Below are 72,089 nucleotides of genomic sequence, written 5' to 3'. Positions count from 1 at the left end.
GACTCTTCCCGCGCAGGCGCACCGCCGCGGACCGTCTGCGCCGGGCGGGGCGTCGCTCTGGGGCACCCGGCAGGGTCTCCTAGAGAAACCGCCCGCGCCAGCTGCCACTCTCGCCTCAGCCACCTGAAGGTCGCATGCAGGCTCCTGTGGGACGCCCTCCCCAAACCCCTTTTTCTCTCCGGTTACCTCACCTGGCAGGTCCTGCAGGAGCTCGGCCCGGGCCACCAGCGCCATCCGGCTGCTCATTCCCGCGTCCTGCAGCCTCCTCTTTTCTGAACTGTTGCCCCTCGGACTGTGGCTGGCCCTACCTGCTCCCCCAACATCGCTGCCATCCCGATTACGCAAAACTTCCCGGGCAGCCTTGGCATCCGCACCCTTACGGGCGTAGGTCGGTCCAAGTTTGCGCTGCCCTCCCCGGGGACGCCTGAACGCACCTCCCCGCCCGGGCCTGGGGGAGACGTGGAAATGTCCGGGCAGCCAGGAATCAGCCGGTGGAGAAGGACAGGCGTTTTCACTGAGAGGATGTGCGCGGGAGGGATTTAGGGATTTCTTGCGTGGGGGTCTTTGGGGAGGGTTGCGTCCCTGGACAGTGAGAGAACCCCCCTCCGGCCTGGCCTCCCCTCACAACTCACAGGAAAGACCCGCAGCTGGCAGCGAACGTGTCCACAGCGCGTGAATTCCTACCTGTTCCAGGAAGGGAAGGTGGACTGGGAGGTTCCTCCCTTTCCCTCCTCGCGACGCTCTGGCCAAGCCACTGGCCCCCCTGGCTCTCCTCAGGGGAGCTCAGAACTCCTGAGGAGGTTCTGGTTCAAAGCCCCGGTGGAAATGCGAGATAGATGAGGATCCGTGGGATTACTGGGCCAGGTAGAAATGAAGGATGCAGGTGGAAGCTACACTTCGTCCAAGGGCGGTCAGAACCGACATGCTTCAGCCCCGCGGTCTGCGCAGCGCCCTCCGTGCTGGCTGGCAGCGCCCTAAAAGTGTCCTGGGCCGTTTCCACCAGAGCTTGGGTCTGGAAGGGGAGGAGGCAGAGGCGCTGAGGCGTGTCCTCTGCTAGAGGGGGCCCTGGCGTGCTGACTCGACAGAGACAAGCCAGCTGGAGATGGTGGACAAGTGAGGACCCTGGCAGGGCCATCTCAGAGTGGCATGCCAGGCATGGGCCCCTTGGGAGACCCCACTTCTGTGCAGGGAAGACAGTTACCCCCACCTCCTCTCCATTCCTTCCCTTCCATTGCTTAACTGCAACGAGATGTTAAAATGGAAGTTTCTGATAAAAATCGAAGACAATAGATATCAGATACCTAAGCAAGCTGTGAGGCGGACCACCATACAGAACCGGCAAAAAACCTAGTGGCTGAAAACTGTTGGATATTTATTAACCCCCTTACCCACACCGTGAGTATCAAAGTGTCCCAAGCAGAGACTGCAGAGGACTTCTAAACTTTTGGAAGGACCTTCACAAAGGAAAGGGGGTAGGGAGGTTGCTTGGCCCACAGTTCTAACCTAGTGAGAGAGGCTTTAACAGGCCGTCTGGAGAGCTCCATATGTGTCCCCTGGAGTTTGAGGGTTCAGTGACCTGATGTCTATCTCTGCTTAAGAAACCTAAGGGGCAAGCGTTTACAGTCAAGTTGAAAGAAGATGTCTGCACAACCCAAATTGGTTGGGGCAAAGGATTGCATGAGTTCCTCCTATGGTCTAGATATGATCTGTGTGCAGGAGGTCCTCTTACATGCTATCCACAGGGATACCAGGGGGCTGATCAGGTCTCCTAGAAAAGAATCCTAGATGCTGGTCCTCTAAAGAGCAACCAGCTGGAATAAAGGTGCATTCAGCAGTGTTAAGGGAGGCGCAGGTGAGGGATCCTCGGCAGTGAGGAGGACTCTGAAGATCCCACCACAGACCCAGGGGTAGGATGCTGATGACATCAAGGGAACTGATCACCTTTCCTGCATCCTTGCTTACCCTCCCTCCCCTGCTCTTACTCTGAAGGGGTCAGAGACACAGGCATGTGCCACCATTCTTGGCTTTTAAAAATTGTTTTTGTAGAGAAGGGGTCTCAATATGTTGCCCAGTCTCAACCTCCTAGCCTCAAGTGATCCTCTCGCCTCGGCCTCCCAAAGTGCCGGGGTTATAGGTGTAAGCCACTGTGCCTGGTCAATTTTTTAAGTTTTTAAAAATATTTGATGTGTTGGCTCAGGTGGAACAAACCTTTGAAAATAAGCGTATGGCACTTTTCCTGCCTTGTTCTTTCCCCTTGTCCCTACTTTTTCTTTCTCAGGAATGATACTTCACCCCCCAAAATACTCTTGCCCTAGTTTTTCTAAAAATGTGTGATAATTTTGGTTTCTGTGTGTTGAGAGAACAAATGCTTATTCATTTGAAATAAGATAAGCTGAGGGTTAAAATAGTCACTGTAAATTTGTTTTTTAATAATAAAAAGGAGATAGCAATGGAAAAATATTATCTGACAAGTAGAACTTTTAAAATCTGATTTATGAATATATGGGAAAATTTTATCAATACACAGAAACTTGGAGGACATTATTAAAATGATAAAATTTAAACTTTGCATAGAACTAATTCTTAGGTGATAGCATCTACAAAATAGATTTTTTGAATGTAAAATTCCTGAAAGGTGAATGAATCTAAAGGATTTCAGAATTTTTGTGTCATTAAATTACAATGTTTACTAAGGAGATGTTAAGTGAATAGAGAGGTGGTGTTTTCAGTTGTAGTCGAGGAGGCATGATCCATTTAAAACATTCAAATTACGGCTCATGCTAAGACGTGGTATCTCTGGTGTTTAGTTCTGATTTTATGGTTGTACTTTGCTGGTTCACAACATCGAGGGAACCACACGGGCGGCAGGGAAGGGTAAATGCCACTGCAATAAAACTGATTTAACCTAGGGGAAAGCCTCCTGAACATTGCAAATAGGGACAGGAGCTGGGCCCTCAACCTGTTCTTCAGCTAACCCATCTGGGAAAGGATTTGGCTGTCACCCAAGAGAACAGAAAACAGGAACACACACACACACACAGTTGACTCAAACTTCTAGGGATTCTGACATGGACTTGACAAATAAAAAGAGGGGAAGTAAGAGAAATGGGCAGGTTGAGCTAGAATAATAAGGGATTGCTATGGCTTCAATGTATGTATTCCTCCAAAATTTATATGTTGGAATTTAAGTCCCACAGTGATGGTATTAAGAGGTGCAGCCTCTTGGAGGTGATTAGACCACAAGGACTCCACTCTCATGGATAGAGTTGATGCCCTTATTAATGAGGTTTCAGAGAGCTGCCTGGCGCTTTTGCCCTCTCAGCTCTCCCACGATGTAAGGACACAGCAATAGGGCAGCACCTTGAAGCAGAGAGCGAGCCTGCACCAGACACCAAATCTGCCAGCACCTTCATCTTGGACTTACCAGGCCCCAGATCTAAGAGAAATGAACTTCTTTTCTTTGTAGATTATTCAGTCTCAGGTATTTTATTATAGCAGCACAAATGAACTAAGACAGGGATTCTTTACCTTGAGAGAGATTTGTGCATGTTTCTAGGCTGCAGAACAGAATCTCTGGGGATAATATTAAAGATACTGGAGAGGGTGATAAGTGATTGAGCAAGATCCGTCAGGAGTAGATGTTGAAAGGAATAATGGAATATTATGGAATACTAAGGAGACATGAGTTATCATAAAGACATGAAAAGACATGGGGGAACCTTAAATGCATATTACTAAGTTATAGAAGCCAATCTAAAAAGGCTACACACAGTATGATTCCAACTATATGACATTCTGGAAAAGGCAAAAACATGGAGACAGTAAAAAGGTCAGTGGTTGCCGGGGGTTGAAGGGATGAATAGGCAGAGCACAGAGGATTTCTAGGGCACTGGAACTACCCTGTATGATACCCTAGTGATGAATACATGCTGTTATACATTTGTCCAAACCCATCGAACGTGCAACACCTAGAGTGAACCCTCAGGTAAACTATGGACTTTGGGTGATAATGATGTGTGATAACGATGAGTGACCTTTGGATGATAATCTTGTGTCAATATAGGTTCACCAACTGTAACAAACACTACTCTGGTGGGAGATGTTGGTAATGGAGGAGGCTGTGCCTGTGTGGGGACAGGAAGTATAAAGGAAATTTCTGTACCTGCTGCTCAATTTTGCTGTGAACCTAAAACTACTCTAAAAAATAAAGTCTAGATTCAATGCAATCCCCATCAAAGTACCAATGACTTTCTTCACAGAAATAGAAATGTTAATCTTAAAATTTAAATGGAACCACAAAAGACCCAGAATAGTCAAAGGCATCCTGAGCAAAAAGAATAAAACTGGAGGAATCACATTACCTGACTTCAAATTATACTACAGAGCCATAGTAACCAAAGCAGCATGGTACTGGCATAAAAATAGAGACCAGACCAATGGAATAGAATAGAGAACACAGGAATAAATCCACACATCTATAGTGAACTTATGTTTGATAAAGGTGCCAAGAACATACAGTACGGAAAGGACAGTCTCTTCAATAAATGGTGCTAGGAGAACTGTATATCCATATGCAGAAGAATGAAAACTAGACCTTTATCTCTTGCCATGTACAAAAATCAAATCAAAATTGATAAAGACTTAAATCTAAGACCTGAAACTATGAAACTGCTAAAAAAAAAAAAACATTGGGGAAACACTATGGGACACTGGTCTGGGCAAGGACTTCTTGAGTAATACAACCAAAGCACAGGCCACTAAAGCAAAATCGGACAAATGGGATCACATCAAGCTAACAGGCTTCTGCACAGCAAAGAAAACAATTAACAAAGTGAAGAGACAACCCTCAGGATGGGAGAAAATATTTTCAAACTGCCTATCTGACAAGGGATTAATAACTAGAATATATAGGGAGCTCCAACAACTCAACAGTGAAAAATCAAATAATCCAATTAAAAATGGGCAAAGAATTTGAATATACCTTCCTCAAAAGAAGACATACTAATGGCCAATAGGTATATAAAGCAATGCTCAATATTATTAGTCATCAGAGAAATGCAAATCAAAACTACAATGAGATATCATCTCACCCCAGTTAAAAAGGCTTTTATCAAAAAGACAGGCAATAACGAAGGGTGGTGAGGATGTGGAGAAATGGGAACCCTCATACACTGTTGGTGGGAATGTAAATTAGTGCAAGCTCTATGGAGAACAGTACAGAGGGTCTTCAAAAAGCTGAAAACAGAACTGAAAATATGGCCCAGCAATCCCACTGCTGAGTATATATCCAAAGGAGGGGAATTCAGCATATTGAAAAGATATCCATGCTCCCATGTTTACTGCAGCACTAGTCACAATAGCCAAGATATGGAATCAGCCCAAGTGTCCATCAACAGATGACTGGATAAAGAAATTGTGGTACATACACACAATGGAATATTATATAGCCACAAAAGAGAATGAAATCCTGCCATTTGCAACAACATGGATGGAACAGGAGAACTTTATGTTATGTGAAATAAGCCAAGCACAGAAACACAAATTTTGTATGTTCTCACTCATATGTGGGAACTAAAAATTAAAAACAATTGATCTCATGGAGACAGAGAGTAGAGTGATGGTTTCCAGAGGCTGGGAAGGGTAGCTGGGAGGGAGGATAAAGTGGGGATGGTTAATGGGTGCAAAAATATAGTTACATATTTAGACAGAATGAACAATTCTGATAGCACAACAAAGTGACTATAATCAACAATAAGTGAGGGTATACTTTAAAATAACTGAAAGAGTGGAATTGGAATGTTCCTAACACAAAGAAATGATAAATGCCTGAGGTGATGGATACCCCAATTACCCTGATTTGAATAATTCACATTGTACACTTTTATTAAAACATCACATATACCATATAAATATATACAACTATTAATATTATGTACCCATAATAATTAAAAATAAAAAAATTCTAAAACCCAGTTAGGGTCTCCTATGGGTTGCATTGTGACCACTCAAATTCCTATATTGAAGTCCTAACTCACAGTATCCCAGAATGTGACTGCATTTGGAGATAGTGTCTTTAAAGAAGTAATTAAGTTAAAATGAGGTCATTAGGTGGGCCTCATCCAATCAGGTACAGGCCTTAAGAGAAGAAGGACTGACCTCCCCTGAGGAAGAGGGAATTCTGCAGGCAGAGTGCCTTGGATTGAACATCAGCCCTTTCTGGGGTATATCACCTGTTGGCCTACCCTGTAAATTTTGGATTTTGGACTACAATTGAGTAAGCCCATTGCTTAAAATCAATCAATCTCTCTCTCTCCCACTACCTCCCTCTTTCCTTCTGTGTCTCTCTCACCCCCTCCCCTTGTCTCTCTCCATACACTGTTCTGTTTCTCTGGAGAATTCTGATTAATACAGGCCTTATTCCCATTCAGGTTCTAGTTAAAGCATAACGATAGACATTTTCTTATGAATATTTTCCAGAAAATACAAGCTGGGGGACCTCCTCCTCCAAAAATAAAGTAAGTTTGTGTGTGTGTGTGTGTGTGTGTGTGTGTATAAAGCCTTATGGAGCAACTGGCCAAATTTAAAAGAGTGGAGAATAAAACATAGAAACATCATAAAGGAATTAAAACTGCAATGGCAGAATGACAATGCACTCAGTTTAAAGAGGAAAAATGAAGTTGCAGAAAATAGAATCCTGGATGACGGGCGAACTTGAGAAGATGCCCACGAATGCAGTGAAAAGATATAAACAGAGGAAACAATTTGAGAGGAGATTACAGATGTCGAGCAGAGAGAAAGAAACATAATTATCCACTAACTGATGATAATTACCCAACAAATATGGAGAAGTAAATGGAATTTCTGGAAAAAATCTGCAACAAAAGGAACAGAAGCAATATTGAAAATGTAACTAGAAAACTTGGCTGAATGAAAGATATTCTTTTGTAATTACTTTAATTACCTCTATTCCCGAGCTTATGTCCCAGGTTTAAGGGTGTGAGCAATGCAATATTGTATAAGCCTTTTGACCATGGAAATCTCATAGGATAAAAATAACTCGTTGAAATTTTAATTTCTCTTATTATGAAAGTTGTTTCTCATATGTTTAAAAGTAACTTATATTTCATTTTTTGTGAACCGTTTTGTCTCTTACCTGTTTTCTATTGCGTTGTTGGTGTTTTTTTGTTTTGTCTTTCAGAAGTTTCCTTCTTGGTGACTTGTTTCCTGATGTGCCGGTTATTTGAAAATGTCACTGCTCTTCTTACCCGAAGGGCAGTTCTCCTACTTCCTGCTGCCGAGGAGGGAGGAGGAATGACGGATGTTCCCACGGGCTCTGTAGGAGGGAGAACGGGCCGCCGCGACCCGACGTGACCTTCTTTTTTTTTTTGAGACGAGTGTCGCTTTGTTGCCCGGGCTAGAGTGAGTGCCATGGCGTCAGCCTAGCTCACAGCAACCTCCAACTCCTGGGCTCAAGCGATCCTACTGCCTCAGCCTCCCGAGTAACTGGGACTACAGGCATGTGCCACCATGCCTGGCTAATTTTTTCTATATGTATTTTTAGTTGGCCAGATAATTTATTTCTATTTTTAGTAGAGACAGGGTCTCGCTCTTGCTCAGGCTGGTCTCGAACTCCTGACCTCGAGCGATCCACCAGCCTCGGCCTCCCAGAGGGCTAGGATTACAGGCGTGAGCCGCCGCGCCCGGCCTCCGACGAGACCTTCTGACCTGGGGTCAGACGCGGTACCATTGCGCCAGGAGGCCACGGCAGGGAGCTGGCTTTGGGTCTTTATGGCTCTTTGGTCCTCCACAGCCTGGCCTTTTCCTTACGCAAATCTTTTATTTTTCGCACGAAATTCAGGCCAAACCGAAAAGGAGCGCAGGCACTAGGGGGAGGACTTGATGGTGCCGGGGGAGCCGCACTGCGGCGCCCGCTGGGAAGGGCCGGCCTCGGGGCAGGCGGGCGGGGCGGCCCGAGCGAGCCCTGGGGCGGGGTCTCCACGGGGCTCGGATCCCGGGAGAGCGGGAGACCCGGGGGGGCCTCATCCGGGTCCCCGTGGGGCCAGAGCGCGCGGCGGAGGCGGCGGCTGGGAAACCCGCTCGCTCCGCGCGGAGGAGTGAGCGCTGGGAGGACGCCTGTCCCCCTAGGAGTGCCTGTCCCCACTGAAATGATTAAAGGGGTAAAAAGACTCTGCGATCACATTTAGGAAGTGACTTTGTAACTTAGAATAAAAACAGAATGCTCTGAGCTCCCCGCCCCGAGTTATAAAACTAAAATTTATTTTTGAAAATGTGAAAATTTTGAAAATTATAGAAAAGTGTAATAAAAATTGAAATCAATAATCCCACCACCCACGCTAAGCAGTTTGATGTTATTCCCAGATTTCCTTCCGCCCAGGTATACACAAGTGTCCACCTATGTTTGTTAAACCTTTCTTACTGCATAGCACAGTTATGGAAAACTACACCAAGTAAAAATATAGCTTAATGAGTTATCACGAAGTGAACACACTTGTCACCACCAGCCAGGTCAGGGAACAGAATCCCCATATCCTCCAGTTGTCAATTTATGATGGCTATTATGAATGTGCATCCATAGACATTGTAGTTTTGTCTAACGTGTACGTCACTTTTAATCTGGTGGTTCCCGCGTCATCTACTTTTTTCTCGCATACTCCCCCTCCCCTCCCCACAGCGAAGTGAGGCGCCCTGCGCAGCACGGGTCAGGAGGTGCGGGTGGTCTTATCTGGTGAGGTTAACCTCCAACATTCAGTTAACGTGGTGTCTGCTGACTTTCTCTGCTGCAATGCTATTTTCCCTTTGTAATTAATAAATATCTTTGGGTTCAATGCTGTCAGACTATGCAAACATTCCATTTCTCCTCAAACTTGCACCCACCGATTGTAGCATCCATCTTGACTGCAACAGTTATTACTGTGGTGTTTGCCTACTGGTGATTTTTCTATTTCTCCCTTTCCTTCTGCATTTATCATTGTAATTCTCCTATAAGAAAGAGATGTTCTTTCTCATTTACTTACATATTATATATTCAATTATTTATTTTCATCAGTACAGACTAATGGATATTTTTAATTCATAGACTACCATTTTTATATTGTTGTTGAAAATGTTCCAGCTTCAGCCCTCATAAGCTCCTTCAGGCTGGCTCATGTGTCCTTTTGACCTGCCACCATCCTCATCTTAACACTTCCTTACTTTGTGGCACAAAATATTCCAGGCTCACTTTGCGTTTTCCCTGCCCCAGCCCTAGAATCAACCATTTCTCCAAGGAGCACTGTTTCCTGTTGTTAGATTATGGTGTTTAGAAACCAAAAGCTGGATATTAGGTGTGCTCATTGCAATGTGGTATCATTCCTCTTTTCCTTATTATAGTGACTTCTCTGCAGTGAGAAACCCAGATCTCATTAGCTATAATATATACTTATTATGAAGTTTATCTATAAGTGTAATATTCATATTTAAAGAAAATAATTGAAACTAATCAGGGTGTGTGTGTGTTTGTGTATACCTGAAATGGAACCTAAAAGTAACAAATAAGCTAACTGTATTACAAATGAATAACAACCAAGAGTGAAGGGCTTGGGGAAGAAAAGAACTAACCTAGATAACTTTGCAAGACAATATTTGACTGTAAACTTAAAGACAAAAGCTAAAGACATAAAAAGCTGTACACATATAATGTAATCCTCTTAGTAAATCTTTTCTATCAGGGATATGGGCTAATAATTCTGCAACACACACATGTATACATACATACATACATACACATGTATTTATAATGGCTATTATGAATAATGCTGCTATGAACATTCATGTCCATGTTGTGTGAACATGTTTCTCTTCTTTTGGATAGATAAGAGTGAAAGTGCTGAGTCATATGGTAACTCTTTGGGGCCATATGTTTACCTTTGTGAGGAGCTATAAGACCGCCTGTCAAAGTGGTTACACCATTTTACAGTCTCACCAACATTAGTGTTGTAATTTTTCCACATCCTCACCAATACTTATTATTTTTCATCTTTTTGATTATAGCCATCCTAGTGGGTATGATGTGGTATATCACTGGGTTTTGATTTGTATTTCCCTAAACAAAAATTAGCGCAAAAAATGGTATTCTTTTGCATTATTGCAAATCTTTTAAATGTCTGACTGTCTTAGTTTGCTAGGGCTGCCATAACAAAATACTACAGATTGGGTGGCCTAAACAATAAAAATTTATTTTCTCATAGTTCTGGAGGTTGGAAGTCCAAGATGATCAAGGTGCTTGCAGGGTTGGTGTCTCGCCTTGGATTGCTAATAGCTGCCATCTTGCTGTTGCTTCCTATGGTCATCTCTCTGTGTGAGCACACCCCTCCTTGGTGTCTCTCTCTGTGCCCAGTTTCCTCTTATAAAGATACCAGTCAGATTGGATTAGGGCCTGCATTAATGACTTCACTCTAACTTATTCACCACTTTAAAGGCTCTATCTCCAGATGCTGTGACATTCTCAGGTACCAGGGGTTAGGGCTTCAACATATGAATCTGGGGGCACAGTTTAGTTCATAACAATGGTTTAACAGAAGAGAGTTGAATGCTCACATCTCCTTCATTAAATCTTTTGCAATATCATATGCCATGTAGCTTCTGGATAATATCATTCTACACTCATGAGAAAAATGTGAGTGAAAAAACAAATAATGTCTTAGAATTATTATGAAAATACTTTTTTTAGAACTACTGCTCCAGGGTAATCACTAAAATACTAATAAATGAATGTAAATTAAATTGAATAGAGTAGAAAATAAGATAATGAAAACTATTTGATTAATCCAAAGAAATTTATGAAAGGAGAAATAAAGGAAGAGATACAGATAAAAGCAAATAACAAAATGACAGACTTAAATCAAACTATATTATATACTAATCATATTAAATGTAAATGGATTAAACACTTCAATTAAAATACAAAGATTGTCAGAATAGATAAAAATAAGATCCAAATATATACTGCTTCCAAGAGATATACTTTATTAGGACATATATAATTTGAAAGTAAAGGAATGGGAAAAAAGATATACCACGTGTTACTTTTCTACTGCTTCATACCATATTACCACAAATGGTGGCTTAAAACAGCCACCATTTATTAGTCTGAAGTTCTGTAGGTCAGAAGCCTAAGCATGTTATGGCTAGATTTTCTGCTTGGGTCTCAAAGGCTGAAATCAAGGGGTTGAGTATCAACTGGATTGAGAATCATATGGAGACTAGGGAAGAATCCACTTCCAAGCTCACTCAACTTGTAAGCAGAACTGAGTTTTTTACAGTGGTAGGAATGAGGCCTCCATTTCCACGCTGGTTGTCAGCCACAAACTGCTCTCAGTTCCCGAAGCATGTGCACGTTTCTTGACACGTATCCTCTCTATCTTCAAAGCCAGCAATGGAGAACGTCTCTCACATTGAAGCTCCCATCATGTGTCAAATATCTTTCACAGGGGAGCCCCATTCTTTTTAAGGAATTACCTGGTTAGGTAAGGCACACTGAGGGCAATCTCCTTTAGCATCAACTGATTTAGGACCCTAATCAAATCTATAAAATCCCCTCACAAAGCACATGGCATAGTGATTGATTGAATAACTGGGAACTGCATGTATACTGCATGGGGCTAGGAATCTGGGGACCATTTTAGATTTCTGCCTATCACACCATGCAAACACTCACCAAAAAAATTTTTTTTGCCTATATTAACATCAGAAAAAATAGAATTTATGGTAAAAAATATTGTTAGAGATAAAGATATTTAATATTGACAAAGGGTCAACTCAGCAGGAGTACATAAGAATACTAAATTTAAATGTACTGAATAATATAGCTTCAAAATATACAATAATTGATAGAAATAAAGATAAAGGCAAATCTAAAATCATATTTGGAGAAGTGAAGACACCATTCTTAGTGGCTGACAGAATAAGCAGAAAAGTAAATCACTAGGAATATAGAAAATTTGAAGAAAACTACAAACCAATTTGATCTAATTAATATTTATAGAAAAATTACCTCTAACTGCAGAATTTTCAAGTGGAAATTCTTACTTCCATATTATTTTCAAATGAATATGGACCATTTACTAAAATAGACCGGAGGCTGGGCCATAAAGTAAGTCTTGGAAAATTCCTAAGGATTGAAATAATACAGCGTGTTTTTTGACTACAAGTAGAATTAAACTAGAAATCTATGATAGATAAGTAGGAAACCACAAATGCTTTACAATTAATCACCATACTTCTAAATAACCAAAGAAATTACAATGAAGATTAGAAAATACTTTTAACTGAATGATAAAAATATAACACATCAAAATATGTGGACAGAAAAATTAACTCAAAATAGATTGTAGGCCTACACATAAAACATAAAGTCACACAATTTTCAGAAGAAAACACAGGAGAAAAAACTTCAAGATCCTAGGGTCAGTGAAAATTTCTTAGCTAGGACCCCAAAGTTATGATAAAAAAGAAATGACAAATTGATATCCATTCAAATCAAAGTTGTCTCCTTTTCAAAAGATCCCACCAAGAAAATTAAAAGGGAAGCCTGAGATTGAGAAAAACACTCACAACATGTATATCTGACAAAGATCTTGTATCTAGACTAAGGAATACTGACAACTCAATGATGATAAGACTCATGATTCTTAAAATGAGAAAAAATATGAATAGATACTTCACAAAGGAGAGATATAAATGGTCATGAAATACATAAAAAATGTTTAACACAATAAGAAAAGCAAACAAAAGCCACCATGAAGCACTACTGCTCACATTAGAAAACCTAAAATAAAAAAAAATTGACAATACCATGAGTTGGCAAAGCTCAGAGTGACTGGAACAGTCATACATTGTTGGTGGGTTGAAAAATGGCACAAACACTTTTGAAAACAAATTGGCAGTTTCTTATAAAGTTATACATATACTTACCATATTATCCAGCCACTCAAAACCTAGAAATTTATGCAATATAAATGAACATATGTATACACAAAATGTGTACATTGATGTTCATAGCAGGTTTATTTATATAATCCCAAACTGGAAAATGAAATGTCCAAAAAGTGAATGAATACACTGTGGTAGTATATTAATACAATGGCATTCTAATGAATCACAAAACGTTATGCTGAGTAAACGAAGGTAGATACAGAAGAGTATAACATATAATTCCATTTATATAAAAGGCTAGAAAAGGTAATTTTAATTTATATTAACAAAAATTAGATTTATGGTTTCTTGGAGTTGGAGGTGCGAAGCATTGTCTGAGAAAGGATATAGGAAATGTTTTTGGTTGATAAAAATGTTCTATATCTTGATTTTGGTGGTGATTATACAGGTGTATAAATTTGGTGAAACTTATTAAAATATAAAGTTAAATTGGGTGCAACTTGCTATACATAAATTGTGTCCCAATAAATATAATAAAAACCTATTTGATGCAGCTAAATAGGTACTTAGAAATGTATAGTGTTAAATACAATTAGCAAAAAAGAAATGTTGAAAATCAACTATTTAAGATTTCATTCCAAGAAACTAGAGAAAACAGTAAATCATATTCAAATAAAGTACATAGAAGGAAATAAAAGATCATGAATCAATGAAAAAGAAATTAGCTGTATAATAATTCAGAGGTGGGTTTTTAAAAAAAATTAACAAAATGTTAAATACCTAGAAAGGTTAATCGAGAAAACAAAAAGAGAGTGCACAAATTAACAATATCCGTACTGACAAAAAGAACATCACTTTAGATCCCACAGATATTAAAAATATGACAAGCATATATTATGAACTATTTAAAGCCAATAGTTAGATATTTTAATGAAATGATATAGACATCCCAAAACTTACACAGAAGATAGAAAATCTGAATAATCCTATGTTTATCAGAGTAATTGAATTCATAATTTACAACTTCCCTACAAAGAAAACTCCTGGCCCAGATGGCTTCACTAGTGACTTTTACAGAAAATATTTATGGTAAAAATAATACCAGTACCAATAATACCAATCTCATAGTTTTCCAGAGGACCAAAACTAAACACAAAAAACCAAAAACAACAACAAAAAAGGAATTCTCAATTCATTTTACTAGTCCACCATAACCTTGACATAAAGCCCAAACAAGGCCACTACAAAAGAGAAAACATACAAGATAATATGGACAAAGACATAAAATCTTATGTAAAATTTTGACAAATTTAATTCAATAATAAAGATAATATATAATGACCACATGGAATATATTCCAGGAATGCAAAGTTGCTTTAATATTCAGAAATTGAGGACATTATGCTAAGTGAAATAAACCAGTGACAAAAGGACAAATACCCTATGATTACACTTATATGAAGTATTTAGAGCAGTCAAATTCATAGAAACAGAAAGTAGGATGGTGGTTTTCAGGGCTTAGAGGGTACTAAATGGAGTTCTTATTTAATGGGTATTGTTTCAACTTTGCAAGATGAAAAGAGTTTGGAGATGGATGGTTGCACAATATGACTTAATGCCACTGAACTGTACACATAATACTGGTTGAGATGATAAATTTACATTTTATTTATTTTACCACAATTTATAAGTGTTTTAAATCAGTCCATATAATTCAAGCACATTAACAGAATGAGAAAAACAATGGTCATCTTGATAGCTGCAAAAAATATATCTGATAAAATTCAACACCTGTCTATAATAACGAACCTCAGAAAGCTAGGATTTGAGGAAAACTTCCTTAATCTTATACAAATTATCTAAAATTTATACCTCTTATCATACCTAATGGTAAAATGTTTAGTTTTTCCTTTTAGATTCTGGGGAAAAGGCAAGGATGTCTACAATCTCTCCAGCTGGAGGTCCTAGCCAGTGCAATGAAGCAAGAAAAAAATGGTATATAGAAAGGATGAAGTAAAACTGGTTTTACTTTACCACAGATAACATATTATGTACATCGAAAATTCAAAAGAATGAACAAACTATTATGAATAAGTGAAATTAGCAAGGTCACTGGATATAAGGTTAAGTTTTAAAAAATCTATTATATATACATATATATGAGATATATCATCTATCTATATTGTGGCAACAATCAGAAAATGAAATTAAAACAATACCATTTATAATACCAACATCAAGTACATAGTACTAATCTATTAATAACATGTATATAATTGAAAAAATACAATAACAACATTTCTACACTTAAAAAATAAAAAAATGTATAACTTCTACATTGCAAAAATACAAAAATTGCTGAAATTGAAATATTTACATAAATGAAAATGTTTGGCATGCTCATAGTTTGAATGTCTTACTATTGTTAAGGTCTTCATTCTTCCAAAATTAATCTATGTATTTGATGCAACGCCAACAAAATACCAGCTTTCTGGTGTGGGGTAATTGAAAAAAAATCATTCATCAATGTATATAAAATGCCAAGGACCTGGAATAGCAGTGATGATTTTGAACAAGAAGAACAAAATTAGAAAACATACACAGTTGACCCTTGAACAACACAGGTTTGAACCGTGTGGGCCCACTTATACATGAATTTTATCCCACCTCTGCCACCTCTGAAACAGCAAGACCAACCCCTCCTCTTTCTGTTCTTCTTTAGCCTACTAAATGTGAAGATGAGGATTAAGACCTTTATGATGATCCACTTCCACTTAGTAAATAGTACATATATTTTCTCCTCCTTATAATTTTCTTATCTCTAGCTTAGTTTATTGTAAGAGTACAGTATATGTAACATATATAATAAATATACAAAATATGTATTAATTGACTTCATGTTATTGGGAAGGCTTCTGATCAACAGTAGGATATTAGTAGTTTAGTTTTGGGGGAGTCAAAAGTTACATATGGATTTTTGACTCAGTGAGAGGTCAGTGCTCCTAAGTTCTGCATTGTTCAAGGGTCAATTGTACTGCCAGTTTTCATTAAGAACATTTGGTATTAATACAATATAAACAAACAAAACAATAAAACAGAACTGATAGTCCAGAAGACTCTCACACATATGATCATCTGATTTAGCATAAATGTTCTATTGCAATACAAAGGAAAGAGGGGAAGATGACCTTTTCAATAAATGATGCTGAATAAGTTGTATATTTGTAATGAAAAATATTCATTTTGACTCTACCCTATACCACACATAAATATTAATTTCAGACAAATCATATACAAAAACGTGAAAAGTAAAACAGGAGACATGTGGAACAAAATGTAGAAAAATATCTTCATGACCTTGAGTTAGGAAAACATTTCTTAAACTGGGCAAGAAAAGCACTAATCATAAAAGAAAAAGTAATTATTCCTCATCAAAATTAAGAACTTCTGTTCATCAAAGGACATCATTTAGAGAGTGAAAAGGCAAGCTGCAGGTGAGATGATATTATAATACACACATCTAAAAAACACCTTGTATCTAGAATACATAAAGAATCCTACAAATGAACAAAAAGTTGGAGTTCCCAATTAAAAAAATAGACAAAAGTCTTGAACAGTTACTTTACAAAAGAAGATATTCACAAAGCCAATACCTATCTAAAAGGGGGCTCCACATCATTATTCACTGAGGAAATGCAAATTAAACTCATAATGAGATGTCAGTATACATAAGAACCAGGCTTTGGCACCTTGCCACTCCACTGAAACTGCTCGAGTAGAGTTGGCCTGTGTTATCCCCATCTCCTAACCCAATGGACACTTTTCAGTTCTTATGTCATTTGAACCTGCTGACCATGCTCCTCTACTTGAAATGCTTGCCTCTAAGGCAGTGATGTAAGGCAGGGGTGAGGTGTGGTGAGGATTAGGAGGTGGAAAGGAGCAACCAACAGAGTTGGTATCATGATATGTCAACTGCTTGACAGAAGGGCTTCTTAAGGATAGTGTTTCAGGGTCTGACTCTCAAACTTTTCAGTCAGAAAGTGGTACATTAAAATATCTTCAATGAAGGTAAGTCTTGGCTGGGTGCAGTGGCTCATGCCTGTAATCTCAGTGCTGCGGGAGACCGAGGTGGGAGGATCGCTTGAGGCCAGGAGTTTGAAACCAGCCTAGGCAATACAGTGAGACTCTGACTCTAAAAAATAAAAAAATTAGCCAGGCATGGTGGCATGAGGCTATAATGTCCTAGCTAGTTGGCAGGATTGACTGAGCCCAGGAGTTGGAGGCTAATAAATTTCACTATTATAATAAAATCCAATCAGAAATGATCATTTTAACTACAATATCAAATTATTCATTTATAATGGGAGACAGTTCATATCATTTCATCTAATATCCTCTTCCCATATTAAATACATATTTATCCTGGCATTGTGGGAGGGATTTTTGATCTTCTTTTCTTAGGCTCTATCAAAGTGTAGCTTACCATGCCTTGTCTTTTGGATATCTGGTCCATGGTCTTTTAGGGCCTTCTGGTATCAGGTCACAGCCTTTGGGTTCCCATTATATAGGCCTCTCCTAGTAGGAGTATTCCCTAGTATTCCCAGATCTTCCAAGCTCTCACTTACAGACTTGGGAGTTACTGGCTGTTTCCCCTCTGTATACTTCATCATGCAAAGTTTGGAAGCTGTACACAGACCAATCTGCAAATTCACCCTCTTTTGCCATTATGACTTTTCCTTTGGTGCCATGTTGAAAATGACACTTCTTTCTCGAACTCCTGACCTTGAGTGATCCTCCCGCCTCAGCCCCCCAGAGTGCTAGGATTACAGGCGTGAGCCACCATGCCTGGCCGGGACTTCTTTCTGAGACTTGTCTGGTCTAAAGCCTGGACATGAGTTCCAGATATTCTTCAATCCATTTCCATCTATCTGGAATGTCTATCACCTCCTCCAAATGAAACTTGTGGGTGATTGGATTAAGGTGCTTAGTAACTTTTTGGAATTTAGGTGACATCATAACCAATTCTCATACTCTCAGGCACATGAGCAGCTCTCCCCCACCAATGTGTATCCAGCACCTACGGTAGTTCCTGCACATAGTAGGTGCCCAATAAATTAGCTTCATAACAAGAAAGGTTTTTCCTATTTATGTAAATATTACATGTGCATTGCATAGAAAAACTTAAAAATACAAAAAGAAAGTCAAAAAAGCAAAAAACACTGGATACTCCACCAACACTGAAACCACCACCACTAAATTTTTCGAGACGATCCCTTCATTCATCTCTCTCAAAAGTTCATATAAATACATAATATTACATTCACAGTTTTATACTATACATGCTGCATTTACATCTTTCTATTTTTTACAATCACTCCCCCCTTATCTCCACTTCTTTTCTCACTTCTCTCAAGGTAATAAATATTAACAGCCTGGCATATATTGTTCCATATTTACCTCCACATGTGTCTAATCACATACATATTTAAAATACACAATAACTGTGTGATTATTTTAACAAAAATGGAATAGTGTATACATACATTTTTGTTATAAAGCCATTATTTATCAAAACACTGTGGAAATATATTGAAGCCAGCTAGTATAGATATAGATATAACCCATGTTTAAAATTACTCTCACATAGTTCCATAATATAGATATATCACAATTTATCCAACCATTCCCATATTAATAGGCATTCACTTTGTATCCAGTTGGGCCTTTCCACAGCTCTACAAACAATACTTCAATAAACATGCTTATTTATTTATATTCTTTTTTTTTTTTTTTTTTTTTTTTTTGAGACAGAGTCTCACTTTGTTGCCTGGGCTAGAGTGAGTGCCGTGGCATCAGCCTAGCTCACAGCAACCTCAGACTCCTGGGCTTAAGCGATCCTACTGCCTCAGCCTCCCGAGTAGCTGGGACTACAGGCATGAGCCACCATGCCCGGCTAATTTTTTTGTATATATATTTTTAGTTGGCCAGATAATTTCTTTCTATTTTTAGTAGAGACGGGGTCTCACTCTTGCTCAGGCTGGTCTCGAACTCCTGACCTCGAGCGATCCACCCGCCTCGGCCTCCCAGAGCTAGGATTACAGGCGTGAGCCACCGCGCCCGGCCTATATTCTTATAAATTGATGCTGCTTTTAATTCTATGGGACAGATTCCCAAAAGTGAGACTGCTGGGTCTAAGGGTTTATATAGCTAACATTTTAAATATATCTTGCTGGCTTGCTGGTAGAAATATAAGTTATATAACCTTTAAGTAAGAGTAAGTGATTTCCCAAACCTCAATAGCAAAAGATCTCTTAACTTTTGCCAACTCCATGAAGTGGAAGTTTCATCTAATTAGTCATTTTAATTTGCATTTCCCTGAGTAATATTTAGATTCAAAATCTTTTTGTAGGTTAGCAGTCATTTGGAGTTGCTCTTCTACAAAGAATCATCCAGTCCAGAGGGATTAAAGACTTGAATGTAAAAAATAAAATTATCAAAATCTTAGAAACAAATTTAGGGTACCTAGGGGTTAAGGAGACCTCTTCCAATTCAAATGAGCAAATCAATAATCTAAAAAGGAAAAAATATAAATATTTTACTACAAAAATAAAAATGTGACTTTATTAAAAAATGTAACGACAAATGCTAGATTAAGAAAAATATTCGCTACACAAATAACAGAGGATTAATATCTAAAATATATAAAAAGTACCTCTGGATTTATAAGAAAAGGCAAATAAACCAACAGAAAAATAAGCAAATATATATAGGCAATTAATTGAAAATAATTTGAAGAATAGTAAAGTATGACATCTGAATGAAGGCTTTCATTTGTCCATTATTTTTCTGTAGTGTGAATTTTCTTATAACTTCTAAGATTTAATATGCTTAAATGCTTTTCCACATTCATTATGTTTATAGAGTGTCTCTTTAGTGTATATTTTCTGTGAATTTCTAATGAAGACTTCCCATATTCATAAAATATAAAATTTTATATATTATATTTATAATATAATATATAAAATTCATCTTGTGGAGCTGACATCTGGATGAATGACTTAGTGTTCTCTATACTAACTGAGTTTCTCTCTGATGTATTTTTTGATGTACAGTAAGGCTTGAACTACTCCTGAAGGCTTTTCCACATTCATTACATTTATAGGGTTTTTCTCCAGTATGCATTCTCAGGTGTACAGTAAAGTCGGAGTTTGTTCTGAAGGCTTTTCCACATTCTTCACATTTATATGGCCTCTCTCCGGTATGAATTCTCTGATGTAGAGTTAGCTGTGATAGGGTAATACAACCTTTTCCACATTCCTTACAGGTGTAGGGTTTTTCTCCAGTATGTGTTCTCCAATGCACTGTAAGGTATGAACCTCTCCTGAAGGCTTTTCCACAGACATCACACTTATAGGGCTTCTCTCCACTATGGATTTTCTGATGTTCTGTGACATGTACCATCTGGCTAAATGCTTTCCCACAGTCATTACATTTAAATGGTTTCTCTCCAGTATGTGTTCTCTGATGGGTATTAAAGCTTGAGTTACTTGTGAAAACCTTTCCACATTCATTACATTTATAGGGTTTCTCTCCAGTATGCCTTCGTTGATGCACAGTAAGCTGTGATGTATTAGTGAAGGCTTTCTCACATTCATTACATTTATAGGGTTTTTCTCCAGTATGTGTCCTTTGATGTACAATAAGGTATGACTTAGTCCTGAAGGATTTTTCACAATCATAACATTTATAGGGTTTCACTCCAGTATGAATTTTCTGATGCTCCTTGAGATTAACCATTTTGGTGAATGCCCTCTCACAGTCGGTACATTTATATGGTTTCTCTCCAGTATGAATCCTCTGATGTACAGTTAAGTGTGATTTTATTCTGAATGATTCCCCACATTCATTACATAGATAAGGTTTCTCTTCAGTATGAATACGCTGATGTATAATCAGAGAAGAAGAACGCATGAAGGCCTTTCCACATTCGTTACATTTATAAGGTTTCTCTCCTGTATGCATTCTGTGGTGGACAGTAAGGCATGAATAATTAATGAATGCTTTCCCACATTCATTACATTTATAGGGTTTTTCTCCTGTATGAATTCTCTGATGTTCTGTGAAATTTGCTATGCGGTTGAAAGCTTTCCCACAGTCATTACATTCATAGGGTTTTTCCCCAGTGTGAGTTCTTATATGTACAATAAGGCTTGAATTACTTCTATAGGCTTTTCCACATTCATTACATCTAAAGGGCTTCTCTCCAGTATGAATTCTCTGATGAACATTAAAAATTGTGGTATTCTTAAAAGATTTCCCACACTCATTGCATTTATATGGTTTCTCTTCAGTATGGGTCTTCTCATGTACACTAAGATATGACTTATTCCTAAACGCTTTCCCACAATCATTACATTTGTAGGGTTTCTCACCATTGTGAGTTTCCTGATGTCTTGCAAGTTTTGATTTGTCACTAAAAGCTTTCCCACATTCACTGCATTTATAGGGTTTCTCTCCAGTTTGAATTCTCTGGTGCTGATTAAGACGGGCACACTGGCTAAAGGATTTTCCACAGACATTGCATTGATAAGGTTTCTCTTTAGTATGGATTCTCTGATGTACCATAAGTGATGAAGAAGCAATGAAGGCCTTTCCACATTCATTACATTTATAAGGTTTTTCTCCAGTGTGAATTTTTTTATGCTGACTGAGATATGAAGGCTGGCTGAATGTTTTCCCACATTCATTACACTCATAAGGTTTTTCTTTAGTGTGAGTTCTTTGATGTTGAATGAGTAATGACCTATAACGAAAGGCCTTTCCACATGTACTACATTTATAGGGTTTTCCTTTATTATTAGATTTTTTCCCCAAAGTAAGTTCTGAAGTTTGCCTTATGGCTTTGCTACCTTCCGTAACCTTGCAAATTATCTTCCCCAAATGGGTATTTGTAATCAAATCTAAATTCTCTGTGAAATTTTCCTCATGTGTTTGGCATTTGTTGTGGGACTCTTCTGTGATAACTTCTGGTTCTGGAATAAGAACAGATCCAAATCTAAAATCTCTTTGACTAGTGGGAGTTTTCTTGTATGTTACTATTCTTTGACTCAAATGACTCTTCTGACTATTTTGCAATCTTAATATCCTGTCATTGCATTTCCATAATCCTCCCATTCTGGAATCCCACAGACCACTCTCTGTGAGTTTTCCTACTAAGGCCTCTTGTGATAAATCTTCAGGAATATCATCTGTTAGTGTAGCATTCTTGGTTGCAGGTTTGGTTTCCAAGTCTAGGAGATAAAAAGAGAAAAATCAAATAACTCCTTTCCTAAGCTGAGGAAATTTCACTAAACAGGATAATAAAAATGAAAAATAGGATGATAATATATAGTTCCAATTAATTTTTTTCCAGTAAGAAGAAGGTAGGATTAAAGGAGGCTAGTTGAGCAAGAACCAAAGTAGAAAATTCAATTAGACTTTCTCCTACTAAAAACATTCATTCATGGTAACCATCCTAGAATCTAAGTTTCTCAAATATTTCTTCCTCTTCTCATTTCCTTTAGAGTCAACTTCTTTAGAGAGTATTCTTCGTAAATTGTCACATTTCCTTGCTGCCCATTTACTCCACAAACCAGACATGTGTCCCGAATCATACTTTCTTTCTATTTGTTCTCATTATTGATTGACTAGCATTATTGTGAGGGCTTTCTCAAATTTCCCTGGAAGAACAGTTTATTCAAATCTTTGTACATACCTTTTAATAAAACTTTTGTGGAAGAAAGCACTTTGATTTTCAAAAAGTGAGTTGAACAGCAAACTAGTCAAAAATTAATATTTATGCTTACTGATATTTTAAATAGTAACAATTACTTAATCAAGGGTAGCTTTTGCAAATTTTTTATGGACCCTAAGAACATTTCTGACAGTTTGTCAAAAATTCATTAAAAAAATTCTACTGTGGGTTATTGGTCCTACAACTTGTTTGTATGTGCAATATATAAAAAATATATATATATACACACACATACATATATACACATATACATATAGATGGAGAGAGAGAAAGAGAAAGAGAGAGAGAGATAGGGTCTCAGTATGTTGCCTGGGCTAGAGTGCAGTGGATTGGAGTCGTCCTAGCTCACAGCAACCTCAAACTCCTGGGCTCAAGTGATCCTTCTGCTTCAGCCTCCTGAGTAGCTGGGACTACAGGCATGCACCACCACACTTGTCTAATTTTTCTATTTTTTTGTAGAGATGGGGTCTTGCTCTGTTGCCCAGGTTGTTCTTGAACTCCTGGCCTCAAATGATGCTCCCACCTTGGCCTCCCAAGGTGTTAGGATTATAGGTATTAGCCATCACACCAAGCCTTGCAATTTAATATTTTATATGGCACTTTCATACTTTTTAAAAATTTTAATTCATTTGAAGGTAATCATATCTAAATGTTTAAAAACAAATTCAATAAAAAGCTTTTCTGGAAGTGGAATGGTTTTATAACTTTAAAACTCACTCTTTAAGTAATAAGTTTTGTTTAAGTTATTTTGCCTTTATGAAATTTAAATTAATTTTCTGTCATGCTGTTGCTTTTATTTTTTATCATTTTTTCTTTTACCTTTAAATATTTTTAATTAGTTTGAATATATTTTTTTGTTGTCCTAGGACATTATTTTGCCAATATCTGATGAAATTTTTTTTCTGTCAGAATAAAAGCTATAGAAAACACATCTATAATACTAACTTGGGATTCAGGAGCTAATAATAAAAGGTCAAAAGAATATAAATTTTTAAAGCAGGCAAAGTTGCTATAAAATTCACTAAAAATATAAAAGCTTAGGGGGCAAAAAGGTTATTATATTAGCAACTAGAAATTTTCTTCAAAAAATTTACTTGCAGAAACTACATTAATATATATGAGCTAAATCCTCATCTTTCTTGAGTGAAAGCAAAATGTCACTCCCAAACAATAAGAATAAAAAACAAATAAAAACTTTTACATCTGAGAGAGCTGTACTTTGGTGATGTCACACTGGGTAATTTAGACCAACATTATTGCTGGTAACAATTAGGAAATCTGGATAAAAAAGAGAAACAAAGTCTGTTTGAAAGCATCTGAAAACTAGAACGACTTAAAGAATTACAATGAGAAGAATGAAACCCAGAAAGAGAGATCCTACCATCTGGTTTTGTATAGCAAGTGAGACAAGAATAATTTTAAATTTTTAAGTGGTTGAAAAATGTATCAAAAGAATGATATAATGTGACATATTAAAATTGTATGAAATTCAAATTTCAGTGTCCATAAATGTTTAGTGGAACACAACCATACTCATTGGTTAACATATTGTCTATGGATGTTTTTGTGCTACAGTGGGAGAATGGAGAGTTCCAACAGAGAGAGACCTGTGACCCCACAAAGCCTAACATATTTGCTGCCTTGCCTTTCACATTAAAAGTTTGCTAGCTCCTAAATTAGACAGATGGTTCACTTCTCAACAGATTCTATGTAAGTCATAAAACAATGAAATGATATCTCCAAAACTTTATTAAATCCTTTATTAAAAGGATTTGTTCTGTAAACCTTAGATTCAGTCAAAAGGCCACACTCAAGGATCCAAAAAGCCACATGTGGCCTTGGGGCTGAAGGTTCCCCACCCCAAAGTCTTACCCAAAATATTCTCCAAAAATGAAGGTCAAAATAAAGATGTCTTAGGCAAAAAAGAGAGAAAAGAATATGGCACAAACATATCTGAATAAAAGGACATATTAAAGGGTGTTCTTTAGGCAGAAGAAAAATATCTTAGATATAAGCTTAGCAATGAAAAAAAATGAAGAGAAAAGAAAGGTAAAAATATGGGTGAGCTTAACGCACTGACTGCCACACTAGGAAAAAAAAATTTTCCCTGGGGCCACAGTGTTTTATTAGAACAAAACAATCTTTTCTAATTTGTTATTTTTTATTGTTTTCTGTGAGTGAGTTATATGCGACACAATTCACATTTTTAGAATTAAATTGTCAATATTAATTATAATGATAAGAACATCAACAAGTAAGATTTTCATGAACCAACTGCAGGGTTTTGCTTCATGTGGCCCCAGGCTCAAAACTAGCCTGAGTTAAATACAACTCACATGGGAGTCAATGTGTTAAATGAATATGTGATCTGACATATATAGAATTAAAATACATAACTTCAAAAACGTAAGTGAGGTTAAATGGAATAAGCTGTCTTACACTCCTTATATTGCTTGTGAAGAAGGAAAAACCTGTATTAGATATTGAATCAAGGATGCATGCTTTAATCTCAGTATTAACCACTGAACAAATAATTTAAAATGTTGTAATTACCAAATTATTAGAGGGGGAAAATAGAACAATAAAAGGTGATAAATCCAAAGGGAGGCATGAATGGGGAGAAAAAGAATAAAGAACCGGCAAAACACTTTCAGAGCTAAATGGCAGAGCTACAGATTATGTAAGTGTATTTTGCACAAATGGACTGAACACTCCAAAAGACACAAACTGTCAGATTGGTTAAAAGAGTTAACAGCATGCTACTTATAAAAGAAACACATAAAATATAAAGATATATAGAAGGTGAAAGTGAACAGGTGAAAGAAGATATATAAATAGTAATCAAAGGAAGGATGCTACAGTAATATTAATATCAGGCAAAATAGACTTCAATGCAAAAACCACTACAGATAGGACACTTCATAATGACAAAAGGTCCAATTTACCAGAAAGATATAACAATTCTAATTTTGCATTTACCTAACAACATAGTTTCAAAATACATAAAGAAAAAAATTAAGTGAACTAAAATAAGAAACAAATTTACAGTCTCACTAGCAGACTTAAAAAAATCTTTCTCAACTGATAGAATAAGCTTTAAGTACACAGCCTTTAGCAACAAAATTAACATACTAACCTCTTGACATATCTAGAACACTGTACTCAATACCTAGACTGTACATTTTTTTTCAAGTGTACTCAAAATGTTTGCAGAAATTTATCATATGGTAAATAAAGTTTTAAGAAACCTGCAAAGGCTGAAAAAACACAAAGCACGTTTTCTGACCACAGTAGAATTAAACACTACATTACCAGAAAATTCCCAAGTGGCACAAAAGTAAGAAAAACACTTCTAAATAATCTAAGGGTCAAAATAACACAATAGAAATTATTAAATATCTTAAACTAAAAAATTATGAAGATGACACATAAAAAAGTGTGATATAGTCCTGACAGCTCTAAATAACCAGAAAAGAAGAATGGCCAAGAATCAGTGGTGTAAGTATCCAATTCAAGAAGTTAGAAAAGATCCACAAATTAAACCCTATGAAGGTGAAAAAATGAAATAATAAAGAGCGGAAAGTAATAAAATAGAGATCAAATATATAAGAAAAACAATTTAAAATGGTTCTTTAAAAGCCAAATGATATTGATAAAGCCTAGCAAGACTGATTGAGACAAAAAAGAAAGGACACAAATCAGTACCAGGAATGAAAAGTGGCACATCACTTTAGATCCATATAAACATTTACAAGATAAACAGGGGACAGTATGCCAATAAAATTGAAATGTAGATTAAATTGAGCAATTCCTAAATAAACATAATTTGTTAAGCTGAAAATTATGACTAGTCCTGTAAGTACTAAATATACAGAAGTTGCAATTAAACACTTTTCGCAATAAAAGCTTGGGGCCCAGAGGGCTTTCCAGTGGATTCCATGTCCCATAAGAAATATTACTTTCCCTCTCTCACAACTCTTTCTTTCCTCACTATATGCTGATGACCTTGCCTTGCATTTTAGAAAATATGGCAACCATCATAATAGATGCCTCAATTTTCCCACCACCAGTGGACCTACATATGCACCCATCTTCTCCATCTTTCCCAGTGTTACAACACAGGAGGTGACCTCTCTGCAAATTAAAGGTAAATTCTTCCTTTCCATTCTAGATTTTATCTCCTTTAACCTCCTCAAACACTTTAGTCCTTCAGTGATATTCTTCGTCTGGCAACATCAATTTCTCCCTCTCCACTCAGATAATCCTATCAGCACTCACATATGGTATAGAAACTTCCATCTCAAAAATAAAATGAGCATTTTTGGTTCTCCTGGAGAGAGTTGGAACCCATTATATTAAGTGAAGTATTCAAAGAATGGAAAAACAAGCATCACATGTACTCACCAGAAAATTGGCTTCCCTGATCATCACCTAAATGCACATCGGGGAATGATATCAACTGGATATCAGACTGAGGCGGGGGGTCGGGGACGGGGATGGGTGTATGCCTACATGATGAGTGCGTTGCGCACCGTCTGGGGAATGGTCATGCTTGAAGGTGCTGACTCGGGGAGGTGGGAGGTGGGGGGTGGGGGGAAGGGATGGAGGTACCACTACATGGTGAGTGCCAGGCGCACTGTCTGGGGAATGGACATGCTTGAGGCTCTGCCTCAGGGGGATGGGCGGGACATGGGCAATGTCTATAACCTGAGCTTTTGTACCCCCATGATGAGCTGAAATAGAAATAAAATAAAAGAAATAAAAAAAAATATTTAAAAGTTATAAAAGGCCGGGCGCGGTGGCTCATGCCTGTAATCCTAGCCCTCTGGGCGACCGAGGCAGGTGGATCGCTCGAGGTCAAGAGTTCGAGACCAGCCTGATGAGACCCTGTCTCTACTAAAAATAGAAATAAATTATCTGGACAACTAAAATATATATATATATATAGAAAAAATTAGCCAGACATGGTGGTGCATGCCTGTAGTCCCAGCTACTTGGGAGGCTGAGGCAGTAGGATCACTTAAGCCCAGGAGTTTGAGGTTGCTGTGAGCGAGGCTGACGCCACGGCACTCACTCTAGCCCGGGCAACAAAGTGAGACTCTGTCTCAAGAAAAAAAAAAAAAAAGTTATAAAAAAAATTTTTTTTTAAAGACACAGGGTCTTGTTCTATTGCCTAGGCTCGGGTGCAGTAGTGTGATCATGATCACAGCTCACTGCAGCCTTGACCTCCTGGGCTCAAGAGATCCTCCCCACCACCTCCCGCAGGCCCAGTCTCAGCCTCCCAAGTAGCTGAGACTGCAGGCGTATGCCCCCATGCCTGCTGAGTGTCTTTCTTGACTCCATTCTTTCCTCTAGCTGCTGCCCCATTTCTCTTTTCCTCTTCACAGGGAGAAAAATCCCTTCTCTAAAGAGTTGTTTAAAACTATCTCCAGTGTCTACCTTTCACTCACTCTTTTAAGTATATATATAATAATATTTGATATATAAAAAGAATACACATAATACGTGTGAGTTGTGGATGGCATCATAATAAAATGAATACTCAAATGAACTAGATTCTATTTCTTTCTTTCCATCTCCACTACCATCACCCTAATCAAAGTTCCTGTCATCTCTTGCCTAGACTATTGTAACAACATCAACTTAACTGCCTGCTTAAGTTCAATCTCTATAAACAGGGTTATTTCCTAAAAATCCTTACTTAAATCTTTCCATGTGTTTGCCCTCACTCACATCATCCACAAAGCCCTGCATAGCAGGCTCCTAACTCTTCGATCCTACTGTGTACTGGTTTCCCCTCACTTCTGTCACAGCAGCTTCCTTTGATTTCAGGAACACATGACATACTTTTCTGTATCAGGCTCCTTGCATTGTGTGCCCTTTGCCTGGAATGCTTCTTCTCTCCTCCGTCCTCTGCTGGCTTCTTCTGACCCTTCAGGCCTCAGCTTAAATGTCACTCCTCAGAAGCTCCCCTGACCACCCTGTCTGAGGGAGGCACCCTCATATCACCCAAATTACTCTTTCCTGTCCCCCAGTTTATCTCATAGCTGAAAGGCATTGCAGTCACCATTTAGTTTGTTTTTACTTATTTACTTGCTAATTGTCTATTGCTCAAAATTTAATCTTCATGAGGGCAGGCACCTGGTCCATTTTATTCACTGCCTAAGCCCTAGTACCTAACCCGGTTTACAGCATATAGGTATATGCTAAATACTGATTAAATAAATGAATATTGTATTTTGATTCTCAACTCATTCCTTGCTTGCATTCCCAGTTAGATGAGAATCTGGAGGAGGGGAAGGGGGTTCCCCCAAGGTTTTAGCAGGCTTATAGGTGAAGAAAGTTGAATAATGAGTAAATAGGTTTATCTTAAAAAAATCATTGGGGACCCTTAAGAGAGCATTTTCAAGAAAATGAAGGAAGAAATGTCAAATAATGGTGAAACAAATGAGAAAAACATAAAGTTAACTAGATAAGATAGACCTGAAAGGGATATTTTATGCATGTTTGAATAAAGAAGAAATGAAGGAATAATTATGAAAATCATGTCCCCAAGAAAGCAGAAAAGGATGGATAGGGAACCAAAAGTGGAAGACAGAGAGAGGGGGAGAGACAAGGGAGTGACAGGGATGGCTGAGAGACAGGGGGAGCTTTTCCTCTGAGACAGCTTTGAGCAAAGGTACCCCCCAAAATACTTCAGATGTTTCGCTGAACATCCCCCCATGACCTGTTACTTGAAATAAATCCCATCTTCCAGGTTCTGATTAACTCACTTGGATAGGAGGTTCTTGAAATTTCTCTCACCATGGCCCATGGTCCTTTACCATTCTCCAAACGGGATATCATATCTGGTTTGGAAACTGCAAGTCCTGTTCAGAGAAAAATAAATAGGATTTGATTGGAGCTGTGCAGAATAACTATTGCCCAATTCAGTCTCAGTTCTTAATTTTCTGTGTAGAATGGCCACTACAGAAAATTTTAGAGCTGCACTGTCCAATACAGTTACCAAAAGCCATATGTAGCTATTGAAATTTGAATTTAAATTAATTAAATTTTAGGCCAGGTGTGGGGCTCACACCTAAAATCCTAGCACTTTGGGAGGCCAAGGTAGGAGGATTACATGAGGCCAGGAGTTCCAGACCAGCTGGAATAAGAGCCAGACCCCGACTCTATAAAAAAATGGAAAAATAAGGGGGTGGGGTGGTATGTGCCTGTAGTCCCAGCTACTCAGGAGGCTGAGGCAGACAGATTGCTTGAGCCCAGATTTTTGAGGTTGCAGTGAACTATGATGATGCCACTACAGTCTAGCCCAGACAAGAGAGCAAGATCCTGTCTCAAAACAAAAAGTAAAATTTAAAATTCAGTTCTTCAGATGGACTACCCAAATTTCAAGTACTCAAAAACCACAAGTGGCTAGTACCTGCTGTATTGGACAGCATATCTATAGAACATTTCTATCATAGCAGAAAATTCAATTGTGCAGTGATGTCAGATGGTTACAAAGGTATCTCAAAGGAGCTCAACACTATGACCCTGGTTTGGTGGGAAAACAGATCATGGGAATAATATGAGTTTAGGAAGAAAATGAATTTGTTCCTTTCTTTTTAGAGGTACTGATAACTCCCATTTATGGAAGTGGCTAGAAAAAAGTTTGGTTCAAAATCTGTGGGATTGTCAACGACCTCCAAGATGCCAATGAAATGTGTACTTCTTATCCTACAATGGGCAGACCATTTGGTTAAGAGTGAGGAATAGCATAACTCCCAACAATGTGCCCCCAAAATTAAGAGATTTCGATGCCTGAACTCTAAACCAAAATTCAGTTAAGTCCTTCAGAAGCTATATCCTGGGCAAATCTGGTCAAAGGGGCAGGTACATCAGCACAGAAGAGGCCTTATCCTTACCCAGGGAGACCAGATTCCTGTAATTCTCTAGCATCACATCCTTGTACAGGTTCCTCTGTGTAGGGTCCAACAACCTCCATTCCTCCGGTGTGAAGTCTACAGCCACATCCTTAAATGTCACTGATTCCTGAAATAATTACACTGTGATCACCCGGAGACTATACAATTACACTTGTTAGGCAGAATAATACATAGAAAATTGGGGAAGAACTCCAGAAATCAGAATCACTAAATGATTATGTTGGTCAACCAGTTCATCCCTTATAGGATATATGAATCTCTCCAGTGACAAAAACTTAAAACCATAAAAGGAAGCTTATTCCATCTTTGGAGTATCACCTGATAGCAAGATTTTTTTTTTTCCAGACTAAATCTGGCTTTCTATAAATTCTAAATATTAGCCCTACCATATTATCTGGAGTCAAACAGCACGGTTTCCTCTCTCCCAAGAAAGTGTTTAAAATACTTGATAACAGCTAGTAGTTTCCACTCAAATCATCTTTCTTTCACAAAACCCTGGCTTATCTAAAATATCAATTTTCTTTCAGTTATAATCTATAAAATATGGTTTATTAAAAGATGTATTTTATCATTCAGATTATGGACATAGAATACTATACACACACATTCTTGTATAAAAATAGAAGAATGAGTTATAATTTTTTTAATGGTTTCTTATCAGGAGAAGGAGGAAATAGAACAGAGGGGAGGCCTGGAATAGAAGCTAGACTCCTTTGAGTATTTGTTTTATAGGTGTGAATTCTGAACCATGTAAATTCTCCATATTATAAAATAAAAATTAAAAATTTAAAAAAGCAGTCCCTAAAAATTAAAAGTAAAATAAAACTAGTTAAAAATAAAGTAATACCCATTCATCAGAGAAGAACTATTTTGAGTGACTTTAAAACACTGTATATCACTTGTGAGATATACCCTGAAGAGAAAAAAAAACTGTAAAACAAAAACAAAACTAAAATGTTTTCAGTAAATAATCGTGATTGTAGTGAGGGAAATGCTATTCTGTAACTGTTGTGCACGTTACTGTTGCATAAAGCAAATTAGCATATTGATGTCACTGAGAACTAATAAATTTGGCAGGGGGAAAGAAGATATAAATGTATATTGATGAGACTAGATTAAAATCTCCATAGTTCCAAATATGAATTAGAAATATCAGTATAGGTTCATGAAGTATTTTATGTTTAAGGAAAAAAATGAAACATATTTCCTAGCTTTGTGTACTGAAAAGGCCTTGAAACAATAATAAGGAAGCATCACACAAGCCAGACGGTGGCCTCTAAATATCACTTCCCACTAAAAGGAACCAGGGCCTGGAACATTCTGACACATTAAAAATCAAGGAAGCTATCAAAGACTACCAGTATCATATCTAAGACACAGGAAACAATCTGAAGAGGCTTCCACTGGCCAATGATGTGACAACTTGAGCATCAATAAGGATTTCAAAAATATCTAACACAGTTATATTCACGAGTTCATAATAAATTATTTAAAAAATCCTCCTTGATCATCTTTGGAGGATGCCTGGAAACTGGTAAATAAAGAGAAAGAATCAACCTTTTGTCCTTCCTTTCCTATGCAAACTGTACATAGTTTGTATAGTAATCAAACATAATTAAATATTAATAGTTGATGAAGGGAGGCTTCCCTTTATGGAAGTACTCTAGCTAATAAATGAAGAAGGAGTGAAAGAGTTAGAGTATCACCACTTTTCAACCTCTAATGAATTAAAGGATCATCTGGGACTGCTAACATAAGGGAAAAGCCTCAATTAGGCATTATACATCTTCTGGTGGTAAATACCAGCAATATGAAATAACACTGCCAAAATATCTTAAAAAATCAAAATATGAATCTGATCAGGATCTAACAATCAATTTAAAGAAAATACAGGGGCAGAGGAACACATTAAATAATCCCATGGGGATGCAATCAGTAAAATCCATATTGTGTGAAATTCTAAATTAATGCTGTCTAACAGAAATATAATGCAAGCTATATATGATTTTATATTTTCTAGTAGCCACATTAAAAACAAAAAGAAACAGGTGAAATTAGCTTTAATAACATGTTTTATTTAATCCAATATATACAAAATATTATCATTTCAACATGCATCAGTATGAAAATTATTGAGATACTTTATATTATTTTTTTATCATACTAAGTCTTTGAAATCTGGTGTATATTTTAAACTTATAGCACATCTCAATTCGGACTAGTTACATCTCAGGTAGTCACATGTGGCTAGAGGCTTATGTATTGGACAACACAGTTCTAAAGTACAAAAGACCTGGTTTCTTCAATAAATGCCTACAAAGGGGAAAAAAGAGGGAGGTGGAAACCTCTACATTAAAAGTGATCTAAGAGGCTAGGCACTGTAGATCATGCCTATAAATGTAGCACCGTGGGAGGCCGAGGCTGGAGGATCCCTTGAGCTCAGGAGTTTGAGACCAGCCTGAGTAAGACCAAGTCATCATCTCTACTAAAAGTAGAAAAAAAAATTAGCCTGGGATCATGATGCGTACCTGAGTCCCAGCTACTTGGGAGGCTGAGGCAGGAGGATTGCTTGAGCTCAGGAGTTTGAGGTTGCAGTGAGCTATGATGAGGTCACTGTACTCTACCCAGGGCTATACAGTGAGACTCTGTCTCAAAGAAAAAAAGTGATCTAAGACAGTGGTCCCCAACCTTTTTGGCATCAGGGACTGGTTTCATGGAAGACAGTATTTCCATGGATGGGGTTGGCGGGGTGGGGATGGTTTTGGGATGATTCAAGCACATTGCATTTATTGTGTACTTTATTTCTATTATTATTACATTATAATATATATTGAAATAATTATACAACTAACCATAATGCAGAATCAGTGGGACCCCTGAGCTTGTTTTCCTGCAACTAGACAGTTCCATCTAAGGATGATGGGAGACAGTGACACCCAAAGTGTGTTGCTTATGTCTGGTCTACTCTATAATCTCTTTTTGGTTGTCATCATGGCAGAAAACCCTGATTCACAAAGATAGAATATTGGAAATGGAAGCAAGCTTTTCAGTGCTTTTGTGGCAATCTCAGGATATTCCACTTTGATTTTAATCCAGAACATATGGAGATTTGAAGTTGTTCCAAACATACTTTTAAGGCCACCATCATTTGTGATCTCAAGCAGTTGATCCTCTTCTAGCACGGACGAGGTTGATTCACCTGGCTTATTCACAAATGCATTGCGGATCCATAACCATTCCTTCCCAGTTCGTGGGTCTTTTGTGGTTGGGAATTAATGCTCAGACTCTTTTGAAAGCTGAGATGCACCAGCCGGGAGAAAGATGGCCCTGGCTCAGCCTCTTTCAAAACCTCTGCTAATGTTTGAAACATGTAAAAAGTCCCAATGTTCACTTATCACCCCCATAATTCCAGTTTGGCTTTGAATGCAGCCACTTTATCTGCCAACTTGAACCCAGTTATCACTCTCCCCTGAAGTGACAGATTGAGTTTGTTGAGCAGGTTGAATATGTCACACAAGTAAACAAGTTTTGTGACCCATTCTGTGTCAGTGAAACGTGCTGCCAGTGGTGACTGTTTTTCTAAAAGAAATCTCTGGAGTGGCTCTCGTAACTCAAAAACTCTGGCCAGTGATCTACCTTTAGAAAGCCACCTCACTTCTCTGTCTAAGAGAATATGTGTGTGCTCTGTGTCCAACTCCTCACAGAGCTGCAAGAATGGACGTGAGTTAAGGGCCTGTACTTTAATGTGGTTGATAACTTTAATCACACCCAACAAAACGTGGTTTAGTTCAGGTGATATTTTTTGGCTAGCCAGCATTTCTCTATGGATGACACAGTGTGTAGATTCATGCTCAGAAGTGACCTCCTTGACCCAAGTAGTGAAACCAGCAAGCTGTCCAGTCATGGCAGCTGCTCCGTCTGTGCATATACTGACAACAAATGACCAATTCAGTTTTCCTGATTTGTAATCATTTAAAGACTTGAATACTTCTGCAGCTGTGGTGTTGGTTAGCAATGAAACTGCACATAACATATCCTCATGCACATCCTCCTGAAAAATATATTGCACAAAAACAAGCATTATTGCCTTGCTGTCAACATCGGTAAACTCCTCAACCTGGATTGCGTACCACAGTGACTCATTAATCTTCTCTAACAATTGTGCCTCAATATCCTCTGCTATTTTATCAGTTCATCTAGTTATGGGGCTAGCTGAAAGAGGAACACGTGCCACCTTTTTAACTGTACCCTTTCCTAAAAGTTGACAGCAAATGTCCTTAGCAGCAGGCAGGATCAACTCTTCACCAATAGTAAAGGGATTCTTAGCTTAGCCACTAAGAACAATGCTCTCAGTGTACCCACATTTGATGAAATGGTGGCCTTCAATAATTGCTTCTGTTCTTTGTGTTCACGTTTTTTTCTTTTGAAAAACCCTAAAGGCCTTTTAATGGAGGGTGGTTGGTTTCCATGTGCTGAAGCAGTTTTGAAGGTTTCATGGCTTTGTTGGGTAGCTGATTGCCACATATCATACAAAGTGGGCTTGGAGAATGTGAATCACCTGTTGCAATGAACCTGTAATTTAAGTAGGTCTCTTGGTATTTTTTTTACATGCAGCTTTCATTTTGTTGGCAGTCTAATTCTTATGCTGTCTAATCATTGGGTCTTTCCCCCTATTGAAAGGAGCTCTCCAGTGATGTTTGTCTGTTACTCATTTTTGCTAGGGTCAGCTTGCAGGCTTACCAACACTGTGACTGAGACAAGTGTGCGGTGCAGGAAAGAGGCATGGACAGAAGTGGTAAATGAAATAATGGGCAGGCCACGTGCAGACTGAAACAAATGCTGGATTCTAACTTAAAGCCCGCCACCAGATGCAGCTGTACAATTGAAGTACATCAACTCAGCTGCCACACTAAAGCTTGCCACCAGATGCAGCTTAATTGTCACTTGGAACTCACTGATACGGTTTTGATATGAATCTGCAAGCAACTGATTTATTATGGTTTCTGTGCAGTTAAACCTCTCTGCTAATGATAATCTGTATTTGCAGCTGCTCCCCAGTGCTCAACTTAGATCCCTTGCATGTCCAGTTTACAGTAGGGTTTGTGCTCCTGTGAGACTCCAATGCCACCACTGATCTGACAGGAGGCAGAGCTCAAGCAGTGATGCAAGGGGTGGGGAGCGGCTGCAAATGCAGATGAAGCTTTGCTCACTTGCCCACTGCTCACCTCCTGCTGTGCAGCCTGGTTCCTAACAGGCCACGGACTGGTACTGGGGTTGTGGACTACAGGTCTAAGAGACATAGTAACCAATTATAACATAAGAATCAACTGTGGAAACAAATATCAACTGAATATTTGATGATACAAAGGTTCAGTGTTAATTTTTTAGTTGTAAAAATGGCAATATCATACAGTACTTAGAATTTAAAAATAATCTATTAGAGATACATGATAAAATATTTATAGATTAAATTATATAATGTTCATATTTGCATCAAAATAATTAGGGAGGGTATGATTACAGGTGAAATATGATTGTCCATGGGTTGATAACTGTTTAAGAAACACAACAGGTTCCTGGGATTCATCAAACTAGTCTCTCTACTTTTGTATGAATATGATGTTATTATGTGTCAGATACTGTTCTATGGGCTTATAATATATTGGCTGAATCATCATATAAGGAAGATGCTGTTTACAGATAAGGAAAGTGAGGCACAGAGAGGTTAGGTGTCTTGCCCAAGGTCAAAGAAGAGGAATAGTCTAGATTCAAATCCAGGCAGTCTGAGTCTAGAATCCAAGGTTGTAATCTTGTAACCACTGTGATCTATGATGTAGCAAACTAAGAACCCTGATTAGCTGACTATTCAGAGACTGAATTAGATCTTATCTGGCTAAAGTCTGTTCTAGATGAGAAGAAACATATTTCCTCTGGGAAAACATCCTCTGGGGTGTTTTTCTACCATTTAGATATGTATACTTGCCATACATATCTTACACATACATGTCAACTACATCTCTTTATATTTTTGAACCTCTATATTTTTAAAGCATGTTTTAGGTAATTCTGCTAATAATAAAACATGGCAAATATGGGAGACAATGAGAGTTCATAAACTTCATTGTTAATCAGTTCACATGTATGTAATTCAAATTGTTTACTGGGTTTTGTTTTCTTTTCCCACCAAGAACTAAGCCCAAGAAAAAACCTGAGAAGGTCCTCATCTCTCACCTCTGGCTTACCTTGAGGTTCTGTGCAAGCAAGAAGTGACTAAGGCAGAGTTATAACCTGCCTGCCAAAGAGGAAAAGGTATGCCCAATATGTCAAAGACCCCTTTTGGCAGTCACTGAAGACTTCCTGGTTTAAGGCCTTTAAGGAAATCCATGCCTAATCATTAACTAATCACTATGTTAACCAAGCAGAGATTACAATGGCCATATGCAACAAAGAATACAGACTTTACAGATTAGTCCAGGCAGCATCAGCAACAATTGCAACAACAAACCCTGGGGAAGGGAGAGTCTGGTTTCCACAGGTGCCACATTATAATATTTAAAATGTCTGGCTTTTGACAAAAAATTACAAGACACTCAAGGAAACAGGAAAGTATGGACCCATACACAGTAAAATAAAAGGCAGTAGACAGAAACTCCCCCTGAGGAAGTCAAGATGTTGTAATTATTAAACAAAGACATTAAGGCAGCTATTATAACTATGTTCAAAGACCTAAGAAAACCATGCGTAAAGAATTAAAAAAATTATAAGAATGATATTTTACTAAATAGAAATTCTGGAGTTGAAAAGTACAGCAACTGAAATAAATGTATCAGTAAAACATACCAAATTTAAACGTATATTCACTTAACAAAAGAGCCTAATAACACAGGAAGCAAAAATTTGTAGAATAAAAGGGACAAAGAGACAATTCAACAGTAACAGCTGGAGACAGTGAAAGTAGTCCTCAGGGGAAATTTACAGCTGTAAAATGCCTAGATTTAAGAAAGAAGACATCAAATCAATAACCTAAATTTATACCTTGAGGAACTAGAAAAGAAAGAATGAACTAAAATTTTTTAAAAAAAGCACGAGGAAGAAAATAAAAATGTCAGAATGGAAATAAAAATAGAGAACAGAAAAACAATAGAGAAAATCAATGAAGGCAAAAGTTGGTTCTTTGGAAAAACTAAAAAATATCAAACCCTTTGCTAGAATGACTAAGAAAAAAAGAGAGATGACTCAAATTATTAAAACCAGAATGAAAAAGAAGACATTTCTATTGACCTTAAAGAAATAAAAGTATTATAAGGGAATACTATGAATAATTGTATGCCAACAAATTAGATAAGCTAGATGGAATGAACAAATTCCTGGAAAGACATAAACTACCAAAACAGACTCACAGACAGCATAGAAAAGTCTAGACAGATCTATAACAAGTAAACTTCCCATAAAGAAAAACCTGGGTTCAAATGGCTTCACTGGTGAATTCTAACAAACATTCTAAGAAGTAACATCAATCCTTCACCAACTCTCCCCCTAAATGGAAGGGAATAATTGCAAACTCATTTTATGAGGCCAACAGTACCCAAACTAGACAAAGATATCACAAGAATACTACAGACCAATATCCTTATGAACACAGATACAAAATTCTCAACAGAATACTAGCAAAAGTGGATTCAGCAACAAATAAAATATAGTATGTGCAATGGCTAAATGGCATTAATCCTGGGAATACAAGATTTATGTACTATCCAAAAATCAATCAATAGAAAAAAGAACATATTAATAGAATAAAGAACAAAAACCACATAATCATCTTAATAGACTCAAAAAAGTATTTGACAAAATTCAGCAAACTTAGAAGCAAACATCATCAACCTGATAAAGATCCTCTATGCAAACCTAATCTAAGGTTATACTTTCTGGCAAACAGCCAAATGCATTCTCCCTATGATCATGAACAAGATAAAGATGTCCCCTCTCCTTATGTCTATTAAATATTATACTGTAAGTTTTCACAAAGGATATTAGACAAGTAAAAGAAATACAAGGTATCCTGATTAGAAAGGACAAAGTAAATTTCTATATGCAAATGATATAATCTCTATTTACAGATGAAATTATCTTGTGTATAGAAAACCCTAAGAAATATAAACACACACACAGAGGCCTGGCTTGATAGCTCATGTCCGTAATCCCAGCTACTTGGGAAGCTGAGAGGTGGGAGGATGGCTTCAGCCTAGGAGTCTAATGGGGGCTGCAGTGAGCTATGATGACGCCATTACACTCTAGCCTGAGTGACAGAGTGAGACCCCAGGTCTAAAACTAATTACTAAATAAACAAAACAAAACAAAACAATCTACTAGAATAAGCTAGTACAGCAAATTTCAGGATGCAAGATCAATATGTATAAGTCAATTATTTCTATATATTACCAATGAACATTTCAAAAAGCAATTAAGAACAAAATCCATTTATAGTAGCAAAAAGAATAAAACACTTAGGAATAAAATTTAACAAAAGATGTGTAAGATTGGCACAATGAAAACTAAAAAACATCACTGAAAGAAACTGAAGAATACATAAATAAGTGGGAAGGCAACCTACATTCATGTATTAGAAGATTAATCAGGTTAAGATAGCATTATTCCCCAAATTTATCAACAGATTCAACATCAGTCCTATGAAAATTCCATGTGATTTTTTTTCTGAAATAGGAAAGCTGATCCTAAAATTCATATGGAAACACAAGGGTCCCCCCGTAGCCAAAACAATCTTGAAAAAGAATAGTTGGTGGGCACGCATACTTCCTAATTTCAAAACTTACTTCAAAGCTACAGTGCAGTACTGGCATAAGGATAGATGTTAATACTTACTTCAATGGAAGAGAACTGAGAGTTTATAAATAAATCCTTACATTTATGTTCAGTTGATTTTCAACAAAGGTACTAAGACAATTCAATGGTGGTGGGGGGGGAGAATAGTCTTCTCAACAAATAGTGCTGAGACAACTGGATATTCACATGCCAAAGAATAAAGCTGAATCCCTACCTCAGACCATATATAAAATTAACTTAAAATGGCCTATAGAAATAAATGTAATAACTAAAACTATAATATGAAACTCATAGAAGGAAAACCTCCATGATTGTCAAATGGATTCTTAGATATGACACCAAAAGCATAATAGACAAAAGAAAAAAAACAGATGAGTTGGATTTCATCAAAATTAAAAACTTTTATTCTTCAAGGGACATCGTTAAAAACTCAAAAAGACAATACACAGAATGTAAGAAAATATTTACAAACCATTTATCTGATAAAAGAATTGTATCTAGAACATATAATGAAACTCTTACAACTCAAAAATAAAAAGACAAATAACCCAATAAAAATGGGCAAAGGACTTGAATAGACATTTATCCAAAGAAGATACACCAATGGCCAATACAGAAATGAAAAGATGCTCAAAGCCCTTAGTCATTAGGAAAATGATAAGATGCTATAAGATACAATAAGATACCATTTCACTCCTAATAAGATGTGTATAATCAAAAAGACATTACCAACTATTGTTGAGGATGTAGAGACACTATATCCCTCATACACTGCTGGAAGGAATATGATATAGTGCATCTGCTTTGGCAAACAATCTGACAGCTCCTCAAACGGTTTAACATAGAATTATCATATGATGTAGCAATTCCAATCCTAGGTATATATACCCAAGAGAAATGAAAACATATGCTCACACAAAAACCTGTACACAAATGTTCATAGCATCATTATTAACTGTCCCAAAGTGGAAACAACTCAAATATCCATCAACTGACAAATGGATAAACAATACATGGTAGAACTATACAATTGAACATTATTTGGCCATACAAAGGAATGAAATACTGATATATCCTACAACATGGATGAACCTTGAAAACATTATACTAAAGTGAAAGAAGTCAGTCACAAAGGACTACATATTGTATAATTTCATTTATACGAAATGTCCAGAATAGGCAAATCTATAGAGACAGATTAGTGGTTGTCAGAGGCTGTATGGAGGGGTAATTGAGAATACTGCTAATGGGCATAGGGTTTCTTTTTGGGGGTGATGGAAAGTTCTGGAATTAGCAGTGATGGTCGTACAACTCTGAATATATTTAAAACCCACTGCAATGTTTATATACTTTATGGATTTTATGGTATTACCTTAAAAATTATTATTAATGGTAATACTTTCATAAATTATTATTAAAAATAATGCCAGAAAGATAATATTTTTCACTCTTAGGGGAAAACCAGGTAAAGAAATAATCATGAAAAATCAGAGGGTTGTGTTATGTGAGGAACAAATCAGGCCAGGTGCGGTGACTCACATCTTTAATCCTAGCATTCTAGGAGGCGGAAGCGGGAGGATCGCTTGAGCTCAGGAGTTCAAGACCAGCCTGAGCAAGAGCAAGACCCTGTCTCTACTGAAAATGGAAAAAAAAATTAGCCGGGCAACTAAAAATAGACAATATTAGCCGGGCACAGTGGCACGTGCCTGTAGTCCCAGTTACTCGGGAGGCTGAAGCAGGAGGATCGCTTGAGCCCAGGAGTTTGAGGTTACTGTGAGCTAGGCTGACACCATGGCACTCTAGCCTAGGCAACATAGCCAGACTCTCTCAAAAAAATAAAAAAATAAAATAAAAGAACAAATAAAATATTGATTATAGAATGTGAGAGAATTAAGCCTTGAAACACAGTCAAACAATGTAACCTTCCTCTGCTATGTTGGATAACCCTTAGACAGGCTTGTGAGACAATGGTTTCATATGACAATGAAAGGACATATGTTTATCTTTTGCATTATTTCTAAGTTTTGGATAATTTTTCTTAACATGATAAATTTTTAATTTTTATTTTTTCTGGAAATTCAAGTGTATTCTATACTCACAAATAAGAAAGTAAGCTTTACAAATATAATGAAATAAAGTATCTAAACCAATTTAAACTCATCTGAAGACCATATTCACCAATGTTGATGTATTCTTGATATTTTTAACAGTACAGTATTGGGTCTTACAATGCAAAGCAAGAATCCGACTGTGATGATAAGATACTTTACCATTAGCAATTCTGATGTTTGACTATCTGCCAGATTAGCGCTGCCACCTCTGAGAGAAATGAAATCTGTAAGGTTGATACCACAAGCCCTAGGAATATCACACCTATCAAATATAATATTAATTGTGAACTTGCAGTTAGCTGGGAACATTAAGAATTCGGGGCAATAAAAGAGGCATTTTCTCTTTATTCCTGTTACATACAAGAAGTTAGGTATTACCTTTATCAATTCTGTTTCTTCTCCCTGAAAGTGAAGATCTTCATCTGGCTGGGTCACTTCATGACTCTAAAAGGACACAGGGTAAGAGCACTCAGTGACAGGCTGCCTATGACCTATAACAGAGCTTCAACAAGCACCAACAATCCACACGGATGTGGTGTATGTGGGATGACCTCTTTTATGGTTTTACTTAGGACAGAAATTAAGGTCCCATGTAACATTCTATTATAATCTTCTTTCCCCTTGTTTGAGACAATGACAAACACAGACATGATTGAACAAGATATAACTGCATGATTTTAAAGGCAGCTTTTAACAAAAAACCTATCAGAACAAAAGTAAACTTGTAATAATAAGGGCCTTCAGACACTCCATAATTCTGCTTTTTCATATGGGGATGCAATCTATTTCTCAGAAAGTATCTATCTTGCTGGAGAATAATATTCAAAACTATTAACATCATCTGTTTTCTACAACTGAAAAACTATTACAGAGTCTAGGGGGGACATGATTCAGTAGTCACTCAAGAAATATTTCAGCAACGCCTTCATAACATTGTTTTCTTCCAAACCTTAAAAACTTCATAAGGGCCTGATTTCATAAATAAAAGTAAATTTTACTTTATCTTCTAGTAGTGGTTATGTATTCAGATTTTATGCCATTTAAAAAATTATAGGTAATAAAACTATACACTTAAATTTCATTAGGAAAAAATGTTATCCTAGTTGCTCCCTCCCAAGTTCTTGTCTAAAAAAGTAAATATTCAGTTTCCAGAAAATTAATGATAATATGGACCCTCAACCTCTGGTAATTAAGGATGGGCTTGATCAGGGTGTGATATGTGACTACAAAAATATGGTTGGACCTAGTGATCAAGTGCAACATTTCATAATTTATCTTTTCAAGGGTATGTTTTAAGGACTATTTACATGTTACACACTGTGGCTACAAAGAATGAAAGATCACTACTACAGGTTATTAAAGATCATTACAATAATAAATTCTATTTGTTGGTATTGCTTTTCTTCAGGATCCCCTATTTCAAAAAGTCACTGCTGAAACACAGCTTTTATCACATTATTTTATCACAAATACACTCAATCACACATACATACATATGTATTTAAATGTCTTCAGGGAAACATTAAAAGATTCATTTTAAATATCTAATTTCCAGCCCTATCTGTCACAATTTTCTGACTTGAATCACTAGCTCACCCACTGTTCTCTGCCCCTGAGCTTTGCCCTTAAACTCCTTTCTCATCTGAAGTATCCTCACTTTATGCCAATTTAAATCCCACTTGGAATTGGGTACCAGCTTAAATCTCACTATCCTCATGAGCTTCCTGTGATCACACTAATGTCCCTTCTCTTTCCTTACGTAGCACTCATCATCTTTATCACACTGCTAAGCAGCTACTGTTCACCTAAATAAATTATGTAACTATTCCTTTTATACGCCTTACCTGAATGAGACTGTAAAATCCCTACAGCCACACCCTGTATCTTAAGCATGTTCTTTCCCTCAATGTCATCTATTAAGTCCGATCACCTCTTAATGGGTAGAGAAGAGATCACTGAGAGTAGCACAAGGGGAGTGGTCCCTATGAATTAGGGTTAGGGGTGTGTGTGTTTGTATACATATCTTTTCCCCAAAATTTCCTGAACAAAATTTTCCAACTGAAAAATATTTCATTCTGCTACCCCATAAATAACTGAAATTTTCTGGGAACAATACAAATTTAACGTCAAAACTGAAGATGTCATAATTAAAGACAGTCCAGATATTTTTGGAAAAATCATGTGCCCAGATATTTGGTTCAATAAGTATAGTGGATCCTCCTATAGATTACGGCCTTTCCTGTGATAAAGCCAGTTTTCATGGGTCAATCTGGTTCAGTTTCTAGAAGGGGTGTGCATAAAGTAGAAAGTCACAAGACTTCAGGAAAAGTAAACACACTCTCAAACCAAGACAGCAGGTCAAAGAGGAAATACCAACTTACCAGAGGTCCAGCTGAAAAAACCGTAGCAGCCATAATCTCTGCCTCTGTGTTCCCCTCTCTGGAAAGAGTAGAGTCTTGCAGAGACATCTCTGAGGAATAGAAACAGGCCATGAAAACCACTCCCGCCTTGGGAATTTCAGACTCACCATGTTGGAATACTGACATACAAGTGAGCACAACCTCCCCAAGGAAACACAAGAGTAACCCCTAAGATCAGTGAAGGACAAAGATCCTTGCTCCTGGAGATCTTGATATTTTAATACTGTCAAATGTAGTCACAACTAGCAGGCCAGACATTGTACAAGAAGCTTTTAAAATACTTTCTCATTTAATCTTCACATTAACCCAATGTGAATAGTATTCCCCTTCCATAGATGACGAAACTGAAGCTAAGAAAAATTAAACTATTTACCCAAGGCTGTGAAGATACATGACTCCAAATCTATCTAATTCCAAAACCTATATCTTTTCCACTAAGTCAACATGCTGTGTGAAGTGAAAGAAATAATTCAATTTTTCTTTGCCACAATCACCTACTAATCTAACAAACATTCTAAAAATCTCTTTTTCTGGCTTTTCCTGTGAAAAGTCAATTTCCTAAAGTTTTCAGAGACCTCAGCTTCATATAAGGAAAACACTACAACTTCAAAATTTAAATGACGTTAGAAACCCTGATATGGCCTCCCAATCAATCTCATATTCAAAGAGATCTTTATCCTTTCTATATCAGGCAAACCTAAATAAAAAGGAAGCACGGATAACAACAATAATAACAGAAGAGATATGAACTTCAGTGCACAATGCATTAAGCATTAGTCCTTTTATATTAAAAAAAAAGTACCTGCCTAATACAGGTTTTATACTGTGGAGAAATAGGGGGGCAGAGACCTTATTCAGGTATGCCTGGGCACTGTTCTGCTTGTCTAACTTTGACTAAGGATATGGACTTGCTGATGCTGAGTCTGGTTCAAGAACCAGGGTGCCTGATGTATGGTGTTCCCTTATACCAAATGGTACTGACTGTTAATACAAATTCTTCTAGAATATAGTATTAGTCTCATAAATTAAAGGGCAGTGACATAATAAATATCAAGCTTTTGAGAAACTCTACCTTGTGCAAAAAGTGTATTTTTTTTTTACAAGGAACTATACGGCCCTTCAATGAGGGATTTTGTTATGCTTAAACATGCTCAATCCACTGCTGCCCTGAATATGTACCTGGCTTCCCATAAGGTGCATTAGCTTTTGCTCAGTAAACACAGCAGGACTTAATCTAACCTTACAGTTTATACCAATCAGAAGCTCATCTGAAATGATACTTGCAGTACTTAACCATTATCTTCTGAAAAATAAAAGATTATTAACATTAATATAGAAAGCAAGGCTGTCATGAGTGTAAAGAACATTAGAGATACCGAGAAATGAGAAAGATATGCGTATAGTGAAACTTATACTGTGAAAGCTGCCAAATTAATTTTCTAATGTAAAAAGGAGACCAGAGTTGAGTTAAATCAAGAAAAAAATGTGAGTATCTTAAAAATGTAGAGTAGTATGTTCCATGACACCGGGTTTCGCTAGGTATAACGAAAACCTTTTGGTGGAAAAGAAACAATGAGAAGTTGAGGGAGGAAAAACAGTGCAGTGTGGAGGTAAGACTTGAATAAAGAAAATAGAGGAGATTCCTTTATTAAACCTCAAGGTTGTTAAAATATACCCCAACAGACAAAATAGACTCCCTGCGGCTAAAATGAGCCACAAGGCTAGCAGAGTTAGTCCAGTATTCCTCTGTTACTAACTGCCATAACGTTTCTTTCCTGTAGTTAAGCAGAAACCAGCTACTGAAAAACATTGCCCAAACAACTGCAGCTGGAAAATTTCCCAACTGACCCTGACAGACCACCTGACACCAGTGGCCAAACCTTCCCCCCACACCTTGCGGTCCGGCCACAACTCTGATTGGACAAAGGACCAGTCTTATAAACAATGTTTACTAATACATAGCAGCCAGACCTAAAGCCAGTTTCAGCCAGTTTACAGAGACTGCACAAACTGTCTTTGTGTCCTATAGCTTACTTTTTGATGTAAAGAGCCAAATTCCACCTCATTTTAATGCTAAAACCTCACCTTGAAGTGAATATGGAATGTATGTTACATTATGTTTACCCACTGTGCACTGCCTGACTTCCCTCATGAATATTCATAGATTTTCCCCAACCCCGCTTCATATGTTTGCAAGGCAGACCCTGTGAGACATACAAACCAGCTTTCCCATCCCTTCTGGACATGCAGATTATTTCTTCCTCTGAAAATAAAATTTTCTCTTTTCCTTCCTCTGTGGATCTCATGGTCTTAAAAAAGTGGTTTTACCTTATACTAGTGTTTCTCTAGATTTATTGTAGTTCATGGATCCCTTTGCAAATCTAATGAAAATTATGAATCCTCTGCCAGAACCCCCTCACATATAATTAGAGGGGTCTCAAATCTGAGGATGCAAAAAACTCACTAGACATGCTTATTAGAAAGGAAATTCTTTGGCTCCATCCAAGATCTAAATCAGGATCTCTATGTGTAAGGCACAGAAATTTACAGTTTCAACAAGTACCTCAGGTTTTTACCTTAAATAGTGTCATAAAGTCAACTCCTGAACCTCAAATTAAGTACTCTTCTTTACACACTTGAAAATCCAATTGAAATATGTTTTACCAAGAGGATTCTAGAGCCCAGGCAAAGCTGTGGCCCTGCATTAGTTCCCTCAGCTGAGTTTCTGCCTCAAGACAGGTGTTCCTTCAAATACTCTTCATCTCACAGTTCAGAAGCAACACTTTTGCTAAGTTTGAAGACAATTTAAAACAATAATTGGAACTGTTCTAACAAATATTAACAATGACTACATATCAACACCAGTAAACCTTAACTTTTGGGGGGTTATGGACCCCATTTGAAAATATGACTTTGTCCAGAATAATGCACATTCCTAAATAATGTTGCATATTCTTTTAGGGAGCTTGAAGACTAACTCTCCCCTAACCCCTACACTGATCCTCAAGTTAAGAAGTCCAGTTTTAAAAGGTTGCAAAGAAAAAAACGAACCAGGAGACATAATAATAATTTTTTTTTTCCCATACACTAAAGCAGATCTACAAAGAGCAATATAAGACATTTCAATCCAAGGAACTGAGCAATGGTTTTCTACACCTTTAAAATTTATTAAGAATGACCCAAAAGAACAAAAGACATTATATAAAAAAGACATCAGCATCCGAATGTTTATAGCAGCACAATTCACAATTGCAAAGAGGTGGAAACAACCCAAGTGCCCATCAATACATGAGTGGATTAATAAAATGTGGTATATGTATACCATGCAGTACTACTCAGCTATAAGAAACAATGGTGATATAGCACCTCTTGTATTTTCCTGGAAAGAGTTGGAACCCATTCTACTAAGTGAAGTATCCCAAGAATGGAAAAATAAGCACCACATGTACTCACCATCAAATTGGTTTCACTGATCATCACCTAAGAGCACATTTAGGAATAACATTAATCGGGTGTCAGGCAGATGTGTGGTGGGGGAGGGGATGGGTGTATACATACATAATGAGTGCGATGCGCACTGTCTAGGGGATGGACACACTTGAAGGTCTGACTGGGGGGGGCAAGGGCAATATACGTAACCTAAACTTTTGTACCCCCATAATATGCTGAAATAAAAAAAAAAAGAAAAGAAAAAAAATGACCTGCTCATTTATTTAGAATGTCTTTTTAAATTTGTAGATTAATAAACTCCTCCTTGGCAATAAGCAGATCATGCTAGTAAAATGTTTAACCAAACTGTGCAATAAACATTTTATTTTATAATCAAACAATACTATTCAACATACAATATATTCAGCTTGATCTCAATTGTGTAAACATAATATATAGAAAAAAAAGACTGCAAGTGAGTAAACCAAACTACTGAGAGCTCTGAGATCTGGGGCTGATATTTATCCTCCTTTCTACTTTTCTGTATTTTCCAAGTAGACAATAAGAAGTATCTATTATACATATAAGTTTGGTATAGGAATAAAATCCCAGAGAGGCAGTCCACATCCTCAGGTTCTAAGCTTGGTTTGGCTACTGTGACTATACGCAAGTCACTTGAACACAATGAATCAGTTACTAGCAAATGAGAGCAAACCCATTATATGTTTATAGTTTCCCCTTTAACATTATGCAGAAAATATCTAGGCCAATATTTCCCCAGTCATAATTTTCCTAGATATTTTGTTCTAGATGCTGTCTTTCCAAGCAATGCAAAAGTATCAAGAGAAAGGAAGGAAACTTCACTTCCTAAGCCAGTGTAGTTATTTAAAAATAACGAAGGGTCCATGTTCTTGCTGAGAATTTCAGCGCTATGGACCAGTCCAGCACTTCTCAACCAATGCAATGATACTATTGTCATATTAGGGAATGAGTGACAAGTGATTTAAAGGTGGTTACAGTGTTTGAAATGTCATAAAATGAGACGGCAAGAAAAGCTGCTTGGGTTATTCAGAAAGTAGCGCAGGTCACCCGATGTGAAACCTAGTTCCCACCCTGCCAGTTCAGAAGCCAGAGTGGAATGCTCCCGCCAACCTCGCCCTCTTCCCCTAAGTGCCCTTCCCTGCGCAGTCAGGGGTTCCCCTCCTCACTCCAGCAAAGGCGCGGGGCCGGGAAGGCCGGGAAGGTCCGATCAGGGGCCCGTCCGCCCTAGTCGAGCTCCAGCCTCGGCCCCGCGTCCTACACTGTCCAACCCCAGCGCAGCCAGGCCCCTTGGGGAGGATCCCGCGTTCGGACCCGAGAGACGAGACCGTATAGGGTCCGGGGACCGCCCTACGAGGGAGGCCGGGTGGAGACTGAGCCGACACCCAGACAGGAGGCCCTGCCCCAATCGCCTCTCAGGGGTGGGCGGGTCCGCTCTGGGACAGGGGCTCTGCAAGGAACGGCCACGCCCCGGACGCCGCCGGGAGCCCAGCGCGAGGGAGGGGCGGCCGGGAACAGAGGCCTGGCGCCCGGGGCAACGAGTACCTGGCGGCCGAACTGAAGACAGCTGAGGGCACTCGCAGAGCAGGGCGGGAACGCTTCCAGCAATGGCGCCGGCTCAGCTGGTCCGGCCTCCGAGCAGGCCACTGCGCCTGCGCGGCAGGGCCGTCGGAACTACAGTACCCAGCGTCCTCAGCGCCCGCGCTCCTCCCCGCCTTTTGTCTGCGTTACTGAGGGAATTGTTTATTTACTCTTCGGGTAACCTAAAAAGTCAATCGAACTGGATACGTTTCTGCTGAGAGGCTATGAGTATGTATCAAAAGCACTAGCACTAGAGACACAAAGGACAGAACCCTTGCCTTGGAACATTTAGGTGCGACTGACGAAAGCCACTTAGAGAACAGATAGGGCGCCTTCTGCAATTTAGTTGAAATCTCAGACCCGGGGAGAGTTGATAGGTGTATGGCCATGCTTTTGCTTGTCTTTCATTCAAGTTCTTGACCGAAAAATCGATCATGCCTTCATTATAATTTCTGGGTCTTTGGACCAGGAGCTTCCTTTCTCGACTCATCTAAACATTAATGATAATGATGATGATAATACTACATGATTCCCTTTGCCCCAATTCCATGGTTTTAATGTCCAAAGGCCATATTCTTCACAGCTGGTCAAATTGAGAATCCTCAAGGACTTCAGAGATGCTTCCTCGATGCTGAGACCATTTCTTTAACTCATTTCTACTCTGCCTTGGATTCATTAAAATCTCTCTGCTGCTTTGTGTATGAGGCCCACACAGGGTCAGCCCCCTCCAGAGGGGGATCTGCAGGGAACTAGAAAGCTCAGTGAAACTGAACACAGCATAAAACGGGGCTGTTGAGATCTTAAAGAGCCAGTAGGTACCTTTGGAGAAAGTATGACATAACCCTTGATCAGAAGGGAAATGCAAGCAGGAAATCAAACTTCTGGAGATAAGAAACGCAATATATGAAATGAAAAATATGCTGAATTGGATTAAGAGCAGATTAGACACTGCAAGAAAAAAAGTTTAGTGGATTTAAAGACATAACAATACAAACTGCCCAAAATGAGACATAGAGAAAAAAGATGGAAAAATGAACAGAGCACCTGTGAGTTATGGAAAATATCAAGCAGCCGAACTATTTGTAAGAATACCAGACAGAGAGAAGAGAGACAGTAGAAAAATATTTGAAGAAATAATGGCTGAACATTTAAAAAATTTTTTAAAATTTTGATAAAAATTATAAACCCACATATTCAAGAAGCTCAATGAAATCCAAACAAAAAACATCAAGAAAATCACACGAAGGCACACTATAATCAAATTGGTACAAATGCAGGCCAGGAACAGTGGCTTATGCCTATAATCCCAGCACTTTGGGAGAACAAGGTGAGAGTATCACTTGAGGCTAGGAGTTCAAGACCAGCCTGGGAAACAGTGAAATCCCGTTTATACAAAAAAAAAATTTAAAAAATTAGGTGGGCATGGTGTTTAGTGCCTGTAGTCCTAGTTACTCAGGAGGCTGAGGCAGGAGGATTGCTTGAGCCCAAGAGTTTGAAGCTATAATGAGCTATGATCGTGCCACTGTACTCCAGCCTGGGCAACAGAACAAGACCTTATCTCTAAAAAAATGAAAATAAATAAATAAATAAATAAAACAAATTTATACAAACCACTAATAAAGGGAAATCTTAAAAACAGAGGAACAAAGATATATATGTGCCTGGGAACAAAGATAATTACTTCTCATCAGAAAAAATACCAGGAGAGCAACATTTTTAAAGTAATGAAAGAAATCAACTGTCAGCCTGGAAGTATATACCCATCAACATATTTTATATAAATGAAGGTGACTCAGTAATGGAATGAGATGGAGTAGACACACTTCTTCCCATATCTCCTACTTAGTACAGCTAAAAACCCTTGATATTACATATAACACAAGTATAAGAAGATTCTGAAAAGTAGACAGAAGCCAGTCTAGCTGGGGATCTTGCAATCTGAGGGGAACCATGGTGGTGATTTTCCTGCATTTCCTTTTTGCCTCATATATCCTGGCCTGGGTGCTGAAGAAGCTTGCAACCTGAAATGTCAATAGATGCAGGCAAAAAAAGCACCAGAAAAAGCCTGCTCTCTTTAGCCAAAGGACTAAGAAAAGGACAATATGGCATGACAGAAAACTATTAAGACAATAACCACTGTACTCCAGCCAAACACCACAGCAAAAAAATGGTGGTCCCACCCTATCCCCATCAGCAAAGGCTGACTAGGGAACCTAGACTTCTACTGTCACCTAACTGTAATAAGGTGCCACTTTGTCCCTGCAAAGGTGATGTCAGAGAAGGCAGTGTGAGGAATGAGGACTTTCATTCACACCTTGTGGTACTGAGCCTCTCCACACACAGTTTCAGTGGGGGCCATGTGGGAAGCAGTAACAGGGTGCCCCTCCGCTCTGAGCCGAAGTGTCGTCAGTGGTGATCTAGCAGGGAGCCTGAAGTTTGACCTCTGCCCAGCAGAAACAAGGAAATCTGCCTCTCCAGAGCTGTCCAAGTAGGCTGGGTAGGGAACATGGACTCCACCTCCACCTAGCAATAATCAGGTGGTGACCTTCTTACCTCACCAGAGTGGTATCAGAGGAGGCCTGCCGAAACACAAGTTTTAAATAAGATCCAGAGTATCATAACACTCAAGGTGTCCCCAAATTTGGCAAAAGACATAAATCTACAGATTCAAGAAACTAAGAAAATGCCCAGCAGGATAAACACAAAGACATCTAGGCTAAGAAAGATAATAATCAAACTCCTGAGAACTAAAGACAAAGAGAAATCCTGAAAGCAGCAGGAGGGAGGACAACAGCATACGAGTAACAGGAAAACAATTCTAATGGCAGTGGACTTCTTTCTTATCAGACACCATGGAGGCCAGAAGGAAGTGGGACAACATTTTTCAAGCACTGAAGAAGATAAATGTTATCTCAGAATCCTATATCAAGTGAAAATATCCATTAGGAATGAAGGGGAAATTGAGATTCTCAGATGAAGGAAAACTAAGATAATTTGTCACCAGCAGACCTACCCTAAAAGAATGACTAATGAAGTTCTTGAAATGGAAAGGAAATTATTTTTTTTAAAACAGAAATTTGGAACATCAGGAAGGAGGCTAGAAAAATGGAAAGAATAAAAATATGATTTTACAGCAAACTTATTTAGGAGGGCAAGCCTAAGCAGAGATGACACCCGCGTTATAAATTTACCCCAATTTTATTGAAATATTGCTTGGCTTGATTTTCACTGAATTGACTTGGATTAAGAATGAGAGATTTAAAAAAATAAAGATTTTTCTGTTTTTAATGTAACAATTTTTAGTCTATAACTAATTTTTACCTTAATCACGAACTTGCCAGTTGCCTCAGAAAATAAATTAGAGGTACAATGAATAATTTTTCAGTCATAGGATCCTGAGAAAATTCATTCCCAGCTGTGGCAGGCAGAATAATTCCCTTCCAAGAATGTCCACACCCTAATCCCCAGAAACCATGAATATGGTACCTTATGTGGCAAAAGAGACTTTGTGGATGTGATTAAATTAAAGACATGGAGATGGGGAGAGTATAGTAGATTTATCCAGGTGGACCAGTTCAATCATATGGCCCTTTAAAGTGGAGAACCTTTCCTGGCTGTGGTCAGAGAGGACATGACTACAGGAGAAGGGCACAGAGGATGCAAGATTGCTGGCAAGACTGCATGCAGTAAGGGATGCACTAAGACCACAAGCTAAGGAATGTGGGCAGCCTCTAGAAGCCAAAAAAGGCAATGAAACAGATTATCCCTTTGAGGCTCCAGAAAGGAACACATCCCTGCCAATCCCTTGATTTTAGCCCAGTGAGACCTATGCTAGACTTGTGATCTGCAAAACTACTAAATAATAAATTTGTGTTGTTTAAGTTCATAAAGTTTGGGAATGACAGTGGATTTCTCATAGGAAACCATGGAAGCCAGAAGGAAGTGGTGTCAACCCATAATCCGAGTTTAATCATGACAACGACAATGCAGCAAAAATTCTTCCCATCATGGTTCCAACCTAAAGACTCATTAGAACAAAAAAATGCATTGCTTAATATAAATTGTGCTAAAACTCTTCATGGAAATGAACCAAAAACTATTTAATGCCTACACCTAAAAATTTATAGCAGAGAAACTAAAGAGAAGCCAAAAATAAGAGAATAAGAAGCAGCATGGGTTAAAATACCCCAGTATGCAGTATGTAGTTAAGCAGGCAATGGCGACAGATGGGCCTTTACTTGAAGATGTACATGTCTTGAGAAAGACAGTGCATGACGAAGTTTGTCAGGCACAAAAGGATCAGAAGAAGGACCAACCTCTTGTGCCCTGGAGGTCAGACTTGGCTCAGAACATCCGTAACCAAGAAAATCTTGGAAGGTGATAGGCTGGTTTCCCAGGAGTGGCACTAGCCTTTCACGGTGGAATGTATCAGGGGAGGGGATGCATTCTTTTCTGGATTCTGTAGGAAATACCTATTTTTTCATGCTATACACATCAGTGAGACTCTGTCAAAGCTTTCTCCAGCCCACTTTGGTAGGGATAACATACTTCCACATCAGCTCCAGATTAGGAGTTCAAACAATAGTGAACTATCAGATTCTGTTCTCAGAAAGATTTCCCCATCTGTGTTTGGTGGAGGTGTCATCACAACCCCAGCATATTCTTTTTTTTTTTAATTTTTTTATTGATACATAATAATTGTACATATTCATGGAGTACATGTTACACCTTGATACAAGCACACAACATACAATGATCAAATCAGGGTAACTGGGACATGATTCCCCTGAAACATTCATCATTGCTTTAAGTTGACAACCCCAGCATATTCTTAAGTAAGACTATTTCATAAAATCAGAGCTATAAAAAGGCAACCTAGTCATTGTCTTCATGTTCTACCAAAATAGAACTTGTGACTGTTCTATGATAGTATTTTTCAAATCAAAGGTACACTGTAAAAAAAGTATTACACACTTAAGACTTTACAACTTGGAAATTGTTCCCATGTGATTGTTACCAGCATTTATGAGAAAACCTCACTGCACTGGCTCTTAGCTTTTGTGTTCTAACACAACTCACTGAGAAAAGCCATGTGGCAATTTCACACGACAAGGCATTCATGGCCACTGTTATGCTCTAAGGCATTTCTTTACTTTTTTTAGTGACATGTGCACCATGTCCTACTTCTATTATGTACATTAAAGCCATATTTCCAAGTCTTTCATACAGCACTGGGATTCTAAAAGTAAGCTAGTAGAATATATTTATTTTAAAAAGAGCTTTCTCTATTTCTATTGGGATTAAAAGTTATGTTTTATATTTTTATTTGCAGAATTTTTTCTTTACTCAGACATTACTGCCCTTTAACAAGGCTCTTCAACTTAATAAAAATAGTCTCTAAAAATTCCATATTTTGTAGAATGTTAAAATGAGATCATTTGAGTTAAATCAGTTCTTGGCCCAAGGCTAACTGCAGCTGCCTTCAGGTGTAATTTAACAAAAATGTGCTGGGCATTTACAATAGTGATGTTCAGCTGTTAACTTAATATGGTTCTAATAGCTTAGAGGCAGCAATGAGGATGATTTTAATGACTCTTTTTCTTTTGTAAAGAGTATACACATACAAACTTCATAAAACACAGTAAGTTTTCACAGATCTTCAAATGCAGCTATATATTTCACAAACTTGCTTGCATGTATTGAGTTTTTGTTTTAGATAAAATAGCATGGAAAAAAATCTTTAAACTTAGCTCTTTGTCTATACTTTATTTTCCTCGGGGTGCCTATTATTTTGACTTCTTTACCCTGCTTGAAAGCTATTTGAGATGTGTTCTGCTATTCTAAACAAGTGATTCTAGTTTCTTTTGCTTCTGGAATAAGGTTATATAACTTAATGATAAATGTCTTGATGTGTAAGAGATAAAATGTCGCATCTTAAGATCTGCTTTTTAATTGAGGACATATCCATTCAGATATTGTGAAAAGCAGACATAGCTGCTTTTGCAGCCGTAGTCCCTGCTACCAATTGGTTTCATTCAAATCCATTGATGTTTATTTCCTTGTGTTCTGGAGGAAGTCATTTTGGGGGTGGAGTTTATTGTGTTAGAGAGCAAGAGCAACAACTACATTAAAAGATTACCCCAGCTTAAAGTGGAAACACTCTTTGTGAGAAGAAATACTTCCTGAGAAACTTGATGAGTGATCCATTTTACCATTATAAAATCTTTACTTAAAAGTAAGTTTAGATGTCTTCTCCTTTTGAAGGAAATAGAGTGGTTTTTATTAGATAAGCAGTATCTTATAGATATTGATATGCCATTGTTAGAACTTCCATTCTTAGCTGACAGATTCCCAAATATGCTGATCTTGGATGTTCAGTATGTTTGAATCAGGCTTCTGGAAAGAACTTCATTTTTACCTAGGGAAAGATCAAAATATCAACGTTTGGTTTCTTGTGTAACGTTTGTAAGGTTATGAATATTTTTGTCTAGGTTTTGTCTGTTCTTTGTTGAAAACAAATATTCATTTGCCAAAAGCAGGAAAAAAATTCCGAGCATTTTCTCTGGCAAGAGTATTACTTAAGTTAGTACTCTGATTTCCTGTGCTAGTCATTCAATTTGTATATCATGTATATGTATGTACTCTTTAATCGCTACAAAACTTACTTCAGAAGTACCATGTTGAAAATAAACTAGTAATTTGGTGACTTTTTCTTTATAAAATCCTGCATTTGGCATCTTCATATTTTCTGAAATGTGTCTGTACATCAGAAATTCATGTCTTCTTTTTATGTGGCTTTTTATGTGGCTTGATATATATTTTTAATATTATACATTGATCTGTGTTTTATGGTAATAAGTAATAAAATGTAAAAATTTGTACGTATTTTGTACAAAATGTCATGTGTACAGAATAGGAAATGTTCATCAAAACAATAAAAATAGATACATGGAATAATTATTTTTTGTTTAGAAAATATCTGTAATTCATGCTTTAGTGAAATGTTATGTACCTATTTTTTAGAAACATTTTGTAATTCAAAATTTTTGGCTTTGACATTGCTTATGATGACACTTGACACTTAATGTACTCTTTTATCTAACTTTTAAAATTCTAAAAATGGTATATAATATAGAAAAAATAAAGAATACGTGAATTTTAAAAATTACGGTAACAAACTGTTACATAAAATGTATTATGTTCTCCTGTTTTCCAGGCAAATATATTTTTGTACCTCATCAGGGCTTTGTGCCAAAACGTGGTGGTGCAGGGGAGTCAGACTGCAGCCCACTCACCTCTGTTACCCCTGCTACGTCCCACACCTCAAAAGGCCTGCACTTCCAAACTGAGTAAATACTCTCCACAAAAGCTGCCCCTTTGCCGCACATGCAGCCAATGCGTGTATAGACTAGTAGCACATTTCAAATCTTGTGGCGATGAACCTGGGATACTGGGTACCTGAGGCATGGTCTAGTAAGACAGGAATGGGCTCCGGCTGCCAAACTGCCTTAGCTCTGTCGACTTCTCAGCCCATGGAGACAGTTCAGCTGGCGGAGGGCCAGTATGGGGCCCTCAAAAGGCTCAGGGCTCAGACAGGAGTCCTTCCCAGATCAAAAGGCAGTGCTGCCTAAGAGTACAGGACAGGCTATGTGGGGCTCTAACAGGTCTTGTGGAGTTTTAGTAACATTCTATTTCATGTCCTAGATGAAGTTTTCCTGGATATTTTTAAATTATTTGCTAGATTCAATATATTTTATATACTTTCATGAACATTTTCTATTAAAAGTATTTAAAAATTTGGAGTACACTGAAATGCAAATTTTCTTTTACATAAAATATTTGCATTTTGCTTCTGGTACAGAGCTAGGTTCCTCTTGCCTATCCGTGACACCTACACAATTAGTTTGTCATTATTATGATAATGAAAATATTATCACAGAATATGGAAAAAATATCAACCAAATTGTCTGGATGGTATTGAGTTGTCACAAAGTGATCAAAACAGCAGAGAGACCCTGGAGGAGAACTGGAAGTGCCATAGGTTCATATATGCAGTCATGACACACCCATGACCTAAATAACTATTCATATAACTATGAAACTAGCTATAATCAGGAAAATATAACAGAGACAGAATCATATTGAAAATTGTGTGTATCTAATATATGGAAAGCTAGATGAAGATCTAAGATGTGAACAAATGCAACGGCACATTATGTTCCTTATGGAGAGGCTGAAGGATACAGATGTAAGAGGAAAAAACCACTCAGCTGGAGGGCAACAAAGCTTTAAGCATCAGACTATGAAAAACTATCTGTACTAAGTGTCATATAGTTAATAGCTTTATTATAAACATTTAAACAAAATAAGAAAAGTACTAATACTTAAATACATAAATGGGCAATGATAGAATCACTTGAGAGCAAATGAAAATTCAGGCAAGCATGCATTTTTCTCCGTGCCTGCTAATTAGTATAAACAAAGGGAAAAGTGACTTCCTCAGGCCAGTGTTGCTCTCGCATATGGCTAATTCCGTTTCCACAAAAACAAATGAAAACCTCATGAATGATCATTTCATATCTTTCTTTAAGTTCTCTTGGAGAAGGGGATACATCATACAGTGAAACATCTGAAATATCAGCTTTAATATTTTTTCTCCAAAAGCTGTCCCTCTCAGGCAGCTTCTATTGCTTCTTTCTCTCTTCCTTCCAAATAACTTCCCTGTCCCTAAGATTCATAGAAAAGAGAGCTCTGATCTCCTAATCTAGTATTACATCTCCAACATTAACTTATATATGCCATTGGTGAGAGTTGAACTTCCAACAAACCAAAAACTTGGGACATAAATGTAGTCATCTAATGTCTTCAGACATTAATGTCCTTTAATTTAACACTCTACATTAGTTACAATCAAAAGAGAAGACTTGACTCTGGTACTGTGAAAGTTTAATTAAAATAGTCTCTTCACATATTCATGGTAGCATTATAAAGTGGTGCAATGGGTTCCACATGAATTAAACAAGAACCAGAAATCGTCTCGAAGCTTGCTTTTCTTTGCTGTCCTGACATAAAGATAAACCATTTCTACACTGTATCGTTATATGTGATCAAAAATGGATTCTTTTTGACAATTGAAAGCATTTGGCACAATGGTTGGATGAAGAGGAGGTGCTGAAACACAGTCCAAAACCACATATTCATCAAAAAAAAAAAAAAAAGGTGTCTTGTCTGTCTGGTGGTCCAGCACTGGAATTATCCACTACAGCTTCATGAAACCTGGTCAATCAATCACAGTAGATGTCTGCTGCAACCAGTTGGACAAAATGATGAGGATGCTTGCAATTAAGCTGTCAAGATTGGTCAACAGAGACAGGCCAATCCTCTTGTAAGACAATGCTCAACCACATGTCGTACAAACAATGCTGTTCAAACTACAGAGGCTGGACTTGGAAACCACTGTCATCCACTATATTCACCAGACCTTGCACCAACTGACTACCACTTCTTCCTGGCTTTGTACCACCTCTTGCGAGGAAAAATATTCTATTCTCAACAAGCTGTGGAAAACACCTTTCACAATTTCATCACCACTGGCTCTCTAGGTTTCTTCATGGCTGGCATAAACAAGCTAACATTAAGATGGCTAAACTGTGTTGACAGTTTAGGTGCATACTTTGATTAACTGTGCTGCTTCTTGTTTGAGATATAAAAAACAAAACTTTTGATTTGAAATAGGACATTTCATATTTAATGACCTAAGTCATTATGTCATTAAGTTATTCAATGAAACTAAGACTATAATATCTTCATTATTGATTATATATTCTATTAAGAAGGGCCTTAAAATTGAGTACACTGTCTTTAATTCTACAATACAGGCACACCTCAGAGATATTGCAGGTTTGGTTCCAGATTACCAAATAAAGTGAAGAGTACAATAAAGCCAAGAAAAAATTGATATCCACCGCAAAGAAACTGCAAAAAAATTCCAGGATTTGGAAGAAAAATTCACTAAAGAAGTAGACGTATTGAAGAAAAACCAAACTGAACTCCTAGAAATGAGGGATTTATTCAGGGAGCTACAAAACACAGTGGAAAGTCTCAAGAACAGGGTAGATCAAATAGAAGACAGAATCTCAGAAATCGAAGATAACTCTTTCCAATTAAATAAGACAGTCACAGAGATAGAGCAAAGAAATAAGAAAAAAGATCAGAGTCTTCAAGAAATGTGGGATTATGTGAAGAAACCTAACGTGAGAGTTATAGGCATCCCTGAAGGTGAAGAAGATAATAAGCAAGGGCTGGATAAACTATTTGAAGACATAATAGAAGAAAATTTCCCAGGCCTTGCTAAAACTTTAGATATACAGGTTCAAGAAGCTCAAAGAACCCCTGGTAGATTCATAGCAAATAGGAAAACACCACGCCACGTAGTCGTCAGACTGACCAAAATATCCACTAAAGAGACCCTTCTTCGAGCTGTAAGGAGAAAGAAACAAGTAACATACAAAGGGAGACCCATTAGAATTACGCCAGATTTCTCAAATGAAACTTTACAAGCAAGAAGAAGTTGGGGCCCCATTCTCACTCTTCTGAAACAGAATAATGCCCAGCCTAGAATCTTGTACCCAGCTAAGCTAAGCTTTCTATATGAAGGAGAAATTAAGACATTCTCAGATAAACAAGGACTGAGGGAATTCACCAAGACAAGACCACCCCTCCAAGAAGTACTCAAAAGAGAGTTACACACGGATCATCACAACAAAGGCCCACGAATGTAAAACCACCCAAGAACTAAAGATCAAATTCTAGCCACCACAATGGCTCAAGAGAGAAAACATAGAAAAGAAGTTCTACCCAATAAGATAAACAGAAATCTGTCCCAATTATCAGTTCTCTCACTAAATGTCAATGGCCTGAATTCCCCACTCAAGAGACATAGACTGGGCCAATGGATAAAAAAACACAAACCAAGTATCTGCTGCCTTCAGGAAACACACTTAACCGGCAAAGATGCATTTAGACTGAAAATAAAAGGATGGAACTTGATATTTCAAGCAAATGGTAGCCAAAAGAAAGCTGGTGTGGCAGTTTTAATTTCCAATAACTTAGTCTTTAAACCAACAAAAGTAATAAAAGACAAAGACGGTTACTACATACTGGTGAAAGGCACAATTCAACAAGAAGACATAACCATACTTAATATATATACACCCAATCTAGGTGCACCCAGATTCATAAAGCAAATCCTACTCGATCTAAACCAAATGATAGACAACAACACTTTAATAGTTGGAGACTTTAACACCCCACTGACAGCACAGGACAGATCCTCCAAGCAGAAAATAAGCAAAGACATAGTAGACTTAAACAGAAGGCTAGAACAAATGGGCCTGACTGACATCTACAGGACATTCTACCCTAAATCCACTGAATATACATTCTTCTCATCGGCTCACGGAACATTCTCTAAGATTGACCATATCCTAGGCCATAAAGCAAGTCTTAAAAAAATTAAAAAAATAGAAATCATACCCTGCATCCTCTCAGATCACAATGGAATAAAAGTAATAATGAACCCTAACAGGAACTCTCATTCCTACTCAAGGTCATGGAAGCTAAACAACCTTCTTCTGAATAACAATTTTGTAAAGGAAGAAATTAAGTCAGAAATCAAAACATTCTTTGAATTAAACGACAAAGGTGACACAACTTATCAAAATCTATGGGATGCAGCTAAAGCAGTCCTGAGAGGAAAATTCATTTCCATAAATGCCTATTTCAAAAAGACAGACAACTTACAAATAGACAACTTAATGAATAGACTCAAAGAGCTGGAGAAAGAACAGACTGACCCCAAACCCAGCAGAAGGCGAGAAATTGTTAAGATCAAATCAGAATTAAGTGAAAAAGACAACAAAAATACTATAAGGGAAATTAATAAAACAAAAAGTTGGTTCTTTGAAAAGATAAATAAAATAGACACACCACTGGCTAGACTAACCAAGAGCAGAAAAGAAAAATCTTTAATAACTTCCATCAGGAACATAAAAGGAGAAATCACAACCGAAGCCACAGAGATCCATGACATTATCCATGAATATTACAAAAATCTTTATGCACACAAATTGGAAAATGAGGAGGAAATGGACAAATTTTTAGAAACACACAGCCTTCCCAAGCTCAATCAGGAAGAAATAGAATTCCTGAATAGACCAATATCAAGAACTGAAATTGAAACAGCAATAAAAAACCTTCCCAAAAAGAAAAGCCCTGGTCCAGATGGGTTCACACCTGAATTTTACCATACATACAAAGATGAACTGGTGCCCATCCTACATAAACTATTCTTCAATATTGAGAAGGATGGAATTCTCCCCAACACATTCTACCAAGCCAATATAACATTGATACCAAAACCAGGAAAGGATGCAACAAAAAAAGAAAACTACAGACCAATTTCTCTCATGAACGTAGATGCAAAAATTCTCAATAAAATCCTAGCAAATCGTATCCAAGTGCTGATTAAAAAAATAATTCATCACGACCAAGTAGGCTTCATCCCAGAGATGCAGGGGTGGTTCAACATACGAAAATCTATAAATGTAATTAACCACATAAATAGAAGCAAAAATAAAGACCATATGATCCTCTCAATAGATGCAGAAAAAGCATTTGACAAAATTCAACACCCTTTTATGATAAAAACACTTAACAACATAGGCATAAATGGGACCTACCTAAAAATAATACAAGCCATATATGACAAACCCACAGCCAACATCATACTGAATGGGGAAAAATTGAAAGCATTCCCACTCAGAACTGGAACCAGACAAGGCTGCCCACTGTCCCCATTACTTTTCAACATTGTATTGGAAGTCCTTGCGAGAGCTATCAGACAAGAGAGCAGAATCAAAGGTGTCCAAATAGGGACAGAAGAGATCAAACTCTTCACTCTTCGCTGATGATATGATGTTGTATCTGGAAAACCCCAAGGACTCAACCAAGAGACTCCTGGAATTAATTAACGAATTCAGTAATGTCTCAGGTTACAAAGTCAATACACACAAATCAGAGGCATTCATATATGCCAATACCATTCAATCGGAGAACCAAATTAAGGACTCAATACCTTTCAAAATAGCAACAAAGAAAATAAAATATCTAGGAATATATTTAACTAAAGAGGTAAAGGACCTCTATAAAGAGAACTATGAAACGCTAAGGAAGGAAATTGCAGAACACATAAATAAGTGGAAATCCATACCATGCTCTTGGATTGGAAGAATTAACATCGTTAAAATGTCTATACTACCCAAAGTAATCTATAGATTCAATGCAATTCCTATTAAATTACCAACATCATTTTTCACAGATTTAGAAAAAATAATTATACACTTTGTATGGAAACAGAGAAGACCCCGTATAGCATACACTTTGTATGGAAACAGAGAAGACCCCGTATAGCAAAAGCAATCTTAAGCAATAAAAACAAAATGGGAGGTATTGATTTGCCAGACTTCAAACTATACTACAAAGCTGTGGTGCTTAAAACTGCTTGGTATTGGCACAAGGGCAGGGACACAGACCAGTGGAACAGAACAGAAAACCCAAATATAAAACCATCCTCATATAATCATCTAATCTTTGACAAAATAGACAAAAACATACTCTGGGGACAAGAGTCCCTATTCAATAAATGGTGCTGGGAAAACTGGATAGCCACATGTAGAAGACTGAAACAGGACCCACAGATTTCACCTCTCACAAAAATCAAATCACGGTGGATAACAGATTTAAACCTTAAATGGGAAACGATTAGAATTCTAGAAGAAAATGTAGGAAAGACTCTCACAGACGTTGGTCTAGGCAAAGAATTTATGAAGAAAACCCCTAAGGCAATTGCAGCAACAACAAAAATAAACGAATGGGACCTGATTAAATTAAAAAGCTTCTGCACAGCCAAAGAAACAGTCACGAAAATAAACAGACAGCCTACAGAATGGGAAAAAATTTTCGCATACTACACATCAGATAAAAGACTGATAACAAGAATCTATTTAGAACTCAGGAAAATCAGCAAGAAAAAATCAAACAATCCTATCAAAAAATGGGCAAAGGACATGAATAGAAATTTTTCAAAAGAAGACATAAGAATGGCCAAAAAACGTATCAAAAAATGCTCAACATCCCTAATCATCAGGGAAATGCAAATCAAAACCACAATGAGATACCACTTAACTCCGGTGAGAATGGCCTTTATCAAAAAATCCCAAAACAACACGTGTTGGCGTGGACGCGGAGAGACAGGAACACTCATACACTGCTGGTGGGAATGCAAACTAGTGCAACCCCTATGGAAAGCAATATGGAGATACCTTAAACAGATTCAAGTAGACCTACCATTTGATCCAGCAATTCCATTATTGGGCATATACCCAGAAGAACAAAAGTCATTCTTTAACAAAGACACCTGTACCCGAATGTTTATAGCAGCACAATTCACAATCACAAAGATGTGGAAACAACCCAAGTGCCCATCAATCCACGAATGGATTAGTAAACTGTCGTATATGTATACCATGGAGTACTACTCAGCTATAAGAAATAACGATGATATGACATCTCTTTGGTTCTCCTGGAGAGAGCTGGAACCCATTATACTAAGTGAAGTATCCAAAGAATGGAAAAACAAGCATCACATGTACTCACCAGAAAACTGGTTTCCCTGATCATCACCTAAATGTACATCAGGGAAGGATACCAATTGGATATCAGACTGGGATGGGGGGGTGGGGGGAGGGGATGGGTGTATGCCTACATGACGAGTGCGTTGCGCACCCTCTGGGGAATGGTCATGCTTGAGAGTGCAGACCCGGGGAGGTGGCGGGGGAGGGGATCGAGGTATGAATACATGGTGAGTGCCAGGCGCACTGTCTGGAGAGTGGGAGCGGATGTGCTTGGGACTCTCACTCGGGGGGATGGGCGGGACAGGGACAATGTGTATGACCTGAACTTATGTACCCCCATGATGAGCTGAAATAAAAAAAAAAAAAAAAAAGAGTACAATAAAGCAAGTAACATAATTTTTTTTATTTCCTGGTACATATAAAAGTTCTGTTTATATTATAGTATAATCTATTTATTGTGCAATAGCATTATGTCTAAAAAACCCAATATCCATAACTTAATTAAAATGCTTTCTTGCTAAAAAATGTTTACAATCACCTGAGCCTTCAGATAGTCATAATTTTTTTGCTGGTAGAGGGTTTTACCTCAATGTTGATGGCTGCTGACTGATCAGGGTGGTGGTTACTGAAGGATGGGGTGGCTGGGGCAACTTCCTAAAATAAGACCAAAATAAAGTTTGCTTCAGGAATATTGACTCCTCTTTTCAAAAAAGATTTCTCTATAGCATAAGATGCTGTTTGATAGCATTTTACTCACACTGAACTTCTTTCAAAACAGGAGTCAGTCCTCTCAAACCCTGCCACTACTTTATAAACTAAATTTATGTAATATTCTAAATTCTTTGTTGTCATTCCTACAATGTCCACAGCATCTTCACAAAGCGTAGATTCCATGTCAAGAAACCACTTTCTTTCCTCATCCATAAGAATCAACTCCTCATCCATTCAAGTTTTATCATGAATTTGCAGCAATTCAGTCACATCTTCAGGCTACACTTCTAATTCTAGTTCTCTTGCTATTTCTACCTCATCTGCAGTTACTTCCTCCAATTCAAGGAGGATCCTCCTTGAATCCCTCAAAGTCATCTATGAGGGTTGGAATCAACTTCTTCTAAACTCCTGTTAATGTTGATATTTTTACCTCCTCCCTTGAATCCCAAATGTTCTTAATGGCATCAGAATGGTGAATCTTTTCCAGAAGGTTTTCAGTTTATTTTTCCCAGATCCATCACAATAATCACTACCTATGGTAGCTATAGCCTTATGAAATATATTTATTAAATAATAAGACTTGAAAGTTAAAGTTACTCCTTGATCCACGACTGCAGAATGGTTGTGATACTAATAGGCATGAAAACAACATTAATCTCCTTGGACATCTCCATCAGAGCTCTTGGGTAACCAGGTGCATTATCAATAAGCAGTAATGTTTTGAAAGGAATCTTTTTTTTTTTTTTTTTCTGAGCGGTAGATCTCAATAGTGGGCTTGAAATATTCAATATACCATGCTGTAAATAGATGTGCTGTCATCCAGGCTTTCTTGTTGCATTTATAGCATTCAGGCAGAGTAGAGTTAGCATAATTCTTAAGGGCCCTAGGATTTTCGGAATGGTAAATGAACACTGGCTTCAAGTTAAAGTCACCAGTTAAATGAGCCCCTAATAAGACAGTGAGCCTGTCCTTTGAAGCTTTGAAACCAGGCATTGACTTCTCTAGCTATGAAAGTCTTACATTGCATCTTTTTCCAATAAAGGCTGTTTGTCTACATTGAAAGTCTGTTTTTTAGTGTAGCCACTTTCATGAATTATCTTAGCTAGATCTTCTGGATAACTTGTTGCAGCTTCTATATCAGCACTTGCTGCTTCACCTTGCACTTTTATGTTATGGAGATGGCTTCTTTCCTTAAACCTCATATAACCAACCTCTGCTAGCCTCAAACTTTTCTTCTGCAGCTTCCTAACCTCTCTCAGCCTTCACAGAATTGAAGAGTGTTAGGGGCTTTCTCTGGATCAGGCTTTGGCTTCTGAGAATGTTGTGGCTGCTTTGATCTTCTATCCAGACCACTCAGACTTTCTCCGTATCAGCAACAAAGCTGCTTTGCCTTCTTATCACTTGTGTGTTCACTGGAGTAGCATGTTTAATTCCTTCAAGAACTTTATCTCTGCATTCTCAACTTGGCTGTTTGATACGAGAGTCCTAACTTTTGGCCTATCCCAGCTTTCAACATGCCTTTCTCACTAAGCTTAATCATTTCTAGCTTTTGATTTAAAGCGAGAGATGTGCAACTCTCACTTTCACTTGAACATTTAGAAGCCATTGTAGGTAATTATTAAAAATTGGGATAATTTCAATATAGTTGTGTCTCTGGGAATAGGGAAGCCCGAGAAGAAGATAGATGGGGGAACAGCCAGTCAGTCAGTGGAGCAGTCAGAAGACATGCAACATTTATCAATTAAATTTGCGATATTATGTGCATGGTTCATGGTGCCCCAAAACAATTATAATAGTAAAGTCAGAGATCACCATAGATCACCACAACAGATATAACAGTAATAAAAAAGTTTGAAATTATTGTGGAAATTACCAAAAGGTGACACAGAGACATGAAGTGAGCACATGCTGCTGGAAAACAGCCCCAATAGACTTGCTTAATGCAGGGTTGCCACAAAGCTTCCATTTGTAAAAAATGTAATATCTATCAAGTGCAATAAAGTAAAGCACAATAAAATGAGTTATGCCTGCACCTGATATAACCAATGACACTCTTAATTTCTTTTTGTCTGTGTTTGGCTGATAGTGAATGTCTTAGGTATCATTTCATTTTAGCAGAAGTAGAGAAAAAAGCTATTTTTTTAAACAAACAACATTTTAATTCATAAGAGGAAACAGAAATAACCAATCAAAATAACCAACATCTGAAAAGATGTTCTATATCATTAATAATAAAATACATCCAAATTAAAACAAGATATCATCAACTGGCAAAATTACAACGTTTGGTAATGTCAGATTTAGCAAGGGAATAGGTTAACAGCTACTCATTCTGTAAACTGATTAGTCATTTTAGAGGAAATTTGGCAAGATCTGTTAAAACCAAACAGGGGTATATCCTGTGACTTTGCAATTATACCCCTAGAGAAACATTACCTAGAGAAATGTTATCTCTAGAGAAACATTATCCTATGTTCATTGCAGCTGTGGGGAAAAAACAGAAATAATCTAAATGTCAACAGGAAAATGGATAATTAAGAGTGTGGTATAGTCACACAGTGAAACACCACACTATACTTAAAAGAAATAATCTAGAAGTATATGCCTCAACATGAATATATCTCAAAATACATTAAAAATAAAAAAACAAGTTGCAAATAAGACACACTGCAGGTTACGCATCCCTAATCTGAAAATCCAAAATCTGAAATGCTCCAAAATCTGCAACCTTTTGAGCACTGATACGAATTAGTGACACCTTTACTTTCTGATGGTTCAAAGTTTGTTCCATGCCCAAAAATTATTAAAAATATTGTATAAAATTACCTTCAGCCTAGGTGTGTAAGGGATATATGAAACATCAGTCAATTTCATGTTTAGATTTGAGTCTTTGCCCCAAGATATCTCATTATGTACATGCAAATATTCCAATCCCCACAAAAAATAAAATCCGAAACACTTTTGGTCCCAACATGTATAATACATTTCTAAAAATGTCCACACGTACTATCCAATAGCACATGTTTTTCAGTTAGTAAGTATAAATGTATGTAAAAGTATTTAAAAAAATTTTTATAGAAAATTTTAATTACACATAAGAGTTGAGTGAATGCTCTAATGAACCTCCATGTACCCATCATCTAGCTTCAACAATAACAACATTTTGCCAATCTTATTTCATTTACTCCTTGACTCCTTGAGACATTACATCATTTCACATGTAAATACTTGAGAATGTATTTTTAAACTATAAGGATGTATATTTTTAAATATACATGTAAATTTTTAACATAGTCACTATGCTATTATCACATCTAACAAAATCAATAATTCTCAATATCATTCAATATCTAGTTAACTTTTCCCGATTGTCTCAAAGCTATCATTTTACAGCTGGTTATTCAAATCAGGATCTGAAAGCTCACACATTGCATTTAGTTTTTTATGTTTCTTAAGCCTCATTTATTCTGTAATCATCCCCTCTTTTTTTTTAACCCCCCTCCTTTGGCATTGTGTTGTTGAATAGCGTCACCTGTACATTAGAATGTCCCACCTTGATTTGGCTGATATTGCTTTCTCCTATTGTTTAATTTCTTCCTTTGTCCTTCAATATTTCCTGATAACAGGTTATTGGATATAGAGGCTTGATTAGATTCAGGTTGAAGTTTTTAGACAAGAATATTTCATAGGTGCTGAAGTGCTTGCTATTGCATCCTATGAGGTTCATGTCTGGTTGTCTTTTTGTGGTGCTGTGATTGATCAGTGGGTTCAGGGTTTAAAAGCATTTTTGAAAATTCTAAAAATATATACTCCAGTGACAACAGTGGTTACCATTGAGGAAAGAGGAGAAAATGATATTAGGGTTGGATCAAAGGAGTCTTTAGCTTTATCTGTACTGCCTGGGGTTTTGTTTTGATTTAGTAAAAAAATTATAATTAATGTATTATTTGTATCTCATATAAAATTTAGTGATCAATAAAAAGAAAAATGGGCAAAAAATACAATTCCCAACAAGAAATGCAATGCTTAATAAACATAAAAAGATATAATAACATCAGCAATCAATGAAATAAAAATGAGCTACCAAATTCATTAATAATTAAAAAGTGATAAAATTTTAAAAATACACAATACCAACTGTTGCAGGGATGCAGGAAACAGGCATTCTCATACACTGCCGGTGGGAGCATAAATTGGTATAAGCACAGTAGGCACAATCTGATAGTGACTATTACATACAATATAAATTGAAAGTTTTATGCCCTTTGACAGTGATTCTGTGTCCTGATCCTGCTAATGCCTGGAAGTGTGATTTGGGCAACTTACTTCAATTTGGGGGCTTTGGTTAACTTATTTTAAATAGGGCAAACCATTCTGTATGTTTCCATTTCCCCCTCTAACATAGGAAGACTCCTTTGCTATCCCATAAATGCTCAGGTACTTCCTCAGGCACTTGTGTCAAATCCTTTCCCAGTAACTTTCTACCCAGGAAAGATGACCAAGATTAGCTGAAACATAAGCAGCCTGAGAATCGTCTCAGGGAGAAACTTCCCTTGTGATTCCTAAACCAGAACTGCTATTAGAAACACGAGAGCATGCCCCTGCTGTGATTCACCTTCACGGCCTCACCTTAGTCCGGCAATCCCCAACCGATGCCGTCATATTATGATGTCTGGGGACACAGCAGAGGTGTTAAAGTGACTATCTGAACTGCTTCCGCACTAAAACGAGCATTAAAAAAATGTGACTCGATTAAGGCCAGAGAGAGGTGAATGCCCACCTGTTAAGTAGCCCAGGTCTTGAGACGGGCCGCTCAGTGGGCATCACACAACGACGCACCCTCCACGTGTCAGCAGCCTGGCGAGACGGCCTCCTCCTCCTTCCCGGCCCCAGGTAAAAGGGATTTGGAGGCAGCCTCGCCAGGCCCTCGGAGGAGTCGGTTCCTGCTCCCCGACTGGCCCTTGGCTCCCTGAAGGGAGTGGGGAAGGCCCTCCGGAATGAAGGCTCAGCCCAGCCCATGCTTCCAGGGCAGGGGCTCCTCCGGCAAGCGGCCACGGCCCGAGACCGCGCGTGCGGGCGCAGAGGGAGGAGGGCGGCGGGGATCCCGGCCTGGAGCGCGGGACGAGGCGCGGGCTCAGCGGCGATGCCCAGTGCGCGTGCGCAGCGGGCGGCTGGGCGCCAGGCCGCGCTCTAACCTCGCGGCTGCTGGGACGGTGATGGGGTTAGTGGGCGCCAGGGACTCTGCTGGGCCGCATACCCGCTAGGCGTGGGAGCACAGAGAAAACCACACAGACCTCGTCCTGAAGCGCAAGCACAGTAAGCGCGACTATAAGTGGATGAAAATATAGGCAGGTGACTGAGAAGCACAAGGTAGACAGCGGCCCACGGGGAGGGCAGGAAGGCCTTTTGTAGCTTAGTGAAAACCTTCCAGGCCGGGTGCTGTGTTGGTGCACGGGCGGACGTGCCTTGCCCGTGTTTCCTTGAGATGTCTGGTGGAGAGCCAACCCTGCCGCCTTCCTGGGCGCGCCTGCGCAACGGGGCGCCCCACCTTGCTGGTCCTGCCAACTGCCTTCCTCACGCTGCCCAAATTCTGTGCTGAATACCCCAGTACGGTGTTTTTAACCTCCGGTAGGTCACCTTGAGAACACCCGGGTACTCTGAAGCTCCTTCAGCATGTGAAGGTTTCCTCTCACTAGTTAAGACTGTACCAGCCGGAGGCCCCAAAGTTCTCCCTTTCTTCATGCTAACTTCATACCTGGCTCCTCTTTCTGGGTCCACTTCTCATGGTTAAAGGGTTCACTTTGGTGCTCTTCTCTTTTCCTCTATTCCTTTCACAATGACCCACTCCTATGCCATCAACAGCCGTTAATTTGTTGATGGCTCCCACATTGCTATCTTTAGCTCAAACTATAATGTTAATATGTTAATAATGATTAACATGTATAGAATTTATTATGAACCAGGCACAGTTCTAAGCACTGTGCATATATTAACATATAATTCTCACAACCTGTGAGGTATATATTATCATTCCTTTTTACAGATGAGGTGATATAAAGAGGTTATGTAACCTACCCAAGGTTCCTCTGAACACCTCAAATTGAACCTGCCCCAAATTGAACTCCTTGTGTTTCTCTGTCAGATGTGATTCTCCATGGTTTTCACTCCAGTCAGTGGGTATCCTTTGTAGGAGCAGGGGAAACTTGTTTTTATATTGAGGTATCTACTGTAAGATGTTGAACAATATGCTGCATTCTGAGATAATTACCCTACCAAAATTGTTGTTTGGTAGGGTAGGGGTCTGGAGTTGTAGAACAATTTTTCACATTTATTATATTTGCAAAGATTCTTTTCTGTGTTTTCTTTATGAAGTATTTTCTTACTTTATATATAGTAAGACATAATATCATCTGTAGGGTTTCTGTATTAGTCAGGGTTCTTCAGAGAAACAGAACCAATAGTGTCTGAGAGTGTGTGTGTGTGTGTGTGTGTGTAATTGGTGTCAATTATATGGCAAGTTCCAAGATCTGCAGTCAGCTGGCTGGAGACCTAGGAGAGCCAGTGTGTAGTTCCAGTATGAGTTCAAATCCTGCGAACCAGGAGAGCCAATGGTATGAGTTCCAGTCTCAAGGTTGGTAGCCTTGAGACCCAAGAAGAGCTGCTGTTTCAGTCTGAGTCTACAGGCCAGAAAAAACCAATGTGCCAGCTGAAGCAGTCAGGCAGGAGTTCCCTCTTACTCAACCTTTTTATTTGATTTGGATCTTCAATTGATTGGATGAGGCGCACCTACAACAGGGAGGGCAATTTGCTTTACTCAGTCTACCAATTCAACTGTTAATCTCATCCAGAAACACCCTCAAAGGCACACCCAGAATAACGTTTGACCAAATGTCTGGGCACAGTGTGGCCCAGTCAACTTGACACATAAAATTAACCATCATAGTTTCTTTCTAGTGTAAATGTTCTTATATAGAATAAAGTGTTAGTGCTGGTCTAAGTTTCTTTGACATTAATTAAAACTCTCTTTAAGTAACTTTTAAGATGCATATTAGATCAAAATTATTTGACTTTCATTCCATGTGTGTTCCATGTATGGAATCTTTCCTGCAGGTTCTGTAGTAAAATAAAGATAAACTTCAATCTGAAGCCTTTTTTCCAGTTGAAATTTCATGTAGGTAATTCAGCTCTACATCAGATGACATCTCTTGTTGTCTTACTAACTTTTTAACAAGTCTTTACATTCCTAGGATTTTTCAATAACAGACTACTGATGGCATTATTTATAAGTCTTCCTATTATTGCCTCTTAGGGTTTTTTTCTGCTTTAGAAAGTTCATCATATCATGTCTCTGTTGGGTATATTATATTCTCTGATGGGTAGATGATCGGGGTATCAACCTAGTCTCTTATGGGCAGGAAAAGACAGAAACTCTGGTTTGTTTATGTGAGACTTCAAATCAGTCCAGAAAATGTATCATGTCTACCAACAAAGAACAGCTCTATGAGACCTATGTAGGTGAGCTTTTGTTGTTTACTTTTGACCTGTCATCAAGGTTGGAGAAATGAAACTGCAAGCTACCTGTGTATCTGTGTCTATAAATGAGGAAAGCCTTT

General features: G+C 37.9%; 1 protein-coding gene across 2 annotated transcripts; it reads right to left on the bottom strand.

Moving 5' to 3' along the window:
• Window positions 1-19,971: 19,971 nt before the first annotated feature.
• On the bottom strand, window positions 19,972-49,146 carry ZNF624 (zinc finger protein 624). 2 transcript variants are annotated; one of them, XM_045525255.1, is made up of 7 exons: window positions 49,037-49,146; window positions 47,477-47,503; window positions 43,985-44,073; window positions 41,982-42,047; window positions 30,631-30,757; window positions 29,500-29,595; window positions 19,972-22,223 (listed from the first exon to the last, which is right to left on the bottom strand). In XM_045525255.1, the coding sequence occupies exons 3-7, from the start codon at window positions 44,069-44,071 to the stop codon at window positions 20,002-20,004; spliced, it is 2,598 nt and encodes an 865-aa protein (XP_045381211.1). In that variant the 5' UTR covers window positions 44,072-44,073; window positions 47,477-47,503; window positions 49,037-49,146; the 3' UTR covers window positions 19,972-20,001. The 2 variants fall into 2 exon arrangements, with proteins under 2 accessions (XP_045381211.1, XP_045381210.1); XM_045525254.1 differs by lacking the exon at window positions 47,477-47,503.
• Window positions 49,147-72,089: the final 22,943 nt, after the last annotated feature.

This window comes from Lemur catta, chromosome 15 (genome assembly GCF_020740605.2).
Source record: "Lemur catta isolate mLemCat1 chromosome 15, mLemCat1.pri, whole genome shotgun sequence".
In the NCBI taxonomy this organism is placed as follows: domain Eukaryota; kingdom Metazoa; phylum Chordata; class Mammalia; order Primates; family Lemuridae; genus Lemur; species Lemur catta.
This window is presented reverse-complemented; position numbering and strand designations above follow the sequence as displayed.

Bases quoted from the DNA above. Each gene is read 5' to 3' on its own strand.
- ZNF624 (XM_045525255.1), bottom strand. From the start codon at position 44,071: ATGTCTCTGCAAGACTCTACTCTTTCCAGAGAGGGGAACACAGAGGCA. The intron at 42,048-43,984 runs GTAAGTTGGTAT...GTGTCCTTTTAG, and splicing joins TTTTTTCAGCTGGACCTCTG to AGTCATGAAGTGACCCAGCC. The intron at 30,758-41,981 runs GTAATACCTAAC...TAATTATTTCAG, and splicing joins AAGAAACAGAATTGATAAAG to GAATCAGTGACATTTAAGGA.